This window comes from Polypterus senegalus, chromosome 3, assembly GCF_016835505.1.
Source record: "Polypterus senegalus isolate Bchr_013 chromosome 3, ASM1683550v1, whole genome shotgun sequence".
Taxonomy (NCBI): domain Eukaryota; kingdom Metazoa; phylum Chordata; class Cladistia; order Polypteriformes; family Polypteridae; genus Polypterus; species Polypterus senegalus.
Genome location: NC_053156.1, coordinates 208,998,428 through 209,070,516, shown reverse-complemented (window position 1 = coordinate 209,070,516; position 72,089 = coordinate 208,998,428). Strand labels below are relative to the sequence as shown.

At 37.4% G+C, this 72,089-nt stretch overlaps 1 pseudogene; it reads left to right on the top strand.

Moving 5' to 3' along the window:
• The first annotated feature begins 27,077 nt into the window (after window positions 1-27,077).
• LOC120526644 lies at window positions 27,078-71,749 on the top strand (annotated as a pseudogene).
• The last annotated feature ends 340 nt before the right edge of the window (window positions 71,750-72,089 follow it).

Sequence of the window (72,089 nt, the reverse complement as noted above, 5' to 3'; positions counted from 1 at the left end):
ACACAGACAAACAGAGAAATGAGTTCAAGCACAGCACAGGTTTATTTACAAGTGGAGAGTGCTTTTCCCTTGCTCCCCACAGCAGCACAGTACAATGCACCAACACATCTTTACAGCACACTCTTTCTTTCTTTTCCGGGTCCACTCCTCTACTGGTAAGCTTTGTCCCTCTTCCTCCCAACTCTGGCTCCCTGAATGAATCTCCTTTTAAGCTGGTCCTGGGTGTGTTCCAGGTGGCTCATTAATCAGACCTGGAATCACTCCCAGGTGTGATGGAAACCCAAAGTAGGGTTCTGCAGCTCCCCTTGCCGGCATCCACCGAACCCAACAGGGATGTGCCAAATTCCAACTCCCAGCGTGCTCTCTGGGAATCTGTGGTGCCACAGTTTCGCAGGAGGGCTGCCCTCTATCGAGCTGAGGAGGGTTGTGGATTGTAGATTCTCTATTTCCCTGTCCTTCCATTTACATGGTGTCCCGGCTGTGCAATGGCCATGGCCACCCGTCACAATGTACTTACTAGCTGTGGTCCCTGTCGAAGAGAGGTAACACAATAACTGATAAATATTTGCATTCCATTGCCCTGCATGTGCTTTTAGTGTCTTTCCTCTGTATATGTATGTGTGCCTGAACCTGTCTTTACCACTCTCTCATAAAGCCTGCTTCTCAGAATCTGTCTTTATTTTTGAGTTACCTTTCTCACCTCCTGTTCAGTTTTACACTTTCTGTCTTTGAAGGAGACTCTCTCAGTGTGCGTCTCACACTCGAACTTCCTCTTTTGTTGTGTCACCAAACCCAAAAGAAACTATAGTGTCCTTCTTCCTAATTAGAACATGAATGCTTGCCTCTTATTTGTCAAATTTGACACAATGTACCAAAGATTGTTCAACATAATACTGGTTTTATCCAGTGGCATAGCTAGAGTTCGTGCCTCTCAGGGTGGGGCGGTGTTTCAATTTGCAACATATTCCAACATATCTGAATATGTTAACCTAGTTAAATAGAAAATTAAAATAACGTAAAGAGAAAAATTTTGATCAATTTTGCATAGATGTATTCATATATAGAGAAATAGCAATAATTTTTCACATATAATTATTTATAAGCATCAACTAGACAAGAAAATAGTATGGATGCACTGATAAACCATATTCTGATTATTAGTTTGATATAATTATGCTGCAAAAACTAGAACCAGTATAGTGTACAAGTGATAGGTGGGGATGTTTTCTGCACACAGCAAGAAAGCATTTGGATTGATAACGAAATGAAATTATAATTTGTAAATTAGTTGTTTATCTTCCTAGAAATTATTATCAGTGTAATGTTTATGGGATTTTTTTTAAACTGCTGTGTCTGATGCCATCACAGAAGGACAGTCTGAAAATTATTTTTGAAGCATTTGAGGATACAAATCAGAGAATTTTACTTTTTTTCATTCATGAGTGATATCTTTCCAAACCCTGCTGTTTACACACGAATTGTACTGAGCCTTTTGGCTAATAATGCTGCCCTCAAAAGTGTGCTGTCCACCCTCTCCACCCGCCCCTAGCTACGGCACAGGGTTATGTCTATGGATTATTCTGAAAAGCAAAAAAAGCTTCAAAACCGGGAAATCAAATATATACTGTTGTCAAATCAAAAATCAAAACCCTTAAACGTTGAAGGTACAAAGAGCAGAGGTCATTTTTCCAGGAACAAGAACCAAACAAACACGCACTAAATTCTTTCTTATTTCTCTGTAAACATGGATATAGCATACCTAGAGGGTGATGATGTCAATGGCCATGCACCTCCAGGTCCAGGTAACAGCAGCTTCACATAATGGATCATGACAAAAATGATGCAAAATTAATTCATCTAGTTTAAACAAACTTTAGTTGCAACAAAAAAGAAATACCATTTGAAGTCCTCGTGTTCTAAAACCTAATAAGAGGATGAAAAGGTTTATCAAAAAACAATAACAAAGCAACAAAAAATTAAATTTGTAACCAAAACATCACTGAAAAAAGCTAACACTGCCTTCTACAGTAAGAAACAAGAAGCAAGCTGGTGTGGATTATTCTGATTTAGACCTAAACAGTTTTCACCTACTTGAAATAACCACAACAGTTATTCAGAGAATTCTTCAGGGGATGGACAAGCCATCTGTCTATGAGCTCTAGTTGTAGCTGAAAAGCAGATAAGTCATGCATTAAGACCAATGTGAATTACACAAGAGCGTTTACTTCAGAATTGGACATGTCCTGACCAAAGTCTAGATATTAATACCATTGAAATACGGTGGCAGGACCTAAAATGAGTAGTTCATTATACATGTCATTAACTTAAAGCTGTTGTACAAGGTGGTGTGTACCCAAATTCCTTCACAGTCCTGCAAATGACTGTCCAATAGCTACAAATAATAATTTTTGGCCCATAAAAAGTGGATCACTGCTTATTGCTTATCTTTGGTGTAAACTGAGATTGGAGCGACCATGTAAGCTTCTAGAAGCCAATAAGAGAAACAGACTGATCAAGGTCAGAAGTTTCCATTGTGAATGCAGACACACTATATTTCCACATGTCTGGGAGGAGAGCTGTACAGCCAACCAAACAAAATGATCACAAAAGTGTGGATAATTACTTACTTAACCTTGTACATTGTGGTATATGGCTACAGAAGAGATTAATTTAGTTATTAAGTCCAAAGAAGCAGTTAATTTTTCACACAAAGCATTAGATGTCAGATAAGTTTCATACAGTATATAAATGAAATTAGAGTATATACAAAAGTCAAAAGTGTGTTTTATGTGTTCCCTTTTTTCTACAATACAGAAAGACAAATCTAATTAGATACTCTAACATTCAGCAGTGATTCTTTTACAAACACAAACAAATTACCTCTATAAGTACAGTGTAACTATGAGTTATTACTCCATACTTACTGTGTAATACAAAGTAACGCTATAGTTAATTACCCAGTTGTCATTGTTATTCCACAGTGTATATAATTACAATGTAATAATTTATAATTTATCCAAAAACAAGTGTACTTACATAGTTACGATATATCTGTACTTTCAAAATGTAATAAAAACATCAGGGTATGTAACTACAACTATGTAACAGATGTTCCATGGTCTATGCAATTTTAATGGAGAATTGCAGTGATAACTGCATAGGTTTTCGATGATATTTCAAGATCTGTTTTAAATGGTGAAAGCACATTTGCAAAAAAGATTCCTTGCATCAGAAAAAGGTCTGATGAGATCACTGTCAAGAGTGACTGAAAAGGAGCTCATTTTCTTAAGTAGCGCTTTAGTGCCAATTTACAAAATTTCATTTTTGTTGCAATTTAATTTTAAAGAGTTCTGCTCCATCTTAGTCACTAAGCACATAAGAAGGAATCGAGAGCAATCCAGTGTATAAATTATAATCAAGAAGAAAATCTACCCCGGGCTCATAGATCGTCATGGTGCAAAAAAATGTCCATAGGGCTCGTCCAGTGTGCCACAGAAAGATTTGGTTGTTCCGGAAGCTGCAAACCCAGTCAAGGCAGAGTCCATAAAAATAAATCCAAATCAACACTGGTCGAATTATTGCTTCCATGAACTATACATGCAATAAAAAAGAAAGTGAACAATTGCAAAAAGTTTAAGTTTAATGCGATTTTTAACAAAAACTGTTGACAACGGGGTTTGTGTTTGTCTCTGTCGTGTCGGATGTTTGGGTGGTAGGTGTGCCCCTGATTTCCACAGCTTGTATCAAATTATTTCTTAATAATTTCAAGAAACCACAAATTAGTAAAGAAAGGGAAATATCATGACAACTCCACCTCTTTATACTGTATGTTTTAACAAAACACAGCAATAACACTAAACCGAGCCATAGAAAAACACAGGTTTGCCTAAAAGGAAACCTGAAGGCAGAGTCAGGCAACCCATTAGCGGGCGCCCAGGGTGGCGTCATCTAAGGGGCAATATTTATGAAGTTTAAGGGGTGTGTGCTCTGGACACCCAGGGTAAGGTTATCATACTGAGTGGGTGCTGTTACCCACTGGGTGCTGTTTATGAAAGTAAAAGTATGCACATTCAATACACCAAGGTGCGCACAGTCCTTAAATTCCAAGGTACATGTACAAAGGGGAGCTGTTTGAGAGGATGCATGGTCCAGACACAGAGGGATAATAATACCGACTACCTGTTATGGACAAGGATGCGCAATGTCTGTCCAACCTGCCTAGGGCCCCAAATGGTCTTTGACTGGCACTACGTGAAAGACACAAACCCAAATTTAAAAACCACAAGAACAGAGGACAAAAGTCAGAAATCCCAGCACTTTACAAAAGTGCTCACTTTGAAGAAGATGCTTCTACTGCAATGCTCAATGGCATTTTAATAAATAGACAGAGGGTGGTCCTCCAACTGAATGTCATGATGGCCAATAAACTCTATAGAAAGGGGATAGGGCACTTAATTAAATGTACTAACACAAAAATGAAAATACATATATAAAGGATTAATAAACAAAACATACAAATGGACAAAAATAACTAATGTGCACAATAATAATTAAAGAATTAAAAAAAAAGATCACTACATTTATTGTAGGGTTGATACCATCAATAATATATGACCCTTAGGTACTATGGAATATACAACTAATTAGCTATAGAGAATATCATTCACCTTTCCTGACTCTTTTGTACTTTGAGGCTCTAAACTCATTACTGGTAGAGAAATGACATTCGAGTTGTTGCTTATTCATTTCTACAGTAGAAGCTGAAATATACAAATGTGTTCCTGATAGGGTGAGTGTGTTTGCAGTGTACTGTAAAAGCCTGGAGCCGAATTGAAATATATAATCTTTTGCCAAAAAAGATTTGGCTTGTATATTTAAAACTCAGGAGTGGCTGATGGTTGAGCCTGTAAATTTCATCTTCCTTGGAAGACCACATGAAGTAATACATACATACTGAGCCATGTTGAGGTTAGTAGAAAATGTAAGGGAGACAAAGGCAGGTGAGACAAAATGTGGATCACAAAGTAGAAAGTACATTCTTCCACTTCTATTAAGTTAGCAAGAAACTGAGTAAAGCTTATTATTATTATCAACAGATTTAATTCTGATCTTTCTCATCACATAATTGTCTAATACACAGGGTTTAGAGATTTCACTGTAAATGTTGACCTCTGTATAAAATTAGGTAATTAATGGGAAGCAGCAGCAGGAGTGTAACCTCTTCACAGCACAGGGCTCACCTGTTTTAGTTTAAATGCACTGAAGTACACTTAAATGTACCTCGCGATCAATACTGACAACACATCTTCCAGCATGCCTAGTATGTCCACACTGCTTGTTCTGTCAAATATACAGAATATCCTACCACAAGTAAAATATAAAAAATCAGCAAAATTACAATCTTTAGGCACAATCTGGCATTTTATTTTCAATGCATCCATCCATTGTGTGAACCCCAATTTTTTCCAATACAAAGTTGTGGAGAGAAGTCCAGTCCAAGGTGGGATGCCATTTCTTCTTTGAAAGCACCCACACACACATACAGACACATTTTTGTAATGTTTGAGAAAAAGAAACCAAATGCACTCAGACCCAAGAATTGTTACCTCTTTCAACCTTCTCAAACATACGCAGTTTTTAATATCTGGAAAAAATTTGGGATTAACTTGCTTAGAGATCTTTATATAGAGACCGTCTTTGCATTACATGAACAATTACATTCCAAATTTAACATTTCAGCTACACATTTCTTTCACTATCTTCAAATTAGGAACTTTGTAAACAGAACCTGCCTGATTTTCCTCATCTTGCACCCTCATCCATGCTGGGAAAAATATTGCTCAATCTCAAGGACTCAGACACTATCTTTGTAATATATAAAATTATTTTACAGTCCCTCCCTTTCAAAGATCCAAGAGGACACTGGCAAAAAGATCTCTTAATCAATATATCAGAAAAGGAGTGGAAAATAGCAATGCAGAGAATTCACTCGAACTCCATATGCGCAACGCATACAATTATTCAACTCAAAATTATATATCGAGCACATCTGTCTCGCCTAAAACTCTCCAAAATGTTTCCAGGGCAGGATCCAACTGCGAATGCTGCAATCAAGCCACAGCCTCACGAGGTCATATGTTTTGGCCCTGCACCAAATTAACATCATTCTGGACCAAAATCTTTAATTACCTTTCAGACAACCTTGGTCTCACAATCCCTGCTAACCCATTAACAGCTGTGTTTGGTGTTCTTCCAGATGGGTTTAAAGTGGAGAAGGACAAACAAACTGTCACTGCATTCACTACAGTTTTGGCATGCAGACTGATTTTGCTAAACTGGAAGAATCCTAAATCTCCTCTTTTAAGTCAGTGGGAAACCAATGTTTTATACTATTTGAATTTGGAAAAAATCAAATACTCAGTTAGTACAGTCTGTACAGATTTTTTTCAAAACATGGCAGGATCTAATTTCTAATATTTTAGAATCAGCTCTTCAAGCACAGAGGAAGCAATTATTTCTGCACTTCTTTTTCTTCTCCATTCATCTCTATTGGCTTATCAAACTCATTAATTTAGGTATGTTTACAAGCCTTAAGTTTTACTCCGTTGGCCTTGCTCTCTCTCTCAGGGGTGGGGGTCGACTTGTTCTCAATCCTACTTTTTGTAAAAATTGATTGATTTGTATGGAATGATTGCAATAAAATTAATAAAATTTCAAAAAAAAAATTAAAGGCAAGGTCTTATTTCAAAATGCCAAAACCAAAACACAAACCAAAAATTAAGGTCAAGAAATTGACATAAGTAAAGATCTAACTGCCAAAGGATTCTTTAACATAACCAAAGAGCTTGTCAAGAATTCTGCTTCAACTACATTTCTCAGTAGTTTGTTCCAGTATCCCACCTTTGCACTGTGATGTTTACCTAAATTTGTAGGTAAACCTGCATGTAGGCCCTCCAACCTGCAAGGAAAACTCCATCTGAACTAGTGTGGTGCTGAGGTGTCACCCATTGCATGGCTGCACTCAGGTCCTAATCTGGGATGCTGAGTTGGTTTGTCATGTGGTGGGTGCGGCAATGCGCTGTATCAGTGTGTGCTTCTAACCTCCTCCTCCTCCTTCTCCACCTCCTTCTACATAGGACCATAAGCAATTTCACAAAAAGCAGGAGACCATTCAGTCCATCAAGCCCTTAGCTAAACAAACGGCTTTGATAGTCTGAATTGTTTCTTCAACATTTGTCAAATTTCTTCTTTTCATATGTTGGTTTACCTACAAATTTGGATAAACATCACAGTGCAATGCTCTCTTTAATACCAGGACTGCGATGATTGAAAGTAGTCATGGGGTAACAACAGCCATTGTAGTTAAAACCAAAATGGCACAAAACAGCAGTGCATGTACAAAAAAATAATACACAAAATGACAGGATTTAGCAGACCAACTTCATAATTAGGTTTTCTCACTTCATTTAATCACGCCTTGCTGCAAGTTCAAAGATCAATGTGCCTGTGCGCCCTGAAACTTTAATCAGGTATGCCACTCTGATTTCACAGTGCGTTTGTTTCTCTGCTGCGGTGGGCTGGTGCCCTGCCCAGGGATTTGTTCCTGCCTTGCACCCTGTGCTGGTTGGGATTGGCTCCAGCAGATCCCCATGACCCTGTGTTAGGATATAGTGGGTTGGGTAATGACTGACTGACTGGCTGGTTTATTTCTCTATGATCTTTTTAACTCTGCTCAGAAACTCATATGACATGGTTTAACCTGATCTTTGGCATATCAGTTTCATTCAACAATGTATATACAGTAGAATTTGCATTACATTTCTTCTCTTTTATTCGTTATGCATAGCATTTTGATAAAGGTTGTCCTAGAATATGTCTCCTGTTAGTTTACTTAGTTACTGCACATCCATTCCTCTTAGTAAAGCATAGGAATCCCTTATTCTGCCAACAAAATCTCTTAGTGTTGCTTTTGCCATAGCATTGACTTAGGAAAATGACATGTGGGGCTTCTTGATAGGCAACAATTTAAGAAGATATTAATCTGACAGCAACATTAGAAACTTTTTAAAGCACAAACACTGCTCTATAAGCATTAAGACACATCCACTTATACTATCTGAACACAATTATTTCTGTCTAGAGACATGGGAAGTTAGATGTTATTCCACAAGTGTTGACACATAATTTACCGTTCCTTCACAAAACAATCCTTCACAATTCTGAGACAATGAATAATGTAACATACAAATACTGTATATGAGAAGTGGAAGAAAACCAGAATTAGACGCAGGGAGAACATTTAAAAATCATACAGATAATGGAATTAGGAATTAAAAACCTCAGGTCTCTAGGGCTAAGGTGCTAAGGTTAGAGAGACAGCACAACAACTTCAATCTGATTGCAATTGTTTTGTAAAAAATCACCAAGGATTTTGATTGCATGACACACTACCTGAACAAGAGCTTCATTATTTTCTGATTTTAAATAAGAGACAGCATTTTTTTTTATTTGAATATCCTTTCAACTGAAAAATACTTTATATTGTGACACATAGAAATTATATAGGGTGGTCTAGATCTAATTATGCAATTTTCATTATGCTATATAACTCATTAAGTTTATTACATAGGAAATCACCTGAACAACCCAGACCATCAAAAAGTGTGTGAACTGACCACATGAAGAATCATCTTCACGCCGAACTAGAATTGTCCCCGCATAACTTAAAGTCATCCAGACGATCTGGATCTGCATAATTAGATCTGGACTACCCTGTATATTAAAAAAGGGGCTGAAGGCTGAGGCTGAATCTGACTGCAGCATTTCTGAACCATACATTCACTTCTTCTTAAACATTTGCCTGCCTAGTCACTCCTAAATCCCTAAATAGATAAGGTGACACATTTATGTCATTATATGAGTAAAACTGCATGCAGGCACTGTAAGGGGGAGGCTCCTTGTGTACTCTGTACATACAGCAGCTCACTAAAGTTTATTGCTGCTGCAGTATTTAAAGTGAAAGTGAGGCACCACTTTATACAGACATCTGCCTGTGGGACAGATTCATTCTCACTTCTCTAGAAGAAAGCAAACATCTAACATGGATACAGACACTGCTGTGAAAGAGTTTGAAGAAAAGGTAGAAAAAGTAAAACATCTGTCACCAGAAGAGAGACAGTTTATGTATAAGGGAACCCAGTACCCTTCAACAGTAACTTCTCCGGAAACCTTACAGGCACTGGAAAATTTTGAAGCCAGGGCAGACGACATTTTACTGGTGTCATATCCAAAATGTGGTAAGTTTGAAGGCTTTGTGAAAATAAATTGAGTTGTGTGGTCTTTACAGTTCTGGCTGTGGTATTTAAATAAAAATAATAGTTCATTCAGGAAGTGTCTAACTAATCAGTGACTTCATGTACAATATTTAACTTATAGTGAGCAATGAGACTCACAACCAGGAATGTTTAGCAAGGCTTTCATTAAGAAACTGATAAAGGAGTGCATAGAAACCATCCAAGTTTGAAGGTTTTGAGAAAATAATTAGAGTTCTGGGCTCTTTAAAGTTCTGGCAGTGGTATTTGAATAAAAATAATAGTGCAGTCAGGAAGGGTTTAATTAATCAGTAACTTGATGTACAATATTTAACTCTTAGTGAGCAATGAGGCACACAAGCAGCAATGTTTTGGAAGGGATTTTTAACTCATCAAAATGCTGATAAAGGAGTGCATAGAAACCATTCACCCTTCAGTCTATGCTGGTTACCTTGAAAAATCATCTAATGCTTTGCAATTTTCCCTGTCAGTATAACAGAATGTAAATTCTCGGCATATAGAAAGAAGCCTTCAAGAAATTGAGACTGTGTAAATACAGTAATCCCTCGCTATATCGCGCTTCGACTTTCGCGGTTTCACTCTATCGCGGATTTTAAATGTAAGCACATCTAAATATATATCACAGATTTTTCGCTGGTTCGCGGATTTCTGCAGACAGTGGGTCTTTTAATTTATGCTACACGCTTCCTCAGTTTGTTTGCCCTGTTGATTTCATACAAGGGACGCTATTGGCGGATGGCTTAGAAGCTACCCAATCAGAGCATGTATTACATATTAACTAAAACTCCTCAATGCTATAAGATATGCATCCCGCGCGGAGCTTGATTGTTTGCTTGTCTCTGCCTCTCTCTCACCCTCTCTGACATTCTCTGCGCCTGATGGAGGGGCTGTTTGCTTAAAAGATACTGTAAAAGATACTCTAAAAAAATGGCGCTTTACTGCGGTGCTCGGCATATTTAAAAGCACAAAAGCACACGTAGTGATTTTTTGATTGTTGCTTTAATCTCGCTCTCTCTCTCTGACGTTCTCTGCGCCTGACGGAGGAGATGTGAGCAGAGGGGCTGTTTACACAGAGGCTGTTTGCTTAGAAGATACTAACGCTCCTCTAAAAATGCCGCGGCAAACTTAAAAGCACAAGTATTGATTTTTTGATTGTTTGCTTTTCTTTGCGAGCGCTCTCTCTCTCTCTCTCTCCTCTGAAATTCTCTGCTCCTGAAGAGAAGAAGATCTATTTGCATTCTTTTAATTGTGAGAAAGAACTGTCATCTCTGTCTTGTCATGGAGCACAGTTTAAACTTTTCACTAAAGGGTGTTATTTCATGTCTAGAGGGCTCTAATAATGTTAACAGTGTGGGAGAGTTTATAAGGGCTTAAAATATATAAAAATAACTACACAAACATATGGTTTCTACTTCGCGGATTTTCGTCTATCGCGGGGGGTTCTGGAACATTTTATTTTATTTATTCGAATGGAACATTGTTTAACTTGTAATTTACAGTAAGCATCATGTTGAATATACTTTACTGCCACACACCAATATGTCACTTTGGCAGTAGTATTATTTGCACAATTGTCACTACATTGGCATTATTGTATGTACAAGCTACTGTACTGTGATTCCATTATTTGTACAGTATTTGTTATTTGTGTAATAATTGTACTTAAATGTTAGTATTTAACTTGGTATAATTAATTCTTGACTACTGGTACTTGAGTTTCCTTTTGGATCAATAAAGTATCTATCTATCTATCTATCTATATATCTATCTATCTATCTAGACAAAGAACTCACTGAAAATCAGTGCACAAAGTAAAGGACATTAGTTGGACCAAAAGAAACTTAAAATGGAAGGTTTTATATTAATAAGATTCTTTATGGTTAGGCTGTGGGAATTGGACAACCACTATTAGGGAGCACTATGCCTTATGATGATGGGAAATGCTTCAGAACTTCCAGTAGCTGGGTTGGTAAATTGGGGGAAGGACAGGGGAGATCGACTAGTTAGGTGTCTAAAATCCCATTGTCCAATAACTGGCAGCAGGGTGACTATTTGTGTGACATATAGCTAACCATTATAAGGAACTGCTGGAATAACAATAAGGAATTGATGTGAATCAAGACTACAGCATGACATGAGTCTCCAGAGTGTTGGTGGGTGGCAATTCAGAAATTTCAGTGTGTAATCCTAATCCCGGGAGTGATTGTGGTTTTAACTCCTGTGATAGGTCCTGGCAACTACTGGCTGGACCGTAAATGCTCCTTTTGTTGAATTGTGAGATGGCCAGTCTGTGGCATGTGGATTTTAAAATAAATATATAATGTGCTTGCGTTTTCGGGTGGGGCGTAGGTAGCATGGCAGAGTGGCTCCAGAAGCACATCTGGGCGTGCGTAATCCCACATCCAATTGCACATGTGTGAGTTTGACCCATTCTCTCATTAACGCTGGAGCCATGATTGCCACACCCCTGTCCCACCGGGTTTTAATAGAGAACTGAGGTGCAAGAACAAAAAAACAATGGAATACAATGGAATGGAGACAAAATGAGAGAATTGTGAGTGAGCGAGTGCAGTATCAAGTGCCCGAGCCAGCTAGTGAGAGCAGTCAGTAGCCCTGCAAAAAAGCGAATGATCAGTGCTTCTGGAGCAGATCGTTACCCACTGATTTAATGGAGGAGTGGGTATAATGGTGGTGGAGTCCTCCTTAAGGATCCATGGGACACCAGGAGAGTGTTAAGAAAGATGGGAGGACAGCCAACTCTGTGTGGTCTGGCAGACACCAGCAGAGGCAGCCAAGATAGGGGTCAGGAGGGAGATCTGGAGCTGCTGGTGTCTCCGCCGGCTGAGCAAGCCATTGGGTGAGCTGGGAAGACAGGAGAGAGGAAAGTGCACTGGCCTCAGAAAGAAAAGAGAGCAAGGACCTGATGACTGTGTGTTTTGTATTATGGATTTATCCTTGGATTGTTTATTAAAATTTAAATCTCACAGATCTTTTGATGCACTGCATTCTTTGGACACTTTATTTGTAATAAAAGCACTGAATCACTTTGCACCATCCCTTGCTGACTTAGTGTGTCCTCATTTGCCTGGCTCATCCCTGGGTACATTATCGATGGTTTTGGGCTCAAAAGGCTCCTGGAAACTACCATGGAGTATGAATCCAACCTAGACCATCACAAGAACCCTTCATTGTACATGGAGTTCTAAGGAACGGGAGTGGCAAGCACTTGTCTGGCAGAAGGAAGAGATGCACTGAGATTCTTAATAGGAAGAGGCAGAATGGCTGTTGGAGTGTTGTTTGCTTTTTTCTATTGTTTTCCTCCAGTGTTCTCCATTTCCTATACTTTGTAACTTTGATATAATAAACTTTAATATTTTTGGGTTTTCAAATAAGTGACAGGCCAGGCAGAACAATAACTATCAGAAAACTGAAAATATCAAAGGTATTCATTTATTAAATAAAATAATCCACTGCATCCCCTGAACAGTGTCATCTCCAGGCAGAGGAGTAGCTTCAGTGACAGACTTTTGTCACTGTCTTGCTCCACTGACAGACTGAGGATATCATTCCTCCCCTACACTATGCGACTCTTCAATTCCACCCGGGGGAGTAAATGCTAACATTATTCAAAGTTATTGTCTGTTTGTACATGCATTTTTTATTACTCTATAGTGTAATACAAAATAACAGTTACAATAAAAATTAAAAGGTTATTAAAGTATCATGTAGGCCAGCTGTAAAAAAAAAGTTAAAAGTCTAAATATATTTAACATGAAATAATTTAAAACACTATTAATATTGATTCCAGAAACTAAACATTTTATCCTATTTTATAATTATTTACCTTAGGCTAACTGTAACTGAAAAAATTAATGCATATTTAGTTGCTTACGGTCATGAATTCAATTCAGTTTGTTAAGGTTTGTTTTCACAATATATTGTACCTGTAATCAAAGGCTCAAGGGTCTGGGCATTGCACATAACAATTAACAATTATCGTTTGCCTGCCTGCTATTGCTGTGTGTCACTCTTTTATACAGTATACTTTTTCCCAACATGGGCATGGTTGTGATCAGACTTTGCATTCTTTGCTTTATTTAATTCAATTCAGTTTTATTTTTGTATAATATTCTTCACTGAGTACCATCTTGCATACATTTACAGTAATAATAGAAACAGAATTACATGAATACATACAAACATACAATTAGATTGAACATACAGTATAACAGAGAAAATATGATTAACAAAGTATAATATAGTAACATTATAATTAAGAAATGGTCAGTGGACAATGGAGATGCTTTTTTTAATGTGAGAGTGTGTCTTGTTTCACTGACATTATTCCAAACAGACATGTCATGTCATGGTATTTTCTAACCTGCTTAATCCAGATCAGGGTCATGGTGGGGGCCTGCAGCCTAACCCAGCTAGCACAGGGCACACACAAGGCAGGAACAAACCCCAGACAATGCACCAGTCTATCTCAGGGCATCCACTCACACACACACTAAACACATACTAGGGCCAATTTAGTGTCTCCATTTCACCTAACCTGCATGCCTTTGAACAGTGGGAGGCAACTGGAGCAGACACACAAGTATGAATTTCATTGTACTAAGTACACATGACAATAAAGTTGAACTTGATATATGAAGGCATTTTAGAGGTTGTAATCTTCTCTGCCTTTAATTAATAATGGATCTTTAGAAGCTAGATCATTTATTCATTTTTCTTTGTGTGTTAAAATTTGTTCCTAACTTCTTTCTTTGTCTTTCTCTCTCTCTAGCTGCTTCAGAATTATCTTTTTAGAGTGGCAAGCTTAATATATGGCTTAAAAAAGGCTTGCTTGCCTGATAAATATCTAAAATTCCCAAAATCAGCATCTTCAACTGTTTCTTCAGATTTAAAACCTAGTCTACATTGTCCTTGATAATAAGTTAAGGTCCTTTCAGTTGTGAGATGAAAAACTCAACAAGATCACTTAACAAGAACAAAAATATAAGTGGACACTACCGTCATGCATGTCAACAGTTCACAAAATTCTTTGAAGATTACATCATCTGTGCACTGTTCTGGTGATTTCTTGAGAAATGAACCCTAACACTTTTTTTGCTTTTTTCCATAAGGTCATCAAAGAAGGATGTTGTTCTTTATGTTACTAGATCCTCCAACTTCAGCTGTTCAGATACTTTTGTCAGCTTAAGATGTTGAGGGATGTCTGGTAATGATGGCCGCTGTACGTATAGCATCATCTTTTCCTTTGTTTCTGTTGAGACTCTGTCATTATAAAGGGCTAAAATAGAAACTCCTCTTACTGCTAGAATATTTTTGAAACTCCTACTTAATACTAAAATGTTCTGGAAACTTCCACTTACTACTAGAGTTGTTTTTTGTTATTGTCCACTAATCACTTAGCCACTTAAGTAACCCACAGAAGAGTACATAAATCCTAACAATACAAATAAAATTTTCAGAATGGAGTGACCTCTAAATGTTTCACAGTCGGGCCAAAATTTTACAGGTAAACAAACTATCCCTAATGGACAAAAAAAGCCATGTGGAGAAATGGTTTTACAAACATCATCTCTTTGCATTAGTTTGTGGATCACTCTACTAAACATATATTTATGAACCCGGTAAGAAGAATAATTTTGTTTTAGAAATAAAAATGTCAAAAAAGCAAGCACTGCTGTCTTTATTTATTTTTATACATCCATCTATCTATTATCAAACCCGTTACATCCTAACTACAGGGTCACAAGCCAGCCAACACAGGGTGCAAGGCAGGAAACAAACTCCAGGCAGGGCACCAGCCCACCACAGGGCACACACTAGGGACAATTTAGGATCGTCAATGCACCAAACCTGCATGTCTTTGGACTGTGGGAGGAAACCGGAACACCCCCACGCTGACATGGAGAGAACCAGGAAACTCCATTCAGGGAGAACCCTGGAAGCGAACCCAGGTCTCCTTACTGCGAGGCAGCAGTGCTACCACTGCACCACTGTGCTGCCCTTATCTAGTTTTACAAAATACAAGATACAAATACAAAATCTATTGTGTGAAACAGAATTTATATTATAATTATATGCGTTACAATTAATATCATTTTAATTGAATAACTAGCCTCCAAATTTTGCTCCCAACTTTGTATACCTGTGCTAAGTCCCACAACTGCCATCTAGGGGCACTTCCCTAATAAACCATACAGGTGGTCAAATTTCAGAATGAAACATAGCCTGTGGTCTTCTTCCTATACAAATGGGAAATCCTTGCAATATTTGCTCGGCATAGATTCAAATGTGTGGATTTGCATACCAGACAATCACACATTCAGGATTACACAAGTACAGCACGTTATTACACTTGGCAATCTATACATTAACAGATGGGACAAAAATGTGGAAGAAACGAGCTTCACTCTTAGATTAGGTGAGAGAATGCCAAGCCTTTTTATTAAAAACAATAAAAATAATTGTTGGGGGATTCAAACAGTATGAACATGTGAATCGTATTTTGTGAATGGGACAAGATTCTTTTTATAGTTCGGTCTTAACTGGTCCACAACATGACTGGCATGTGTCAAATGAACGACATACACCACAAAAAGCTTTGGGGTAGCCACCCTGTAAATTGGAAGTTTTGTTAAAAAAACAAATCAACAAAATCTTTTCAGAACTGAGTCCAAGACAGAACTGATTTAGGAAAGACAAAATAGCAAGTTTAAAGTCAAGAAAATGAAGTAAGGTCATCAAGGTTGGGAATTAAAGTTACATCATCGGAACAGGAACTTTCATTATTGTAGACCGAAACCAGAAATGACCTTATCAGGGCCTGGAAGTGGGCCAGTCGGAATTTTCTGTAACTGGTCTGCAGAGGAAAGAGAGAACGAGCTAGTACACTCCTCCACCCCATGGTCCAGCATAGAATTAAATTACCCTCATTCAAGCCATTTAGCTGCCTCCCACGTGCACATGTGTGACACATGTCAATATAAAATCTCAATAATACACTTTGATCCCTTTAGTTAAAAAACCATGTAAAGGGTGAGTTTCTTTACAAGCTTAGTAGGAATGTCAGGAGGAGGACAGTTATATAACTTAATCAATAAAAGTTGCTAAGATCAAAGTTTGACCAAGCAGGTATAACAAGAATGTAAATTACACAATCTGCCCAAAGTTGTTTCACACTACAATGAACAATTCAAACTTACCTGTAGATTTCTGTAGTTATATTACACCCCATTATGACACCCACCCTGCAGTTGGTGGTATCCCTTATCTCACCAGACAGTTGGAATAATGCAAGTTGGTTATACTACAATATAATACAGAAATTTAAAATTGATAGGATAAAAAAAATGCAATAAAACAAAGCTGTTACTGAAATGAAGTACTTATTACAAATATTTATTTTGTTCGCTAAGATGCATGAAAAGCTCACAAGAAACTAAATTAGATTTCTCTGAGGACATAGAAGTAAGATATGTGTATTATATGAATCTGTTCTCTTTCATGTCTTCTGGTAGTAAAGTGTAGGGGTTATGATTAAACAAATCATTCTCAAACCTGTTTATTGCAATTCAATCCAGCAAGGACTGGGAGTCTATCCTGGTAGTGCTGGGTCCAAGGGGAAGAGCAAACTCTGGATGGTGCACCTCCCTAAAGTCATGATAAAATTTCAAAGAAAATTAATATTTTCAGATAATCCAAATAGCAACAGCAAAGACACCTGATGAGACAAGTGAGAGCGAGTTAAGAAACAAGTAAAGTTGAGCTCATTATTTCATTTAAAGTAAGATGTTCAATAAACGGGTGGCACGATGGCACAGTGGTAGTGCTGCTGCCTCGCAGTAAGGAGACCTGGGTTTGCTTCCCGGGTCCTGCCCGTGTGGAATTTGCATGTTCTCCCTGTGTCTGTGTGGGTTTCCTCCCAAAGACATGCAGGTTAGATGTATTGGCGATCCTAAATTGTCCCTTGTGTGGGTGTCCTGTCCTAACACAGGGTCACGGGGGTCTGCTGGAGCTAATCCCAGCCAACACAGAGTGCAAGTCAAGAACAAATCCCCGGGCACCCACAGTTTAAAATACAGGGCTGAATCAAAATTATGTTAACATTTGAATTGCGGAAACAATTTATTCTTAAAGCTAATTCATATGTGCAAGATGAGTTACAGAAATGTCTCAACCTGTTCACCATCATGTCCAACACACAAAAACCAATGAGAAACAGTACCATTTAAAGCCCAGACACACATTTTACGGGGAAGAGATGATACCACAGTCTGTATTCTGTCCTTCAGGTCATTGATATTACGAACATTCCTGCTATACACACGCTCCTTCACCATACCCATTAACCAGAAATCACAGGGTGTCAAATCAGAAGAGTGTGCAGGCCATGGCAATGGTCTACCATGACCTATCCATCGAACTGGAAAGGTGTGGTCAAAATAAAAATAATTCATTAGTGTTAACATAATTTTGACTCACCCTGTATTTTTACATATTATTGAGATGCTCTATGATTTTTTGACTCACCCTGTATTTTTACATATTATTGAGATGCTCTATGATTCTTCAAGACTAATCAATATTTCTTCTGGTATAGAATTGGGTGGTAGGTAATGAAAATTGAGCACGTTCCTATTGGCAAAGTTTCTGATTTGAAAGTAGTGGAAAAATTGTGTTGATGGGAGGTTAAATTTGAAGCGTAATTGTTCATAAGATGCAAAGACATTATCTATGTGCAATTCAGTTTTTTAATCCTGAATGATTTCCAAAGGTTAAAAACTGTTTACGTTTGAGAGGGCAGAAAAAGGTGATTATCATGTAGAGGTGCAACAGATAAAAAGCTCATCTGTCTTAAAGGGATTTTCTGCATTGGTTCCATCTTCTGAGTGATTGATGGAAACTTGGATTATTAATAAATTGATGATAATTTGATTTTACTGGGGCACAGAGCAGGGATTTAAAGAAGAACAGCAAAATTGTATTTCTTGTGTGGACAAGGCTTGTTTATGCTTATCAATTGGTGTCGATTTCCAGGTCCTAATAGCTTGTAAATTAACTGTCCAGTAATAATATTGAAAGATATGTAGTAGCATGCCCTCTTCTGCGTTAGGACATTGTACAGTCACCCTGTAGAAGTGTGGATGTTTCAAATTCCAAATAAATGAGGTTATAACTGAGTCTAATTTCAAAAAAGAATTAATTGTATATGGGGATGCTCTGAAATAGAAAAACATGCTTAGGAAGGATTTTCATCTTGACAGCGTTGATTCTCCCTGCTAGTGTAAGATGGAGGATAGACCATCTGTTCACATCTTTTTCAATTTTTTCCATGCAGAAGGCAAAAGTTTGTTGAAAAAGACCTTCACATTTACTTGTGATGTCTATCCCTAGGTATTTAAACTGATCTGCTAAAATAAATGGAAAGGTGTCCAGTCTAATATTGTGTGCAAGAGAGTTCACTGGAAAAAACTTTTGTTCAATTTAATTTTAAGTCCAGATATTTTTTTTAATTCTGCTAGTGCGTTAAGGAATACTGGTACAGAGGTTTGAGGGTCTACGTATATACACAGTACCACATCATCTGCATATAGTGATATTTTCTGTTGAAATTCTTCTCTGGTTATCCATTTTATATCTGATGCATTTTGAAAGTACAGTAAATGGCCAATGGCTCGATGGTGATAGGGGACATCCTTTTTCAGTGCCAGGTTCTAACTTGAAGTAGTTTGAATGTAGTGATTTTTAGCACTCTTCAGAGAAAATGTGGGCTGTGTTAGCAGTTCTTTTAAACTGGTGGTCCTGTATATGTGGATGAAGGAGAAGAGACAGGTGGGGTCAGATGGAGTTACTGATCTTTATCCAGGTCATTTCCTTTATTGCTGTGGATTAATTAGACAAACATGTCACTCCTCTGGTTTTCCTTCCTGTGAAATTTTACATTAACCACTGTAGGCACAGCTAAAAGAAACATGATCTTGAAAAAATGTAAAAAATGGTGCACAATAAATGCAAATACTGTATTTTAAAGCAGTAAGAAATGTAATTAAAACTAATTTTTCTGAGACTTTCAATAGGATTGTGAAATAAAGGACTGGACACACAACGAAGGTTTGGGGCAGCCACCCATATAGTTTCCCTGGCTGCAAAAAGCTTTTAGTTAAGTACAACGTGCACAGATTCAAGTTAGTAGTCAAATTAGAACTGATTAAGTATGAAGGATGAAGGGTTTTTATAGTGGGTTTCCAGGAAGTGACGTCCTCTGGGCTGGGACAGGAAGTGACGCCCTCGGGGCCGGGACAGGCAGGATTTCTTGTATGTGGTCTGCGGAGAGAAAAGAGAGAGGTTTAATGCAACCCGCCACCCCACGGCCTGGTGTAGAACTGGCATTTTCTTGTCCCTTTGGTTGATTCCCAAGCGCACGTGTGTGACAGGAGTTAACAAGTTAATAATGTGTATCACACATACATCAGAACAATGTTTTTAGAACTTACAAAATTGTATAAAAATAAAACAAACTCATTAAAAGTGCTGGAGTCCCAGCCTGGGATCCCCCATTTAATTGTAAAGATGGTAGATTTTTTTTAAAAGAGAGTAGAGACACAATAACTCAAGATTTACAAGACAGGAGTCACACAGCTGTATTCCTTAATGATGCTGCTGGGGAAATGAGAAAAACTTCATGTTGTTGTTTCCATTTATTGTGGCTGGACTGGAAGGGGAAGAATTTGGAAGAAGCATACCTGGAGTCAGTTGACTTCCTCTGTTCTAAGGACGTGAACAGAACTTATCACCCAATATGTAACCCACCAGCTAAATCATCCTGGTTCACCTTTAAATTGAATTCTGCAAGATGACCACATTCACGATCATTTACATAAATTTTTACTCATCACTAAAATTACAGAGTTTAATATGTGAAACTCACGGAAACATGAATGCATCACTGCTAGTTTAAATACTTGGTGTTGTGATGGGTGGCCATGGCCATTACCTGGTCAGGAAGCAGTACCTTCCCTGGGATGCTAGAAGGCAGCCCTCCTGGGCGGTTGTGGCACCACAGATTCCCACAGGGCATGCTGGGACTTGGAATTTGGTACAGTTCTGTTGGGTTCTGTGGAGGCTGCATTATGTTCCTAATGAATGCAAGGAAAGCAAGGTCTCCCTCATATTGAAAAGAAACAAAATATTTAAGGTAGTAATGCATTATTTCATTTAAGTATGTTAAATACACTATATTTATTTGCTTAATTAGGATCTAAAAAATTCATGTTATGTGTGACCAGTGCCCCCTTGAACTTCCTTATTTACCTAAACTTGTATCAGAACAGTTTGTGATCTGTGAGACTTGTTGAAAGCCAGAAGGATAATGTGCATTTTGATTCAGCTGAATTCTGAAATGTGGAGAACAATTCCCATTTATTTGTTTTTGATTTTCTTTGTCTAAAGTACATTTCCAGGACTTCTGCAGTGGTACCACAATCGAAGTGCAAGGGCAGCACAATTAGTGTATCTAATCAATCCAATGAGTAAATAATTACAACTTAACCTATGTAGGTAATTAACACTGTTAATTTTAAAGGTGATTATTTACAGCTTAACACTAGAATTACCAGAGCCTACAAAAAAACTCGTAGATCCGGCCCACCTTAAATCCGTTCGCAACTCTCCATCAGCGTCTTTTGTCCTGTAAATGTGCCGATAAAGACAAGCAGCAAGCAGCCTACTATTCCATCCCCCCACCGCCGCAGAATGTGCACAAAGTTCTCCCAGCTCATGCCTTGATTATATGGGAGTGAAGTTTTAGAGTGGAAATAATAGATTGTTATTTGAAACACATGTATTTCATGTGTGTTCCGTTTCTACGTTTTTCATATTTTAGTAGTAAATGACATAATGTTAGCATAAACTATATAATGCATAAAGCCTGAAGTTCAAAGATGAAATAAACACTTTCACAAAAGGTTCAAGGACAAGACAACAGCTTCTGTGCCGTAGCGGTAAGATTTGCTGACTTGTAATCAAGAGTCCCCGGTTCAATCCCAACTGCCTCCTATATTTACCGTTTTCAGTAGTGAGCTGCTCTTATTGTTAATATTATACAGTACACACATACATTTGGTTTGCGTCTGTAACAGTACATTTATAGGACTTGTAAAAGTTACCGTTTTTTTTTTCACTTTTATTCTCTCAGTCACGATCATGATACATAATACCGCCCTAGGGATCTGACGCTGTTAGTTTTTATTTGAAACTGGGAATAACTGTAGATTTCAGTGGTATTCTGAGGCAATGGAACTGGACATTCTCTGATCAGGAGGGATAAAAGCTGACAGACAAACGCTGGCGAATCTGCCTGCTTTGTATCTCACCATCACTTGATTTTTTTTAAATTTAGTTTTATTGAGTGTTCTTGCTCACGCTGAATTAGTATGCGCCTTATGGTCTGAGACTTAGGTATGTATGATAATTAAAATTATTTATTTTATGACCTGTATAGTACATTTCGGAAAACATTGTGGCACGGATGCAACATTATTCATATTATTCATATTCATTCACATAACATGTTGCAGTTGTAATCAGTGACCGTGTGTTGTTTTTTTTTTGCCGATCTTGCCAGTCCCCACATGTTGCTGTATGGTGCTGATTTCTTTTGTACTCCAGGTCATGCAGAGGAAAGAATAGTACAGAGAGATCAGTTCAGTGCTATATGCAATCATCAAATTGAAATGCTAACAGTTCACACACATGCAAGGACTGTCCTTCCTACATTTACGACATGTGTACCTGATCTGGGAGAACTTTGTGCACGTTCTGTGGTGGTGGAGGGATGGAATAGCAGGCTGCTTGCTGCTTGTCTTTATCGGCAAACTTATAGGACAAAAGACGCTGGTGAAGAAGTGCGAACGGATTTAAGGTGAGCCGGATCTACAAGTTTTTTTTGTAGGCTCTGGTAATTCTAGTGTTAACTACTTTAAGATTTCTACTAAAAAGGCGTATATACAGGTGCTGGTCATAAAATTAGAATATCATGACAAAGTTGATTTATTTCAGTAATTCCTTTCAAAAAGTCAAACTTGTATATTAGATTCATTCATTACACACAGACTGATGTATTTCAAATGTTTATTTCTTTTAATTTTGATGATTATAACTGACAACTAATGAAAGTCCCAAATTCAGTATCTCGGAAAATTAGAATATCAATTAAGACCAATGCAAAAAAAGGATTTTTAGAAATGTTGGCCAACTGAAAGGTATGAACATGAAAAGTATGAGCATGTACAGCACTCAATATTTAGTTGGGGCTCCTTTGGCCTGGATTACTGCAGCAATGCGGCGTGGCATGGAATCGATCAGTCTGTGGCACTGCTCAGGTGTTATGAGAGCCCATATTGCTCTGATAGTGGCCTTCAGTTCTTCTGAATTGTTGGGTCTGGCGTATTGCATCTTCCTCTTCACAATACCCCATAGATTTTCTATGGGGTTAAGGTCAGGCGAGTTTGCTGGCCAATCAAGAACAGGGATACCATGGTCCTTAAACCAGGTACTGGTAGCTTTGGCACTGTGTGCAGGTGCCAGGTTCTGTAGGAAAATGAAATCTGCATCTCCATAAAGTTCATCAGCAGCAGGAAGCATGAAGTGCTCTAAAACCTCCTGGTAGACGGCTGCGTTGACCTTGGACCTCAGAAAACACAATGGACCAACACCAGCAGATTAAATGGCACCCCAAACCATCACTGACTATGAAAACATTACACTGGACCTCAAGCAACGTGGATTCTGTGCCTCTCCTCTCTTCCTCCAGACTCTGGGACCTTGATTTCCAAAGGAAATGCAAAATTTACTTTCATCAGAGAACATAACTTTGGACCACTCAGCAGCAGTCCAGTCCTTTTTGTCTTTAGACCAGGTGAGACGCTTCTGACGCTGTCTCTTGTTCAAGAGTGGCTTGACACAAGGAATGCGACAGCTGAAACCCATGTCTTGCATACGTCTGTGCGTGGTGGTTCTTGAAGTACTAACTCCAGCTGCAGTCTACTCTTTGTGAATCTCCCTGACAGTTTTGAATGGGTTTTGTTTCTCAGTCCTCTCCAGGGTGCGGTTATCCCTATTGCTTGTACACTTTTTTCTACCACATCTTGTCCTTCCCTTCGCCTCTCTATTAATGTGCTTGGACACTGAGCTCTGTGAACAGCCAGCCTCTTTAGCAATGACCTTTTGTGTCATGTCCTCCTTGTGCAAGGTGTCAATGGTTGTCTTTTGGACAACTGTCAAGTCAGCAGTCTTCCCCATGATTGTGTAGCTTACAGAGCTAGACTGAGAGACCATTTAAAGGCTTTTGCAGGTGTTTTGAGTTAATTAGCTGATTAGAGTGTGGGACCAGGTGTCTTCAATATTGAACCTTTTCACAATATTCTAATTTTCTGAGATACTGAATTTGGGACTTTCATTAGTTGTCAGTTATAATCATCAAAATTAAAATAAATAAACATTTGAAATACATCAGTCTGTGTGTAATGAATGAATCTAATATACATGTTTCACTTTTTCAATGGAATTACTGAAATAAATCAACTTTGTCATGATATTCTAATTTTATGACCAGCACCTGTATTTAACTGATCAGCTACAACATTAAAACCACTGGCCTGGTATTGTGTAGGTCCCCCTCATGTCAACTAAACAGTTCTGACATTTTAAGGCATGGACTCCACAGTACCTCTTAAGGTGTCCTGTGGTATCTGGCACCAAGGAGTTAGCAGCAAATCCTTTAACTTCTGTAAGTTGCATAATGGAGCCGTCATGGATCTGTTTTGCTTTTCCAGCATATCTCACAGATACTCGAATGGAGTAAGATCTGGAGAATTCGGAAGCCAACTCAACACCTTAAACTCTTTGTCATGTTCCTCAAGCCATTCTGCCATCAGGGCATACTGTTGCCATGAAGGGGTGTTATGCCTCAAAGTATCAACCACATAAATGTTATGACCCAAGGTTTCCCAGCAGATCAATGCCCAGAGCATCACATTGCCTCCACCAGCTTGCCTTCTTCTCATAGTGCATCCTGCAGTTATTTCTTTCCCAGGTAAATGACACACATTCACTGGGCTGTCTAAACAAAAGAAAACATGGTTCATAAGATCAGGCCACCTTCTTCCATTGCCCCTAGTTCAGCTTTGATGCTCACATAGCCATTGTAGGCACTTTCAGTGGTAGACAGGGGTCAGCATGAGTATTCTGACTGGTATGTGGCTACACATCCTCATATGCAGCGAGCTGTGGAGCACTTTGTGTTTTGACACCTTTCTCTAATTTCAGCAATTTGTGCTACATTACCTTTTCTGTCGGATCGGACCAGACTGGCTATCTTTTGCTACCCATGAACATCAATGGGCCTTGGGTGCCCAAGACCGTGTTGCTGGTTCACTGGTTGTCTTTCTTGGACCACTTTTGGTAGGTACTAACCACTGCATTATGGAAACACCCCATAAGAACTACCACTATGTAGATGTCACTCGGATCCTTATGCTTGCCCACTGTTTCAGCTTCCATAATATCATATTCAAGAACTGACAATTGCTATCTAAAATATTGAACCCCTTGACAGGTGCCATTGTAATAAGATAATCAAGGTTATTCACTTCACCTGTCAGTGGTTTTAATGTTATGGCTGATCAATGTATAATGGAAAATAAAGTGCCAGAGTTCAAATATATATTTTTTCTTTCAAAAAGAGTATTTGATAAACACGTTGTATAAAAACATTGTATCAAAAAAAAAAGCAAACTTGAACTCATGTACTTCACAGTGCCTAGGAAAGAATTCAGCACTTGAAAGACACGTGTTAGAGCCCAACAGTTATATTATAATGAGCCTAGGATTGAACCCTTTTACTTCTTGTTTACTTTTTACTGCAATTACATGGCAGAATGCATTTTAGAATTTTAATGATATACCACAACAGGTTTATCTTGCTTTATACATCTGCTATATTTTATCAGATCATGTAGTAATTGAAATGCACTTCACTTGAAATGAGTGGTCATCACTATGAGTGGCAAATGCTAATTAACATTTAATATGAGTCTTTCTGGTATCTTTTTATGAAGCTTTCAGAAAACTGACCTAAAGTAGAAGGACCAAACACAGAGTAACACTTTCAAAAAAGAAATCAGCGTACAGATTTGAAGGGTATACCCTTCTCATACTGTGGAGAATCAAGCAGACCTTGTAACATCAATTCTAAAAGGAACCCCAATAATGAAACCTGTTATCAACTGCCGCTCCCATTTCACCCTAACACTCTCTTTCGCCCACAGATCATTAAAAGAAACAAAACTTGAGAATTTTGTAGACTGATCCTTCCATGAAAGTCTTTTGCTCCTTTGATCTCCTTTCGTTGACCACCTAACCTACGCAAACTTCTCCTCCTTAGCTTATTTCACAGACGTGAGCCTCATAACCCCACCATTCACTTCAATCTATGAAAGGAGTCTTTGTTTCACTTGCAAATATGTCACCAACAATACCAATGTACAATATCTGGTTCCCCTGTTAAATTAAAAAATCTTATTTACTGTATTCCTTGAGGAAAATGAGCAGCCATCTACATATTCTAGGTGAAACAGGGACATGGCTATCAGACCATTTCAGGGAGCACCTTTGAGACATTAAAACAAAAGACTATATAAAGCCAATTGTAGAACATTTCACATACCTTGATCATAACCACACTGATCTTACTGTTTGCATTCTTTCACAGATCTTTAAAGACTCTTTTCAAAGAAAATCAGATAAACAATCATGTTGTCAGTATTGTTGTGTCCTGAGCGTCTCATTTTTAGACACAATCATGAGATTCTGCTGACTATAAAGTGCAATCTTGGAAAGTTTGTGGAAGATTACTGATTTCCTGTATTGACAGAGGAGCTACACGGCCTCAGACTGCTGTGGAGATCTCTGGAGTTGTCTAATAGAGCTAACATGGGTAGCACATGCAGGAAGTGTTATGCATGGAGACAAATATAGGGAAAGAGGAGTGGCATCTGTGCAAGGCTTAAAGCTAACCTGAAGAGACTGACCACTCCATCACTTTTACTGACTAACATTTGCTCCTTGGAAAATCAATTGGATTATCTATGGCTGCAACTACGTACAACTTCGTACGAAGCACAAAGTGAGAGACTGCTGTGTTGTTGTTTGGAGTGAAACCTGGCTCCACAAAAGTATCTCTGACGCGGCATCTAGCTGGATGGGCTAACAATCTTCCATGTGGACAGGAATGCAGAATGTTCCGGTAAAACCCAAAGTGGAGGACTACGTGTGCATGTCAACAATGTGCGATGAAATTTTAACAACTGACTATTCACAACTGGTGGAATATTTGATTGTGAAATGCTGGCCCTTTTACCAGCCAGTCTGGTGGTGGCTATGTACATTCCTCAAAGTGTCAACACCCAGGAGGCCCTGTGGCAACTCCACAGTACTATCAACGAGCTAGAGACTGCCCATCCATGCAGTCTTATTGTGGTGGCTGGAGATTTCAATCATGTAAATTTAATAATTATTCTTCCTAAATTACACCAGTATGCTCACTTTCCAACTAGAGGAGCTAACATGCTGGACTTGGTGTACACAAATGTCAAAGAGGCTCACAAAGCAGCCCTTCGTCCCCACGTTGTAGACTCAGATCACATTTCTGTTGTGCTTTTTTCAGCATAGAAAATGGTACTGAAACGCAGTAAGACTATACACAAGCAGGTCAGAGTCTATCCGGAGGGTGCTACCTCAGTACTTCAGGGCTGTTTTGCAAGCACTGATAAGAGCATGTTCAGAAGAGCTGCCACATACAACGATTTCCACATTGATATCGATGAGTACACTAGCTCTGTCATTGGCTACATAGAGGAATGCATGGATAATGTCACATTCATCAAAACCTTCACAACTCGGGCAAATCACAAGCCGTGGATGACATCAGAGGTCCAAAGAAGGTTGAGAATCAGGGCTGCTACCTTTAGACTGGGGGACAAAGTAACCCTCAGGCTGACAAGAACTGACCTCTCCTGGGCCATCAAGAAGACTATGCTGGAGTACACAGGAAAAATTGATGGTAAATTTTGTGACTCTAGACACACAAGACGTATGTGGCAGGGGACAAATAATACCACAGGTTGAGGTCATCGATGCCTCCCTCCCTGACAGCTGACACTGAGGAGGACACTGAGCAGCATTAATCTGGTCGGGTGTTAAAAGACTGTGCTGCTGAGTTAGCAGATGTTTTTACAGACATCCTTAACATCTCTCTCCAGCAGTCTGTTGTATCTAAACAATTTAAAACTACCACCATCGTTCCTGTGTTCAAGAAAACAACTGTAAACTGCCTTAATGATTACCGGCCTGTGGCACTGACCTCTGTCATAATGAAGGGCTTCAAATGACTAATAATGGGTGACATTAAAGCTAGCCTCCCACCTTCACTGGAGCCCTTACAGTTTGTGTATGGTGCTAATCAGTCCAGAGATGACACAATCACACTTGCACTACACACTATTCTGTCTCACCTGGATAAAAACAACAGCTATGCCAGGATGTTGTTCATTTGACTTCAGTTCAACCTTTAATACCTTCATCCCACAGCAGTTAATAGCGAAAATGTTTATGCTCGAATTGAACATCTAATTTTGAAACTGGATCTTGGACTTCCTGTTAAAATGACAACAGGCAGTATGTGTTGGCATTATGACATTTTGCACCATCAAACTGAGCACATGGGACTCTCAGGGCTGCGTACTTAGTCCATTGTTCTTTTCTTTGCTAACACATGACTGTACTTCCAAAACCAGCACAAATCAACTCATTAAATTTGCTGGTGATACAACAGCTGTGGGACTCATCAGCATTTGGTGGAAAAGTTAGTGAGATGGTATGGGGACAACAATCTTTTCTTTAATCTAAACAAGAAAAAAAGAGTTGATTGTGGACTTCAGAACAAAGGCTGAACACCCCCACTGCATATTAGTGGCTTTCCTGTGGAGTTGGTCAGCAGCACAAAATTAATGGGTATCTACATCACAGCTGTTTGACTCTCAATACCACACTCCAGGTCGAGAAAGCTCAACAGAGGATACACTTCCAATAGATTGTCTCATTCACGCACATACAGATGCCCAGAATTTAAAGGAGCGCATGGTGTGCCAGTACATGGGACTTCACAGAGCTATTTTAGACTTCACATGACAAGGCCTGATGGGAGATATGAGAGTGCCATCATACTATTAGTCAAATGAAGCACTGATTAACTTATTCTGGTATAAGGACATAATATACATTAGACAGAGTCATAACATCATCTCTCAATTATATAAAGTGATAACATGTCCAACCGTCTGTCATACATGCCCAACAAGAGGGCAAAAATGTCCAAAGAACAAGGGAAAGTAGCTGGCGTATTGTAGTAAACGATGCAGCATACCTTCATATGTTCTGGCATCATGCCATCCACAATCTGGCTGAAATGTCAGATGAACAAAGGCAATAAAAAGAACACAAGGAAAGATGGGTGTAGGGGTTGGCATATCCGATGAACAGATGATCATAAATGCAGGATGCGATCAAAACAGAAGGACTTACCATTGTACCAATAAGGCCTGTTTTAATAAACAGGCTTCTTACTGTGGTAGCAGATATATATGTAGAATGAGAATCAATATTAAAAACAAAAAGTAAACAGCTAGTATTTCACATTTATTGTATGCTACACATGTCTACTGTTTTTTTTTACTTTTGACTTGTGTGCAAAAATATTGGAAAATTAAACTTTCCCTTTATTCCCTCTTTTTTATGTTTTAATTTAGGATTTAACTGGATGTTTCACATCTTAAACAGTCTTGCTATTACTGCTGGTACAACCAAAAAGGGAAATGAAATGATGCCACCTTTGCTGGAATTCAGAAAACCCGTAAATCTTCAGGTTGGTAAAACATTTATATTTTTAATAAATTAAACTTCCATATAAAATAATTTACATGGCAAAATCTTACTCTAACAATATACCTTACATGAAATAATTTGTACATATTACTAACAGACATTGTATACTTTGTAACCTCCTTCAAATTTCTTAAAATCACTTAGTAATGAAATTGGTAGAATTTGTATTGGCAACTGATATGTGGCATAGAATCATCTTATTGCACAGCTAACATTTTGGAAAAAAATGGCTAATTTCTGTAACTATATGCGATAGAATGCTAAAGTTGTAAAGGGCATAAATAATAGCAAAATAAAAAAAACCAAAGAGAATTAAAATGATTAACAGCCCAAGCATTTCTATATGCATTGGGATCATGCTCAGCAGGAGGCAGATAACTTACTTTAGTATATTCAGTACAATGCCATGAAAAACTTTTTATTCCTTCAATATTAATTTAATTGCAAATTTTGACTATAAGCGTTTTGTGTCTTCAGACCAAAATCTAGTATTAAATACAGGGCACATTTGTCAATAATTTGAAATTTTGTTAAACTTATTTCTAGTGAACAAAAATATATGTCTCCAGTTCCCTAGTTCATCCCTTTTCTTTCCAAACCACATACAAGGGACACAAACTTTCTGTCCTCAGATAATAATTTTGGGCACAGATTAACCCTCATTTGTTTGCAATACCAGTTGAAATGTGATACCACTTATCCTTGTAGCATACTGTATATCCAATATATTTCCAAAAATAATATATACTAAAAAATGAACTCTTTATAAAAGCAACCTTTGTCTTTCACTCAGCAATCATAAAGCTTGGCATAGAATATGACTAGACATATAGTTAACCTTTGAATTTTAAACCCTTAGATCTGTTCATGCTTAATGTCGTAGACTAATAGATAACATCCAACTTTACAATACATAAAGGACATGAACATTTTTCTGAAATTATTATGCAGTCATGCACAATAGGCATTATGTACCGTATATCCTAGATCTCAAACATAGTTACCTGGAGGGTTGTATGTATTTGTTCAAATTAGGTATGTTTCCTTACCTGGTCACAATCAGTTGCCATATTTTCTCCAGTGCAGCTTGTCTTGCAGTATATTACTCCAGTTTGGATTGGTTTGGATGTATATGCAAGTGTAGTATGGGATAGAATGCATCCTACGCAGAGCTGGTTACTGCATTGTGCCTGATGCTACTGGAAGAGATTGGGATTTCCTTTGATGGTGAAATGGAAAAAACTGAATTAGGGAAAAGGATGAATGGATGGAAGTTGGCATGGATGGATTTGTGGCCTCTTTAATTATTATTTTGACTATGATTATTACTACTCTTGGTACTTAAAAACCAATGTATTCCCCTGATAAATGCCAGTAATTTTATTTAATTTAATTTTGTTGCTCAACAATTGAAAATTGATGTTTATTAAATAATAAATGTGCACTCTGCTAATGAGGAATGAAATATAAAGGAAAATTATATTGATATTATAGAAGAAGAGACAAACAACATACTTAATTGCAGACAGGAATAATTTTATCCATCCTGCACAGAAAAGGGATACTCTGAAACACCACATTGATCTACAGTAGTCTGACAGAAAGGTGATCCAAAAGGGTGGTACTAGTATATGTAAATATGTCAATATTTGCTCAATGGTGGTTTTAAGCAAATCTTTGCTCATAATATATAATTTTACAATTTAAATAACAGCACCATTTAATTGGATTTTAACAAAATACACTTTGTTACAAAAAAAGATGACAAAGAATGTTGTATGTTCCATCAGTCTAATCTAATCACTGTTTGTTTTTATCCTACAGGTTTTTTCCAGCATGCCTTCTCAAAGAATCTTGGGAACACATTTACATCCTGATAATCTTCCAAAATCATTCATTGAGAAGAAAGTTAAGGTTAATACTGTATTTATTTTTAACAATTTTCTAAGAGTTCAATATATTCATGATAGAGCTGCAGATCCCACACTTCTGCTCTTTTTATTGTAGAGCATATTCAGGTTTTTGAATGAAACAAGTTTACACAGGAACCCTTATAGTCCTTTTTAAAGATGCCAAAAATGTCAACAAACTCTGAAGGTGTTTCATATCTTTATATATAATATGCTACTATGGCTGTCAGTTTGTCTGTCCAGGATTTTAAATCACCTGTAGCTCGCAAACTGTTTGACCTATTGACCTGAAATTTGGTGCACATATACTACGTGACGTCTACTATCTGTTTTTGGGGTGATGATTGATGTCCAAGGTTATTCCTCTTTTTATTTTTATTTTATTGTAGAATCAACTTTCTGCAGCAGCCAGCAGGGCAACCGTGCTGCGCATGCATACAGGTGCCATTCTCATTCCTACCACCTTCGCCATCACTTTCCCTACCTCTTCATATCTTAAATCATTCTTGAGGCAGATTCAAGATTTAAGTGTCAACTTAAGTGAAAAATGAAAGAAAATGTACTAAGTAATTGCAACACAAACACTGACTTAATCAGTTTTAAAAAAGATGCCTGATGAAAGAAGAGAAGAAGAGGGTCGCTAGGGTGGAGAAAAGAAGAGCTGCTCAGGAAGCAGCAAGCGCATCAACCTCTGAGCAAACGAATGCTAAATGTACAGAGAAAAATTATGGAAACTAGGAATGCTCAAGTCAAGTGTATAACGTGCAGTGTGCCATTACTGGTTCTCATATAATTATGTCTTATATCTTTTTAATTGACTTTATGTGCTGTAAGATAAAGACACAGGTTCAAGATCACAAAGAGCTCCAGAGTCAGGAGAAAACCCAGTTTAATGCAGATTTAAGGAAAAAAAAAACACAAAATAAATCACACGTGAAGATTGCAAAACCACAGCCACAGCTGAAAAGAACAAAGATAAAGAGTCTTAGTCCTCTGGATGGCTGTCATGTGAAGAATGAGCAGATTCTTTCAGTGGTTTGGCTCCTTTTATGATGGTTTCTGGTTGTGACTTCAGTGGTCCTCCAGTCTAAAAGCCTCCGAACTGTGGATGAAGGCGGCAAAAAATATTGATGATGGTGCACCCTCCTTGTGTGGGGTGGTATTGCTTACCTTTTTAGAGTTTTGCAAATGGGGTGACAGTGCTACCTATGTAAAGATATTTTTTGATACGACTGTAACACTAAAGAAAAGAATTATGACAATAAACAGAATGAATACTATAACCTTGAGACCTTTGAAACAATGATAATTTTAGGGAATTTAAACTTCCAAATTATGTTTTTCTTTGCAAATATTTTCTCAGAGCCTCCATCAATATCTCATATTTTAGTAAATACACACGGTGCATCTAATTTTCAGTCATGGAACATGATATCCATAAGCCTTATGCAGAATTACTGTATCATGCATGTGACTGCAGTTTTCATTTAAAAATGTGCACATGTAGAGCCTACTTAGAAGCAAAGGAAAGCAACAAATAAAAAAGAGTGGCTTGTAAACAGACAAACTCATATTGTGAAGTAACCAACCAATAAGTTAAATAAATAAAATATGATCGAAAATAAATATGAGCAACCAACTATGTTTTCTAAACCGTTCAGCTTATTGCTAATTGTTGAAATGTTGAGCACTGCAACAAATAAATTGCACATTCAATAAGAAAAGTCATTGTTCATTACATTGTCCCATTTGTAATAATTTGTTCAACAGTTTATTTAGCATGATAATCTAGTGAAGTATGTGCACTTTGTTAAGATCACTTTTGACAAGACATCTTTGTACCCAGACTTCTTTAATGAGGACCTTTATGAAACACAGTGCCATTTATCTTCAGTTAGTTTTTCATACCAGAGATCGTAAGTCTGTGACTTTTTAAACTAATAACTTGTGAGTGTTATTAAAGAAAGGTGAGTCTCAAATGTGGAAACATATGTATTCCTGTTTTACATTCTGACTTGTGTGTTCAAGTGTTCTCTTTCTCTTCTAATGGCCACCTTGCTTGCTGTTATTGAATCATTCAGTTTTTTTTCATTAAGTTATAGCGTTGTGTCTTCAATGCACATAGAACTTTAAGTAAGGAAGATGTAAGTCTTTCTCAGCTGTAACACTCAGGCCTCCCTCATTTGAACTTTCTTATTTATTTCAAAACAAAGAGGGTCAGTGACTCTTTTAAGTGTCTTTCTGCTCGGCTGGAATAAATCCTAAATTTGGAAGTTGGAAAAGGAACCATTAAACAAGAGACCAAGGCATCCTGCAACAGGGCTTTTCACTCACCACACCAGTTATCTATGTTGGAAATGTGCACAATTGTGGCTAACAAGTTAATTTTGAAATTCAGTATAATTCTCTAACTTCAAATGGATTTATCCTACTGTATTTGACTGTTTTTGTACAAAGTAATCAAACACAATTTAAACACCAAACAATGCCTTATTCAATTTTCTGGTATTAACTATTCATTTCTCACAGTTGGACTGAAAGAAAAAACAAATATATTCCACACAAAACACAAGTAAAATAATTAAAAATGGCAAAAAAATTACACTTAAATGGAAAAAAAACATAAATTAGGGGAAAAAAACCCTGACTTTAACAAACATAAAACCGTTACCTGTATTTGCAGCAACAAAGGCTGACATAATCCATGAAGAAGTCCCTCTCAAAATGGCTTTTAGATCTTCTCATTGTTTATTCTATGAAATGTTTACATTTTACATGTTATATTGTACTAAGCCACTAAAATGATCCACTGGCCCATTTATTCAAGAAAAAAATTAAGAAAAAAAAATCCGAAATATGTATTCATTATAACCTAGTTATTTAGCTCCGGTGTCAAAGGCCTGTGATACTGCGGGTTCTGCTCCCGGCTCCCGTCACCAGTATGGGAGCTCTTGAACCCTGTCGGTAATGTAATCGGATGAGCTGGACAGTGAAGACATCAACAACCAAGCAAGGGGATGGTGCAATATGTGCAAAGTGCTTTTATTTAAAACAAAACCAAAAACAGTGTCCAAATAAATAGTGCAGTGTCACAAACAGTCATTACATAAATAATAAATTAAAAGCAAGTGAAAAAATGTAGATGTTAAAATCCAATAAATAAATTCAACAGGGTTAAAACAATGGCTGGAAGCAGTCCTTTTAAAAACAAAGCCCCGTGCCTTCTTTCTACTGGCGACTCCCCTGGTTCTCCCATCCGGGCTATGCACCAGGGTAGTCACCCTACCTGCAGCTGACCTTCTCCACTTGGTTGGCCTGGTGGCCTCCTGATCCCTGGCTTCGTTCAGCCATCCGCCAAACCGAGCATTGGCTTCCCACAATGGCCAGGACGCTTACGCCAGGGGTTCCACTCTAAATCTCCTCAACTGCTACTTCCTTCAACTGACCGCTTCAATCAGCCCCCTCGAGATTTGGCCTTAGGGCTCGTTTATACTTCATGCTTAGAACGCGTATGCGCACGCATCATGGCTGCCACATGTTCCCAGTGTTCATTTGACACGTCCTCTGAGCAGGCCCTCAGAAATTAACACGACATGTGTGTGAGTTGCAGTACCAACAATAATTTGGGGGGCATAGTGTGATAAAAGTTGGAATGTAACATCAGAGTCTCTGTTTACTATCTACATGTGACAGAAAGCCACTTTAAGGATCCTACGGGATCGATGTGCACGCTTCGATGTTTGATGAATGGTTCGATGTGGTAAAATGCAGATGCATTCGTGATGCTATAATATTCAAGCGTCGCATATTCCCGATTGTAATGACATGATATATTTTAAATTCTCACATGCCATCTTTTTTTCTGGGACTTTTTCCTGACCTAACAGCAGCAATCGCCACACAGAATACATTACATGTATGATATTCCAACTCTCTGCACATTTACAATCCTTAGATTTATACTTGATATCACTTTCATGATGAAATGCATTAAAGTATGTATGTTGCATTTTACAGATTAATCGTTAAATTCCTTTAAATAATGAATAATGTTAATAATTACACACATGGGGGTGACATGGTGGTGGAGCGGTAGCACTGCTGTCTCGCAGGGAGTCACATCGCTGGTATTTTCTGCCTGGAGTTTACATGTTTTCATGTTGGGTTTCCACAGTGTGCTCCGGTTTCCTTCCAAAGATATGCAGATTTGGTGACACTAAAATGACGCTAGTGTATGTTAGTGCTTGTATTCACCTTGCGATGAACTGATGCCCCGTCTAGGGATTGTTTCTGCCTCGTGCCCAGTGCTTGCTGCATTGGACACATCCCTGGATTTAATGGATTTAATCATTAAACATCATTTTCAGAGATATTGTGGTAAGGTGTAATCGGAATTTAATGGGTGTTCCAGGCAATTCACGACACAGCGAATACCTCGCACTGCCACCTGGTGGATTCTTCCAGATTTAGGTAAAGTACACACGCAAGTATAAACAGTAAAACGCGTAGCAGGTGTGTCCCCTGGAGCATGCATCGCGTGAAGTATAAACCAGCTGCATGCAACCTTCAACAAGTCTCGCTCGCTCTCTTTCTCTCTCATGCACACAATGGCTCCCCTACTTCCAGCTGCCTTCTTCTCCCTTAACCTCTGTTCATTTTTTCTTTTTTTTCCCTTTCTGCCTCACACTTCAATATATAATGGGGACGTGGTTCAGGTTTGGCGATTTGCAGTTCCTGGTATCAGTTACAGATGTGGATGACTCCTCACCTTTGCACTTAAGCGAGGACTGCCGGCATCACGAAGCACCCGGGAACCGCTCTGACCACACAACCATGCCCCCTCTTTAAGCCGCGAGTGAGGCGATTATCTATTTAAAAAAACTGGCCTTTTTAATCGGAGCTGTGGACATGCTACACCACAAGGCCCCACTGTTATTAGCCTCACAATTGTTCTGAAGTCCCAGTCCAACAGTATGTCGCTCTACTGTGTATTCCTATCAAGTTGGTGTTCTGTCATCTGGTGTGACTGATTATATAATTTCCTTGTGATTTTTCATCTGGATTTCAACTCTTATATTGAAACAAAAAATAAAAACAAAAGTCCTAGGAGGCTACCTCATTTGTAAGACACTCAACATGGAGCAAACACTAAACAGACATCTGTGCCAACTTGTTTTACTTCCTTCCATGCAGCTACTGTTGTCCTCCAATGTTATACACATTTTCTTTCCAGTTGAATTCCATTGGCTATTAACTAGGGAATCCATTCCCAGGCTCCTGATTACCGGGAGCCCAGGATTCTCGGACATTTTTCATTCCCGGGAATGAAACTGCTGTAATTCCGGGGAAACTGGGAACGGCCAAGCTCGCATATATAGCGTGTAAAAGTGTAAAAATCGGTCAAGAAATAACAGAGATATAGTTGAAAACTGAAGACTTCATTGACGTCTGTCAGACAACAGCTTTGAACAGCAACTTGAAATTGCAATGCGTCAGTCTGTTGCATCTGCATTATCTGTGCCAAGAAACTTGCCATCACAGAATGATGACAAGAAACTGGATGCATCAGTAAAAGCTGAAATGGCGGTGTTTCACGGCAAGGGCGGGCGTTGTTTAGAACAAGTGTATCTGTATCTGATGACTGTGCTGCCTACTTCAGTGGAGGGAAAGCGTGCTTTCTCAGCAGCTGGTATGCTCTGTCTGAAGTACGCTCTTGCCTGGACGACCGCACGCTGGACATGTTGTGCTTTCTACGCTCTTATAACCGCAACTAACTAGATCGGGGTGCCCACAGTTTTTTGGCTTGCGAGCTACTTTTAAAATGACCAGGTCAAAATGATCTACCTAATATATATATATATATATATATATATATATATATATATATATATATATATATATATATACACACACTGAGTATACTTTATACATAAAATATATGTTGTTGTACCTTGCATAACTTAACCTTTATGGCACAATAATAATTCAATACATTTATGGTCACTACAGTATTTGGATTTAATAATCGTCATGTGGGAAAAGGCTGACTCACATAAATAAGTAGAGCCGAATAATGCAGTCAAGGAGCTTTTGAATTCAGCCGAATGAAAAATGACGGCTGTCCGATTAACTGCAATTTTAGTTCCTTCTCCCTTCTCTTTCTCAGATCGCTTTTCGGAAGGAAGTCAGTTTCGTAGTTTTTATGAACAGTTCGAAAGTGCCTTTCCACATTTTCCTTCTTTGGAATAACAATGATAGATTGACAGATCAGACAAACGCACTTCGATTGTGACATCGTGAGAAAAAAAATCCTCTTCCAATTCTACATCCATCCCATACCCTCCCCGAATATTTTTTTTTTAAATCCCTTCTTTAGTCAATATAAATTGGAAGGCTAACTAGATAAAAGTCGGAGTTTTGTAGTAGCGCGCGCGTTTGATCGTGCTTGCCGGATGACCAGTGTGTTAGAAGAAAAGAGATCTCAGGCTGGCCGCCCTGTATGTCAATCAAGTGGCAAATACCATAGGGAGGATATATGATAGACTAACATTAAATTTTTTTTTTTTTGAATGCAACGCGATCTAACTGCACTACCTTTGCGATCTTCCGATCTTAATTTTTCTTCTTTTGAAACATGTTTTCATTGTGGAAATAACCTTTACTTATTTTTTCACTTTAATTTTAACTACTAGCTCAGATTCTACTAATACAAAAATTAACATTTACTGGAGGTTTATCTTTTCAATTTGTGTTACATTGTGGTATTATAGAAAAACACTTAACCTTTTACTGTAACACCTACTGACACTAGGATTGAACTTTTTCTGGAAATTGGAGTTAGAGAACAACTCACACCCAGCTTCTTTAATTTATGTAATGCTGCTTTGCTGTAGGAGAAAATTGACCGACCCTTCTTAACAACAAAAACAAGAAAACTTTTATTTCTATAGTATGTTTTCATACAAAAGAATGTAGCTTTAAAATGATTTACAAGAAATCAAAGCAAAACTTCAAAATAAAAAATAAATAAATAAAAAGAATTACTAAATATACCTAAAATATTAAAAAAAGGATAAATCAATACACAATTACATAACACAGATCTACAAGTAATAAATAAAGCAGAGTTCTTATTTAAAGATTTGCTTTCAAATCTCTAATGATAAGTTTGATACCCAGAGGGTCATGGAGGACAGAAAAAAAAAAACTAAAGAGGAAAGATGCAGGAAACAAAAATCAACAGGGGTTAAAAGGACAAAAAATGCACACAGCCTCCAGTGCATCATTCTATAAGATTCAGGTCAGTAGATCTCAACTTATGTTCCAGCATCACAGATGGCTGTACAGTACTTTGATGAAGTGGTGGTGACATTTCAAACAAGAAAGAAACCGTAGAAAAGCAGAGATTAATGATCGCAAATTTACAAAGAATGCGAGATTTCTACACATACATAAACTATTAAAAGTTGAATGAAAAATACTACTATGAAAAACCGAAATTTAATAGTGGGTTTGTAAAAGGTTTTGAAAAGGATCCACGGTGTTAACCTGGCATCTCTCTGTTGGTAAAGTATTTCAGATTTGTGGTGCATAGCAGAAAAAGGCTGCCTCACCACTTCTTTTATACTTAGCTCTTGGAAAAATAGGCCGACTATTATTAGAATATTTAAGTTTATGTCTAGGAATGTAGTGGGACAAAATATAGGAAGCAGCAAGATTATTTAGAGCTTTATATACCATTAATAGTGTTTTAAGTCAGTTTTAAAGGACACAATGTAACAATGTTAAAGCTACTCAGATGTGCTCAAGTTTTCTCTTTTTTAGGGATTCTTGCTACTGCATTTTGAACTATCTGCAAATGACTGATATTTTTCAAGATTGAATTAATTTCTCAGCATCTTGCTGTGTTTAAAGAGGTCAAACTTTTGCAATATTCCCTTTGTGAAAATCACAGTTCTAATAGTATTATTGATGTAAGATTTGAAGCTTAGGTCAGAAGCCATGAGTACACCTAAATTGCTTATTTCCACTTTGACTTTGAATTCCAAGGGAACAAGTTTATTTCTAAGTACCACTTTATTTCCATTTTTGCCAACAAGTAAGATTTATGTTTCTTGTATCCTGCTTGAGAAAACTACTACTCATCCATTTAGAAGTACAGGATAGACATTGGATCAGAGGGTTTGCAGGAGTGGCGAACTCCAGGCCTGGAGTGTAGCAGTGGCTACAGGTTTTCATTCTAACCCTTTTTCTAATCAGTGACCAGTTTTCACTGCTAATTAACTTTTTCCCCATTGCTTTAATGGCCCTGTTAGAAGAGTTTAGCCCTCTGAATTGATTCCTTTCTTCATTAAATGACAGCCAAGCAGAAATGAGATGTGAAACGAGCTAACAGATGACCAGCTAAACTGGGGCTTCAAACTCCAACCAATTTCACTCCAATCACTTTCTTAATGAGAAGCCAATTCTTGCTGTTAATAAAACCCATTATTTAATTCCATGGCTTGTTGCTGTTCTCATTCTGCCACAGCACACATTTCGAAAACTGTTGTTTTTCTGTTCTTTCTAAGAGCACCGTCAAAATGTTTTTGTGGCCCGAGAGATCAACCTTACCAAGACCATCACCTCTCTTTAATTTCAGATATTGTGTAATGGGCACAGGGAAGCTGGTCATGTGGTGGCTTGTTTTGTGTCTCATTATTGTATGGCTGCTAACTAAAGAAAAAGAAACAACTATGGGACCTGAGTCAAGTTAATTAAAAGAAGTAATCAGCAGCAAAAACTGGTCACTAATTAAGACGATGGTAAGAATGAAAACCTGCAGCCACTGCGGCACTATAGGCCTGGAGTTCGCCACCCCTGGTCTAGAGCTTCAGGGTTATTAGGTACCAGAGATAAGTAAAGCTGTTTGTCATCTGCATAGCTGTGGTAGGTCACCTTGTGTTTTAATATAATCTGGCCTAACGTTAACAGATTAATATAGACCAATGATAGTTACAGTGGTATACCATATACAATATTCCCAAATTACAATCACCACACCTAAATAAGACTTAAACCAGTTTAAGACACTACCAGAGAGACACCCTTCACCAACCATGTTCTAAGGTGATTTCTGAGAATACTGTGGTCTATGGTGTCAAAAGCTGTACTCTGATTTAAGAGACCATTTATTTGACCTACGTCAGCATTAACCAGCAGGTCATATACCACTTTACCCAGTGCAGTTTCTAAACTATGCTTTGGACTTAAAGCTGACTGAAATTTGAATTATTTCAAATTGTTTATTCAAATAATTATTTAACTGCTGGAAAATTGCTTTTTCTAGAATTATACTTGAAAAAAGGCAGGTTAGAAATACATCTAAAGAGAAAGGAGTCTAGACTATGTTTCTTGAGCAGGGGTTTTACTACCACAGACTTTATACAATCTAAGAGGACCCCAGTATCTAATGAAAAGTTAGCTATGTCAAGTACACTATCAATGAGCACATCTAAGACATCTTTGGAAAAGGTTCTTGGGACTGGAACAAGGACACAAGTGGAATCTTAGAGCTGGTCACATAATTTTGGTGTTAACATGATGAAAACGAATGAAAGCATTCTGATGGGCATTTGGTCTCGTCCGTTGCGAGAGATGGACATCTGAAGCGGAGCTCCGTTAGCAATGGTGTTATTTTTTATATTATTTCTTTATTATTCTTAGATATCCTGTATTTATCCAACCCGACATTCAGGAAAACGCGTCTAAACTGAGCACACTTGCCGATCAGCTGGAGGCTGTTAAGCAGTCATTTACAACTCAAATGGAAATAACCGAATATCTAGCATCCACCGCTGATGGAAAAGCAACAGCTGCCAATTCCGAATGCAAAAAACTTGGAGACAGACTTGCTGCTCTGGAAGACGGAAGCAAAAGGAATAATATTAGAATTGAAGGTCTACCTGAGAATCGTGAAAGTCCAAACCCAGTGAAATTCGCAGTTGAACTATTCACTAAAATAATTAGAGAGAACTTTAAATCAGATACCAAGATAGCAGCAGCTTATCGCATGCGCGGATCAAATACCTTTAGACCTAGTTCTTTTATGGTCCGCTTCGAGAGATTATTATGTAAGCTAGATGTGATGGCACTTCTCAAACACAAGCAAGAGATTATATTTGAAAATAACCACATTCATATTTTCTCTGATTTCTCTCCCGCAACAGCTGCTAAATGTGCAGCCTTCTACAACATTAAACAGTGGTTACGGCAAGCCGATATCAAATACAGCCTCTTGTATCCTGTCAAACTTAAAGTGGATGTTTAAGGCCAATACTACATCTTCTGCAGCAAGGAGGAAGTAGAAAATGAATTAAGAAAGCTGATCCCGACACTATTCTGAAACACAATAGTGAGTCGCATCCTGTCATGGCATGGCAAGGAGATATCACCTGCTGTCTGATCCACTTGGAATGATACGGGTATTATAATTATACATTCTTTTCATTACTCGGACACTTTCTGTTTATGTCTTAATTACAGTTATAGATGTGTGTGTGTGTGTGTGGAAGAAATTAATTTATGTTTTAGGACTCCTGTCACAGAGGGGATGACATCTAACACTGCAAAGACAATTACACAGTTTGTAACTGACCACAACTTATCAGACCCTTGGAGGTTTCTAAACCCAAACTCAAGAACAAATTCTTTCTACTCACCAGTACGTCATTACTACTCAAGAATTGATTATTTATTTATAGATAATAATTTCTTGCCTACGATTAAATCTTGCAAGTACGATGCTATTGTTATTTCCAACCATGCACCTCTGATCTTGGAGCTAAAGTCACTATGCCCCACACACTCATCCCGCAGATGGCGTCTTCACCCGATTCTATTAACAGACAAGAACTTTACTGAATTTATATCCAAACAAATCAGTTTCTTCCAAGACACAAATACATCCTCAGAGGTTTCTGCAGGAATACTCTGGGAAACTCTAAAGGCCTTCTTAAGAGGACAGATTATTTCATATCTTTCCCACAGGAATAAATTAGAAACCAAGAAAGTTGCTGGCTGCTTTAGAAGATGGGAGTAGAAGGTATAATGTCAGAATTGAAGGTCTGCCGGAGAATCGAGAAAGTTCAAACCCTGTGAAATTCGCAACTGAACTTTTTTCTAAAATAATCGGGGGCGACTTTAAAGCAGAATCTGAGATAGCAGCGGCTTACCGCGTATGCGGATCAAACACCGTCAGACCCCGACCAAGATCTTTTATAGTTCGTTTTGAACGATTATTATTTAAGCTAGAGGTGATGGCACTCCTCAGAGACAAGGAAGATATTATATATGAAAATAGCCACATTCGTATCTTCCCTGACTTCTCTCCAGCAACAGCTATTAAACGCGCAGCCTTCTATAATATTAAACAGCGGCTACGGCAAGCCAGTGTCAAATACAGCCTCCTGTATCCGGCAAAACTGAAAGTGGAATGGCAGGGTCATTTCTATGTCTTCGCTAGCAAGGAAGAAGCAGAAAATGAATTAAGAAAGCTGATCCCGGGACTATTCTGATACATAATTGTGAGTCATGGCGGTAAATGATAATGCTACGATTAATAATCTACTGTCTGATCTATTTGTTTTAAAATACGTTTTTTTTTTTATCAGCATTTATTTTCATATATTCTTATTATTACTTAGTATTACTAGGGCGCTATATGTTTATGTTTCATTGTGCTTAATTACGTTTTCCTCCTTTTTTTTTTTTTTTCTTTTTAATTTTTCTTTTTTCTAATTTTTTTCTAATTATTTCATGTGTACCCTAAATGAGACTGTTCAATATCATACCCTTGGTTTACTGTTATTGCTATTACTGCATTAAGACTTGTTATGCTTATTTTGGACACATCTTTAACACCATCACCTGGGTTTATTATCTGGGGGTATCATCTTAATGCACTAAAATTGCTGAAGATTATATATATATATATATTAAGTGCAAAATTCTTTTCTTTTTTTCTTTTTCCTCTTTTAAAGACTATATTGGTAACAGATATCTCTATCTTTTAACCTTAAAGCGCCACTGCATGGGGGCTTGATGTGCTTTGGACGTGCTCTGTCTCTGGGTATGTCAGAGGACTGGGACTGCATGAAGTGGGTTTTAGCCTCACCTGGGGAGGCAAAAAGGGAGGGTGGGGGGTTAAGGGGGGAAGAGAAAGAGAGCAGGCTTGATCTATACCTAATCTATCATCTCAATCTTTATAATTATAACTATCAACGTAATAATAAGCTGCATGGCAACAACTCTTGGGGAATAGGAAATTAAGACCTAAACTATTTCACTTCCAGTTAAGACTATAAAATGACATCAAAAACTCAGAATCAGTGTCTCCATGATGGGACAGTTAACTTCGTAAGCTGGAATGTTAAAGGCCTGAATCACGAATTAAAGAGAAAGAAAGTACTTTCTCACCTAACAGGTCTAAATGCTAAAATAGTATTTTTACAGGAAACCCACTTACTAAGTAAGGATCAGTTCCGGCTGCAAAAGACTGGACTGGCCAAATGTTCCATTCTAGTTTTACAAAGAAAACTAGAGGGTGGGAATTCTCATACATAGAACAGTACCATTTGTAGCATCAGATGTAGTATTGGATCCTGAAGGGAGATATGTGATGGTCATGGGAGACTTATCTAACTGTAAAATGATTTTGATAAATGTTTATGCACCTAATGTTGATGATAAGGAATTTATACAAAATTTATTTGCATCCATTCCCAATCTGAACACTCATAAACTTATAATGGCTGGGGACTTTAATTGTGTTCTAAATCCACTTTTAGATAAGACTTCCTCCACAGGGGAACGCAACTAACACCGCAAAGATAATTACAAAGTTTATAACTGATCACAACTTATCAGATCCCTGGAGGTTTTAAACCCAAATTCAAGAACATATTCTTTCTACTCACCAGTACATCATTGCTACTCAAGGATTGATTACTTCTTTATAGATAATAACTTCTTGCCTAAGATTAAATCTTGTAAATACGATGCTATTGTTATTTCAGACCATGCTCCGATGATCTTGGAGCTGAAATTACTAAGCCCCATACACTCACCCGCAGATGGCCTCAACCCCTTCTATTAGCTGACGAGAATTGTACTGAATTTATATCCAAACAAATCATTCTTTCTAGAGACAAATACATCCCCTGAGATCTCTGCAGGAATACTCTGGGAAACTCTTAAGGCCTTCTTAAGAGGACAGATTATCTCATATCTTTCCCACAGAAATAAATCCAAGCGAAGAAAGTAGCAGAGATAAAAGCGAAATTACTAAAATAGATGAAGAACATGCCAGACTACCAAGCGAGACTCTACATAAGAGGAGGCAGGCTCTACATTCAGAATTAAACCTCTTGACAACTAAAGAAACTGAACAACTAATTTACAAATCCAGACATCATTATTATGAACATGGAGAGAAAGCTAATAAGCTTTTAGCGCAACAAATTCACAAGCAAGATATGCATAGCAATCTCGTAATCACTAACACGAACGGAGATAAAATCATCGAACACAAAAATATAATGTACACTTTTAGAGACTACTATAAATCCCTATATACTACTGAGTTTAAAGAAGACAATATACAATCTAATGCATTTCTGGATACATTACAGATACCACAAATTGACGCTTTTAGTGTGGAGGAACTCGATAAACCTCTGTCATTATCAGAATTACTGGATGCTATAAAGTCACTCCAAGGTGGAAAAGCAGCAGGCCCTGACGGCTACCCTGCAGAGTTTTACAAGAAATTCTCCGCTCAGCTAGCTCCCTCCTATTAGCAACATTTACAGAAGCCAGAGATAACCAATCTCTTCCACAAACCTTTCGCCAAGCACTAATCACTGTCTTTCCAAAACAAAATAAGGACTTATTACAATGTGCATCATACAGACCAATTTCACTTCTGAATAACGACGTTAAAATACTCTCTAAAATCATAGCTAGAAGGATGGAGAAAGTGCTCCCCTTCGTAATATCACAAGACCAAACTGGATTTATTAGGGGCCGACACTTATCTTCAAATCTTGACGCCTGTTTAATGTAATATACTCATCAACTAAATCAAACACCCCAGAAATATTATTATCATTGGATGCAGAAAAAGCATTCGACATGATTGAATGGAAATACCTTTTACTATTTTGGAGAAGTTTGGGTTTGGCCCAACATTTGTGCATGGATTAAATTACTGTATACTAACCCAGAAGCTTCAGTTTGCATCAATAACATTTGCTCAGACTACTTTAAACTAGAGCGTGGCACAAGACAAGGATGCCCTTTGTCACCACTGCTGTTTGCAATTGCCATTGAACCACTGGCAATACATTGTCGAAATACTGATCAGATAAAGGGGATTAGCAGAGAAGGACTGGAACAGAAAATCTCATTATATGCAGATGACATGGTACTGTATATATCGGACCCAGAAAATTCTGTGCCTGCAGTCTTAGCAGCACTCACAGAATTTCAAAAGCTCTCTGGTCTCAGAATTAATCTGAATAAAAGTGTACTCTTTCCGTGAATTCTCAAGCATATAATATTAGATTAGACACCCTACCTTTTATCATTGCAGAACAGTTTAAATACCTAGGGGTAAACATCACAAGTAAACATAAAGCTCTTTATCAACAAAATTTATGTCTGCATGGAAAAAATTAAACAAGACTTGCATAGATGGTCAACCCTTCATCTCACACTAGCTGGAAGAATTAACACTGTTAAGATGAATATTCTTCCTAAGCTCCTTTTTATTTCAAAACATACCAATATACATTAATAAATCATTCTTTAAGCAATTAGATTCAACAATAACCTCATTTATTTGGAATTCTAAACATCCACGCATCAAAAGAGCGACCCTACAAAGACAAAAGGCAGAAGGCGGCATGGCTCTACCTAACTTCCAGTTTTATTACTGGGCGCAAATATACAGTCGATAAGAACCTGGACACAAATAGAAGAACATACACAGGCATGGACCGCAATAGAAGTAAAATCCTGCAGTACTTCTTTGTATTCCTTGCTCTGTGCTCCAATAAACACACGTTATCGGCAATACACTAATAACCCAATTGTGCTCCACTCACTTAGAATCTGGAACCAATGTAGAAAGCATTTTAAGACGGAGAAGCTTCTTCTGTGGCACCCTGCAAAGAACCACCTCTTTCAACCTCACAAACATATGCAGTTTTAATATCTGGAAAAATTTGGAATTAACTTGCTTAGAGATCTTTATATAGACAACGTCTTTGCATCCTATGAACAATTACATTCCAAATTTAACATTCCAGCTACAAATTTCTTTCACTATCTTCAAATCAGGAACTTTGTTAAACAGAACCTTCCAGATTTTCCTCATCTTGCACCCTCATCCACGCTGGAAAAATATTGCTCAATTTCAAGGAGTTAGACTCCATCTCTACAATATATAAAATCATTTTACAATCCCTTCCTTTCAAAGATCCAAGAGGACACTGGGAAAATGACCTCTCAATTAATATATCAGAAAAGGAGTGGAAAGTAGCGATGCAGAGAATTCACTCGAGCTCCATATGCACAAAGCATACAATTATACAACTCAAAATTATATATCGAGCACATCTGTCTCACTAAAACTCTCAAAATGTTTCCAGGGCATGATCCAACCTGCGAACGTTGCAACCAAGCCCCAGCCTCACTGGGTCACATGTTCTGGGCCTGCACCAAATTAACATTATTCTGGACAAAAATTTTTAATTACCTCTCAGACAGTCTTGGACTCACAATCCCTCCTAACCCATTAACAGCTGTGTTTGGGGTTCTTCCAGAGGGGCTTAAAGTGGAGAAGGACAAACAAATTGTGATTGCATTCACTACACTGTTGGCACGCAGACTTATTCTGATAAACTGGAAGAACCCAAACTCTCCTCTTTTAAGTCAGTGGGAAACTGATGTGTTATATTATTTAAAATTGGAAAAATCAAATACTCAGTTAGAGGATCTGTACAGACTTTTTCAAAACATGGCAGGATCTAATCAGTAATATTTTAAAATAAGTTTATAAAGCACAGAGAATTTGTTAATTTAGGTATTTTTACAAGCCTTAAATTTTACACTGTTTGGCTTGCTCTCTCTCTCAAGGGTGGGGATCGATCTGTTCTTAACATAATTCTTTTTTTTGTAAAAACTTGATTGCTATGTATTGATTGTAATAAAATTAATAAAAGAATAATAATAAAAAAAAAGAAACCAAGAAAGTATCAGAGCTAAAAAACAAAATTACTAGAGTAGATGAAGAACATGCCAGGCTTCCTAGCGAGGCTCTACATAGTAAAAGGCAGGCATTGCATTCAGAACTCAACCTCTTGACAACTAAAGAAACTGAACAACTAATTTATAAATCCAGGCATCATTACTATGAACACGGAGAGAAACCTAATAAGCTTTTAGCTCAACAAATCCAAAAGCAAGAAATTCGTAATGCAATCCCAGTAATCACCAACTCGAACGGAGATGAAATCATTGACCATAAAAATATAATGCACATATTTAGAGACTACTATAAATCCTTATATTCTACTGAGGTTAAAGAAGACAACACACAATGTAATGCATTTCTGGACACATTACAGATGCCACAAATGGATACTTTTAGTGCGGAGGAACTGGATAAACCTCTGGTGCTATCAGAATTACTAGATGCTATAAAGTCACTTCAAGGCGGGAAAGCAGCAGGCCCTGATGGGTACCATGCAGAATTTTATAAGAAATTATCCGCCCAGCTAGCTCCCCTCCTATTAGCAACATTTACAGAAGCTAGAGACAATCAAATTCTACCTCAAACGTTTCGCCAAGCATTAATCACCATCTTTCCTAAACAAAATAAGGACTTATTACAATGTTCATCATACAGCCCAATTTCACTTCTTAATGATGTTAAGATACTCTCAAAATCATAGCTAGAAGGATGGAGAAAGTGTTGCCTTCGGTAATATCACAAGATCATACTTGATTTATCAAGGGTCGACACTTATCTTCCAATCTTCAACGCCTGTTTAATGTAATATACTCACCAACAAAGTCAAACACCCCAGAAATATTATTATCATTGGATGCAGAAAAAAAGCATTTGACATGATTGAATGGAAATACCTTCTCACTACATTAGAGAAATTTGGGTTTGGCCCGAACATTTGTACATGGATCAAACTACTGTATACCAATCCAGAAGCTTCAGTTTGTATTAACAACATTTGTTCAGACTACTTTAAACTAGAACATGGTACCAGACAAGGATGCCCCTTGTTACCACTGCTATTTGCAATCGCCACGGAACCACTGGCGGTTCACTGACGAAATTCTTATCAGATAAAGGGGATTTTCAGAGAAGGACTGGAACAGAAAATTTCTCTATATGCAGATGATATGGTACTGTATATATAAGACCCACAAAATTATGTACCTGCAGTCTTAACAACATTTACAGAATTTCAAAAGATCTCTGGTCTCAGAATTAATCTGAATAAAAGTGTGCTCTTTCCAGTGAATTCTCAAGCACACAATATTAGATTGGACAATCTTCCCTTTTATCATTGCAGATCAGTTTAAATACCTAGGGGTAAACATCACAAGTAAACATAAAGCTCTTTATCAACAAAATTTCGCTGTCTGTATGTAAAAAATTAAGCAAGACTTGCATAGATGGTCAACCCTTCATCTCATTCTAGCTGGAAGAATTAACATTGTTAAAATGAATATTCTTACTAAGCTTCTTTTTTTATTTCAAAACATTCCAATATACATCAATAAATCATTTTTTAAGCAATTAGATTCAACAATAACCTCATTTATTTGGAACTCAAAACATCCACATATCCAATGTAGAAAGCATCTTAAGATGGAGAAGCTTTTATTTGTGGCACCTCTGCAAGAGAACCACCTCTTTCAACCCTCGCAAACATTTGCAGTTTTTAATATCTGGAAAAGATTTGGGATTAAATTGCTTAGAGATCTTTATATAGACAACATCTTTGCATCCTATGAACAATTACATTCCAAATTTAACTAACCAGCCACACATTTCTTTCACTATCTTCAAATTAGAAAGTGTGTCAAACAGAACCTGCCCGATTTTCCTCATCTTGCACCCTCCTCCATGCCGGAAAAAATATTGCTCAATTTCACAGATTTAGACACCATCTCTGCAATATATAAAATTATTTTGCAGTCACTACCTTTTAAAAATCCAAGAGGACAATGGGAAAAAGATCTCTTAATCAATATATCAGAAAAGGAGTGGAAAATAGCAATGCAGAGACTTCACTCAAGCTCCATATGTGCAAAGCATACAATTATTCAACTATATATCAAGCACATCTGTCTCGCCTAAAACTGTCCAAAATGTTTCCAGGGCAAGATCCAACCTGTGAATGCTGCAATTAAGTCCCAGCCCCACTGGGTCACGTTTTGGGCCTGCACCAAATTAACACCATTTTGGACCAATATTTTTAATTACTTTCCAGACAGCCTTGGTGTCACAATCCCTTCTAACCCATTAACAGCTGTGTTTTGTGTTCTTCCAGATGGGTTTAAAGTGGAGAAGGACAAACACACTGTGATTGCATTCACTACACTTTTGGCACGCAGACTTATTTTGCTGGAAGAATCCTAACTCTCCCCTTTTAAGTCAGTGGGAAACCGATGTTTTATACTATTTGAAATTGGAAAAGATCAAATATTCAGTTAGAGGATCTGTATAGAATTTTTTCAAAACCTGGCAGGATCTAATCAATACTATTTTAGAATAAGCTCTTAATGCATTGAGGAAGCAATTATATCCACATTTCTTTTTCTTCTCCATTCATCTCTATTGCCCTATTCAACTCATCAATTAATTTATGTTTACAAGCCTTAAGTTTTACTCCGTCGGCCATGCTATCTCTCTCAGGGGTGGAGGGCGACTTGTTTTCAATCCTATTTTCTTGTAAAAATGTATCTATTTGTATGAAATGATTACAATAAATTTAATAAAATTTAAAAAAAAGAAAACATTGTGATGTAAGTTGGTTGTTTTACTATAATTTGCCGTTACAGATCTTAAGAATTACTGTATCTCATAATTTGTTTCAACAGATTTTGACTATGATACGAAATCCCAAAGATGCCGCTGTTTCTTATTACCATTTCCAATGCAACAACCCAATTTTGGGGTTTAATTATACATGGGATGAATTCTTTTCTGAATTTATGGAGGGAAAAGGTGAGTCAATAAAAAGGAAGATTACCTCAGCCTTTAATAAGCCATAAATTAAAAAGCTTTGAAAAACATCTACCCTACTTTTATAATGGAAAATATTGGATATAATTTTTTTTGTTTTCACATATGTGGAATTATACCCTTTTTTAATTGTTTTATGCTCAGTGTACATCCTTTGAAAATTCAGCTTATTACCAGTAGTTAAGTTGGGTCTAATTGTAAATTAAACAAAAGGAAAGCCATTTCAGCACAACTGGATTTAATGAGCTTACTCCAACTTCTTCCTTAATTATAATAATAATAATAATAATAATGATGATAATAATTTTATTTATATAGTGCCTTTCTCACGATCAAGCAAAATTAAAATCAATTTTGGTAGTAGAGGTTTAACAGACTTAAAATAAAACTTAGGTGTGGAATGGGGAATGGCAACTTCATGGGGTTTCAGTAGAAAAAAATCCTGGTGCTAAAATCAGTACAGCATTCACCGCACATTCAGCAATGCTTCTGTAGCTTCAGCCATTTTGATATTAAAATATCAAGAAATTGCTCTGCCAGTTTTTGTTCTTGTTATGATTTACCAAAGACAGGGAGGCTAATACCAGGGAAGACTGTTCCAGACTAACAGAAGCCACTCTTAAATTGTTAATTTCCAACAATTTAAGCTGATTTAACTAATTAAAGAGGAACAATCTGAATAAAGGAAACTAAGAAATTAAAAAATGACAGAGTGATATCAAAAACATGATGTCAAAAAGAAATAGTGTAAGTTTAAGTAAAACATGATCCAAAAAAGTCCAAACCTAAAACCTAGGTCTAAACAAAAAGTCTCCAAAGACATAATAAAAGCCACATTTCAAAAGTCTAAAAGACATTGCAAAATATCCTATTAATCCTAAGCAAACACCGCAATGAGGGACAAAGAATGGTCAACTGATACAGCAGCCCTAGCCAACTAATGCAATTTTTCATTCAAGTGACTGCTACACTTGAAAGGGGTGTTATTGCTGGTGCACTACTATGTCTGTATTGGATGAATTTTCACTGGATTAATACTCAAGCTTTTATAAAGTTTTATTCTGTTTGCTGCCTATATCCTATGAGCCCTCTCCACTGTACTCTCCCTGAGCCAGCATGGTTGGTGAGTAAGTCTTTACATTCTTAGTTGATTAGGATTAAGATTTTCTTAGCTGTCTTTGTCTATTACTCAATTGGAGTTAGTTTATGGGTTTTGGCTAACGTGGTGATGGCTGTTATTACTTTTTCTGAAGATAATTACATACTCTTCAACACAATTATGCACTTACCATATGCATTCTAAACTGGATGCAGTGACTTGTGGCTTATGCATGGAGGTTTGCATTGCTCATCCGCGGTATATACACCACTCCACTTGGCATCATTTTAATATTACCTCTGCATCCGCCGACACTTTTTCCATGATTTGCTCTGTTAGACCTGTTATCTCAAAAAGACAATCTGCAAGACAATGGAGTAGGCAGACAAATTGGCTGAGTCACCTTTCGCAAATGCAGGACTTGAGTAACCAAGAATTACAATCTGACATAACTCTCCACTGTGTGCTCCTGAACTGCAGATCATTAACTAATAAAACTAATTTCTTTAACAACTTATCAACTTCTAAAAAACTGGACACGTTGTTCCTTGTCGAAACGTAACAAAATCAGGTGATTACTTACAACTAAATTTGCTTACCCTCTCTGGTTACAGTTACTTGTCTAAACCCCATCTGATAGGCCGAGGTGGTGGATTGGTGGTGGTTCACAATGATTGTCTTAAAGCAACCTCTGTTGATTTTCACAACATTACATCTTTTGAATACCTGGTTGTTAAAATCACTGGAAAGACTTTGCTACACATTATACTAATCTACAGGCCTCCAAAGCTTCAGCTGGATTTTTTCTCTCAACTTTATGAAATACTCACTCTTGTCTGTGGCATGTCTACTTCTGTTATTTTGCTTGGTGACCTTAATATTCATGTGGATTCTGACTGTCCATATGCTTGTGAGGTACATTCTGTACTGGATTGTTTCAGTTTTGTGCAGCATGTTTATTATTCAACCCATGCTATGGGCCATATTCTGGATCTTGTATGTTTTACTGGTCTGCAGAATGTCTGTACATCTGGTACTGTTATTAGTATCTCAGATCACAAGCTGATTGAATTTGGTTTCACTTATCCCATCCCTAAAATTAGTCTAAAATCTAAAATAACCTATCGTAACATCAAGAAGATACTTCTCTATGTCTGTTGGTTCTGGGTTGTCTTGCCCTATACAGATTTTATCTCTATATAATTCCACATTGTCACAAATTTTGGATCATTATGCACCTACTAAATCCTTGGTTGTTCCTACTACCCGGACATCTCCATGGTTTACAGCAGAATTGCGTACCATGAAACAAACTGGTCGTCACTTGGAAAGGCTCTGGAAGAAGACTGGTCTGGCTGTTCACACCCTGGCTTACACCGAACACCTGAAGGAATACAGATGTGCCTTATTGGCTGCATGTTCAAAGTACTATTCCACTCTTATTGACTTTGGTACTTGTCGCCCTAGATCTCTTTTTAATACAGTTAGCAGACTTTGTCAACCTGCTGCAAAAAAATCCTTATTCCTTTGTTGAGCACTGTAATCTATTTTTGGACTATTTTCAGTCAAAAATTATGACCATATATCAAGGTTTCTCAACTAACCATTCCTCATCTCTATCGACTGATTATATTTCTAAATCTACAGTTTATTTATCTAAATTTAACCCCAACTTCTATTGCTGAAGTAATATTTAAATTGAATCAAACTGCCACCTAGATCCTGCCCCTACTTTACTGATTAAGGTTTGCACTGACAAACTTTCTGCTCCCATTTCTCACTTTATCAACTGTAGTTTCCACACTCGTGTTGTTCCAAGTGATTTAAAAACTGCTGCTGTAACCCCTGTTTTAAAAAAACCTGACTCAGATCCGTTACAGCTAAAATTTTATCACCAAACTTCTAATCTTCCATTTATGGCTAAGATCTTAGAAAGGGTTGTTGCTGCTCAACTCAATGATTACTTAAACTTGCATAACCTTCTTGAGCCTTCTCAATCAGGATTCAGAGCCCTACATATCACTGAAACTACTTTACTTAAGGTAGCCAATGACTTACTGATAATCACAGATTCTGGGATGGCCACTATTCTAGTTCTCCTTGACTTAAGGCAGCGTTTGATACAGTTAACCATAACATTTTACTGACCTGGCTTTCAGCTATTGGTAGCTTTGGTGCTGCTCTTTCTTGCTTCATCCCTTACCTCAGTTATCACCAGTATTATGTCATCATTAGGGAATACAAATCTGTCACTACTTTACTCACACAAGGTATACCTAAAGGGTCAGTTCTCGGTCCAATCCTCTTTAACATCTATATGGTTCCATTAGGTGAGATTATTCGTCCGTATGGTTTAAGCTTCCACTGCTATGCCAATGACACACAACTTTATGTAAGTGTTGATGCAACTGCAACATCTTCACCTGTTGCACTGACTGACTGCATTCAGGAAATCAATCACTGGATGACAGATAATGTTTTACAACTCAATCCCGATAAAACAGAAATCTTATTAGTTGGTACCAAATCTGTCCTCTCTACCATTTGTGGGCTAACAATTGACATTGATGGGATCCTGGGTAAACCCTCAGCATCAGTCCGTAATTTGGGTGTCATCTTTGATCATCTTCTTATTTTTCAACCATACATTAGCTCAATAGTACATACAACCTTTTTTCATCTCTGCAACATTGCCCATCTGCATTCTTTTGTCAGTGTGAAAGATACTGAAACAGTCATTCATGCTTTCATCACTACCCATATGTACTATTGCAATGCATTGTTTTATGGCCTACCGACTAAGTATATCAATAGATTACAATATGTTCAGAATTCTGCTGCTCATCTACTAACACACACTAAAAAATCTGCTCACAGTCCTGTCCTCTATGATTTACATTGGTTACCAGTTTCTTGAAGAATCAAATATAAAATTATTCTTCTCACCTTTAAAACCCTTGATGGTTTAGCCCCTTATTATCTGTCTGAGCTGCTGCTCCCTTACAATGCTTCCCGTGCATTAAGATCATCGGATGCTAACTTACTCACTGTACCTAAATATAGGTTAGTAACTATGGGTGGCAGAGCTTTCAGTGTGATAGCCCCTAAAATTTGAAATACTCTTCCTCTCAGCCTTCACGAGGAAAAATCTTTCATTCATGTCAAACTTCTGTTAAAAACACATCTTTTCAATGAGTATTGTTCATTTTCTTGTATGTGATTGTTTTGTTAATGTGTTTATTGAATTGTAAAGTGTCCTTCAGTGTATGAAAGGTGCTACATAAAAAAAATTATTATTATTATATTATTAAAATTAGGAAATTAAGGAACTTAACGGTCTGGGGTCAAACTACAAGTAGAAAACAAAAAAGTCAACACAACAAAAGTAAGTGGTAAGGAAAAAATGAAAAATACAAATAAAACTATTAATAAGGACTGTGTAGTAAGCCTTCTGTACAGTATATCAAAATCTGTGGATGCTCAAGTCCCTTATATAAAATGGCATATGTATTTGCATATAATCTATGCACATTCCCTGTATACTTTAAATCATCTCTTGATTACTTATAATACCTAACACAATGTAAATATACTAGGTAAGTAGTTGTTATATTGTGTTGTTTAGGAAATAATGACTTTGGCAAGTGACATGTTATTTTTCAAAAGATCTAAGATATTAATTTCTGTTGAGAGATAGCACTTTATGCTCACTATTAGGCTTTAAGGGATTGCTTTAACTACTTAACTGATGTTCATGAACCATTTTTTTCATGGAAGTAAGGAGTGTATACAATGTGGCATCAAGAGTCTCACAGTGCCTAATATCCAGGATTGTTATCCGAACAACTTTTTTAAAGCAATGCAGGGCAGTGCTTGCCACTGAGAGTGTGTGTTATCAATAATAACTTTAGTACATAATTTACAGTGTACTTATACCTACAGACAGTCTGTGTGTGTCATGGCCATTTCTAGCTTACACAGCTTTTGCATGCCTGTATATATAGGTAACTTTACAGTTTAAAGGTGGTGCCCTGACAGGGTGTCTGCATGCTGATGGACAGACTCACTTTGATTGACCTGGGTGGGGAGCAATTGTTTTAAGTCTGATTTTAATTTAATTGTTAATTTAGTGATTGTTTAGTGTTCTTTGTTTAAGTGTCTTTATTTCCAGAATATGTGTATGTCTTTTGTGTTTTGTTTAATAGCGGCAGTACTACAGAGAGTGTAAAGACAGAAACCATTTTCCCTAGGTAAGCAAAAAAATGCTTTCCTTTTACAAGGGTGTGAGAAGAACCAGCCAACTGAAGAGCAATATGGTGGTTCAGCAACTGGGTGTCAAATAGGTGTTGAAAGTTTAATCCAATGAGCTACTTTTAACTGCTGTACTGGGAGGCTAAGATTGTAGGATATGTCTACAGGTCAGGATTCACAATTGTGCTTGGTTCATGGATAATTCAAGTTTGCTTTTCAGAACTTTCTGGATCTCTTTTTTTCTAATATTTTCGATCCGCTGTTGGTTGAATCTGCGGATGCGTAACTCACAGATGTGGAGGTCTGACTGTACTGCCTAATTTGACTTTGGCACATCTGAAATTAAAATTAAAGAAATGCACTGGCAGATGATAGAGAAAACAAAATAAGGAAAAGCGGAAACTGAAGTTACAAAGACAATGAACTGAACTGAAATACCAAAATTCTAAAATGGAAACCAGAAAGCTTAATCAAGAAAGGTGTAAAGTCCTAACTTGCTACTGGACTTATTTCTAGCTAAAAACTAAAAAAGACACCATGACATCTTAGACAGTGTCTATGCACTGATGTCATTTGTCATGATTTGGGCTGTTATTTGTTAGCAACAGGCCATAGGAACTAATAAGTCAGTTATGAGCACAGTGACACTGTTATGAACTACAGAGATCCTAAGGACAAAATATCCCGAACATACTCAACATGCCCAATAGAACATTTCCACTGTAGCTTATAACCTTTCGTACGCAAGTTTTCTGCTCGGTTTTACAGTCTGGCGGCACCCAGCATCAAAGCAATGCTACTGTTCCTGTGTGGTTTATCTTTCTTTTCCAGATCCACATCCCTGACACGGCTTTATCAATACACTGAAATTAACCGCATATTGTTTATTAGTTTAATGCATCTGATTGTAATTAACTTGTAACAATATAATGGCCCATAGAATGGTCAAACTATTCTAAATACCATAGCTGCTTTAGCGTTGCTACTCTCACTGCACCTTCTTCTTCTTCTTTCAGCTGCTCTTGTTAGGGTTTGCCACAGTGGATCATCTTTTTCCATATAACTCTCAATGCACCACTCAGAGCAGCTGATTGGAAAGAGAATTATCGGTATACAGCATCAAGCACACGCTGCCTCAGCCATGCTTCCTATTTGAACTGCTTCTCACACGGCAAACACTTCAAAACCTTTCCTGTACGGACCTCGCGGTTCAGAAAGAGTTTCATCCCAAGAGCTCTAAACGCACTCAATCACTCCATCAACTGCTCCTTGTAGAATTGTTTGTACTTCTAAGTACAATTACTTCACTGTAAACTTGTGATACAGTTAAAATATTGCACAACCTGCGCCACTTTATAAAGCGTGTATTTACATATGATGACGATATAATTTTTAAGATGAAATGCAGCAAAATATGTTTATTATATTATACAGATAAAACTTTAACTTTATTTAAATAATCTATATTGTTAATAATTAAAGGACACGGTGTCGCTACGCTAGCAAGGATCTGGCGCTCTGTTTACGGATTGTTCCTGCCTAGCACTTTGTGCTTCACTGGGACTGGCGTTAAGGATAGAATAATTAAAAATGTACTACGAAGATATTTCAATGTTCCTTAAAAGTTTTGAAGAATCTGCGTTATAAGCTTACAGATGGCTTAACATCTATCACAAAGCTGATTGTGTGGCAATTGGGTATTTGGAGAAAGAAATGTAAGGACAGGAATTAGAGGTTAGTATGTTTGAAAGAGACAGTACTGCTGCTTTAAACTATTTCATCGAAGGTCGTGCTTAATCACTGCGCCACCATGTTCCCATGTTTAATAACATGCTTTAACTCCTATCATCATGAAAATGATATCACATATACATCTTAGTATTTTCATTATTCAGAGAGCTGTAATATCATGAATGTAATGGATTCTGTATCCTGTCGGAGGAAGAGAAAGCCGGTTTAAGAAGCACATAGTGATTCACACACATAGAGCACATAGAAGATCAAATACAAAACAAAGCATTTAATGTACTACTTTAGTTACAATGGGATTTGAGAAACTAGTAAATTAAACAATTTTAAGATTGAGTTTATGATGTTCTAGTTTAATGAAAAATAAACTACGTGATAAAAGTGGACATTTCGAGATTAAAGTTGACATTTCTTGCTTTTTCCCCACTGTGTGCCTTTTTTTTTTCTCTGTACCCTAATAAGCTTTCATATGACACTCAGACGGTGTGCTACCTCGGCTTTTCACGGTGAATTTGATATGCGACTTCGTTTTTATTTCGGTCACTGTGCGACTTTGTGAACTTGGGCTTTTGAGTTTCTCTGACACGCTATGTCACTCGATCAACTTCCTTTTCTTGTTTATACGACTGTTTAAACCAACAAATAGTACGTTTTTCCTTGCCTCCACTTGGTATTCGCTGAAATTGTTCTATTTTTCCTTGTGGTTTTGCCATTGCCTTTTCACAGAACACTGAGCTTAAGGGCTATTTATATTGATTTACATATTCAAAGAGGCCTAATTCTGGGAGGAGTTTGGGTGGGACAGCAGGCGTGTGCATGTGCTTTACTTTTCGCGCTAATCGGGATTTATGTAGCGGAAGAACGTGGAAGTTTGCGTATACACAGATTCCTGCATCTGGATTTTTCTGTGCATATGCACATTCCCGCTTTTGTGCTTACACCATGTTATAGTGTGAGTTCTATGCACGCCATTATACATGAGGCCCCAGGACCTCATTAGTCTGCCTCAAAACAGGCCTCACCCTCGAAACCCTGACCCTAAACTCAAAAGGCAGGTTTGCAGGCCTGAGCAGACTCCAAAAGGAGAACTGGCTTCAAAAATGCAAAAATACTTCTAAATATCCTACATACATGAAAATGCCCTTCATAGATGAGGAAAGTGTAAAACCTCTGGCTTAATACGAGAAAGGGAAAGAAAAAATCTTTTCAGATAAGGACTGTGATATGCCTGGTGACTTTATTTGCATAAAGCTACAGCAGGGTACAAGTAGGGACGTGGTAAAAATTATTGCAGTCAGGTAGAAAGATAAGAAAGATGTTTGCCCCCTCAATACTGTTCACATTATCTGCACAATGCAGCAGCTATCGCTCATATCAGGGTAAATGTGGAGGTCACTAAGCCTTGCACTGTGGAAACCTAAAATAACAAGTGCGGATCAGGCACTGACATTCCACCCTATTATGCTCAAGCAACAGGAAAAATATTATAAGAAAAGTGTGCAAAGAAAAATGCTTCTACTGTCCTGATTGTGACATAGGGCTGGGCGTTGATGACGACTTCAAAACTTGCTACAAGAAACTACTAAAATTAAAAATAATTCAGTGTTTTTGTCTTGTGTTTCTGGGGATAAACATAATGCTAAGGAGGCTACATAAAGCAATATAGGCAAAAAATATACAATAACAAAAACATTTGAAAAGTATTAATTAAAAAATAATAGATACAAAAAATAAAAGGAAAGAAAACTATGGCTGAAACATAACATGTTAAGGTTGGCAGTCTGATTCCAACTATTTTCCACTTCATACAAGAATGTGAATCCATTGATTAAAATAAAAATTAAAAGGTTGATTTGTGATCAAAGCCACGCATGTATTTGCTTTGTTATTTTTTAAAATCCTGTTGTGTATTATTTTTCTCTGCACACAATTCAATTTTTCAGCTGTTTTACTTTGTTGTTACACACTAATGTAGCTTAGCCCTCTTACACATTGTTATCAGTTCAAACTGTAACAGGTCCTTTCATTTCATTCATGGTTGAGTATTACTAATAGTCAATAGCCTAAGATATCAATATATTAAAAATTCTTTTGGTAAATGAAGGAAAAAAAGTATTGAATGCTTGAAATAACTATTCCTAAACAACAACATTTTATTTATATAGAACATTTTCATGCAAACAGTGTAGCTCAAAATATTTTGCCAGATGTCAAAAAGAAAATTACAAGAAAAGAAAAAACAAATTAGAAAATAAAATTAAAGAATAATTAACATAGAAAGAGAAAAACAAATGAATCTAAATAATCTTTAAAACAGAATACATATCTAGTATAAGAGTAGCATCCATATATACAATGTCATGGTGTAAGTCTCTAAGTATGTCTGGTGATAAGGTCAGATAAGGACAAAAAAAACAAAAAACTCCAGTTATGCTGGAGATAAAAAAACAAATTTTACAGAGGTTTCAAAGACAAAAGACCACCCAGTCCCCACTGAGCATTCTAACTAACATAAATGGTCATAAATCATCCCTCTTTATTTTCATTCTTCACGTGATAGGATTTGATGAAGTTGGTCTTATGGACAGCTGGGACACCCACCTTCATTCCATCATCTCAGGGGGCTTCATGGTGCCTTGATGAGGTGGTAGTGGTGCAGATTGCCACCACAGAAGAACTGGAAAAAACAACAGAGAAAAGAAGTAAAGATTTCAGATCTCTGAAGAATGTGATAATTCTACACCCATATAGTCTATTAGGAGTACAAGTAAAATGTAGCTACAGAAAAGCCAATTTAAAATAATTGGTTTTTGGCAATTTTGTTAGATATTCCACAGTATTAGCCTGTGAAATTTCAACTGGTAAAGTATTTCAAATTTAGGTGCACAACAGAAAAAGGCCACTTCAGCACTCTTTTAAAGGTTGGCTCTTGAAATTATAACCAGACCACCATTAGAAGATCTAAGATTACAACTTGAAGTGTTGGACAGACATTCCAAAATATACGGCAGAACAAAATTATTTAAAGCTTTATAAATCATTACTAGTATTTTAAAGTCAATTCTGAATGACACTGGTAACCAATGTAGCAATGCCAAAACTAGTAGAGATCTGCTCAGATTTTCTTTATCTAGTTAACATTCTAGCTGCTGCATTCTGCACTAATTGCAAATGATTGATGTCATTCTTAGGTAGTCCTGTTAGGAGTGCATTATAGTAATCTAGTTGAGTAAAAATATAACTGTGAACTAATTTTGCAGCATCTTGTAATGTTATAAGAGGTCTGATGTTTGCTATATTCCTTAAGTGAAAAAATGCAGTCCTAGTAATCTGGTTAATATGCAATTTAAAGTTTAGGTCAGAGTCAGTGATTACCCCTAAATTCTTTACCTCTGCCTTGACTTTTTAACCTAAGGGATCAAGTTCATTTCTAATACCTCATGTCAGTATATTTGCCAGTTATTAAGATTTCTGTTTTTTCTTTATTTAGTTTGAGAAAGTTTCTACTCATCCAATTGGAAATACTGCGATTGGATCAAAGAGCCAAGAGCAGCAGGATCATCAGGTGCTATCGATAAATAAAGCTGTGTGTCATCTGCATAGCTGTGGTAGCTCACAATGTGCTTTGAGATAATCTGACCTAATCGAAACAGGCAGATTGAAAAAAGCAGCAGACCCAGAACAGATCCTTGAGATTCACCATATAAAATATCATGTACAATCACCATCACTAACAAAGAATTGCTGGATTAAGGACGCAGGTAGAGATTAACAGCCTAGAAATTGTTCTACGTAGTTTGGGTTAATTCCAAAGAAAAAATTTAACTCGATTAAAAGGGTATGCTGGGGTTCAACAGGATTAACTTTCGGGGGATGTACTATATCATTTCTAATATCATTTATTTTGGTTTTAAAAATATAGGAAAAGTCTTACAGGTTTCACAAGTAGTTTTTAGGAGGCATTTCATTTAGTGAGCTGGGTTTAGAAAATGATCATGAGTTGAAATTAAAGCTCTTGGATTTACCAGCATTATCATTTATAATTTTAGAGAAATTGGACTGCCTCTCATGGCAGATTGCATTAATATTCAGTTATTTTTGCCTCCAGTATTTTATAATGGACTATCAGTTTAGTTTTTCTTCATTTATGCTCAGCTTTCCAGTATGTTCTCTTTAAAGAGACACTCCTTGGGTCTTCCAAGGTATGATAGTGCTGGAGGATTTCTTAACAATCTTTTCAGGGGCCACAATATCAGCTGCAGCTCTAACCTTAACTTTAAAATTTTACACCTACTGGTTGCACTAATAGCATTATTATGGTAAGCACTACAATCAGACTGATTGTTTAGAATATTAGCAAACACTGAAGCTACAGATGTATCAAAATAACATCGTATACACTATGCTGCTCATTAATTGTAGTCATCACTATTTCTACATCAAATAATATGCAAAAATTGTCCAATATATCTATATCCACAACCTTTCCTCATGTCAATTTTTAATTCTTTTGAAATCACTAAATCCAGCATGTGTCCTCCTTAATCTGTGGGCAGCCTGACGTGCTGACTAAGATCAAAAGAGTTCGGGTCACATTGGTTATCACATGAAAATTGAAATTGCTTACAATTAGAAACCTGTAATAGTTATTATTATAGATACCAAGTCTGAGAATTCTTCAAAAAGGATCCATTACATTTTGCAGGTTGTAAAAGAACGAGTCTCAACACTTTCAAAAGGTTTGGGGCAGCCACCCGTATATTGTTCCTAGCTGCAAAGGATTAGCGATGTTGCTTATTCGAGTTCCACATTGAGCTGTTTGAGTTAGCTAAGATGGAGGCTTTTATGTCTTGTAACCCGGAAGTGATGTCAGTCTGGGTGCCGGGACAGGAAGTGACGTCCGTCTAGGTTCCGGGACAGGATGTGACGTCCGTCTAGGTGCCGGGACAGGAAGTGACGTCAGGTCAGGTAGGTTTTCCCATATTTGATCTGCAGAAATAACAGACAAAGGTTTAGAGCCCCCCGCCACCCCCTGGCCTGGCGGGTAATTACCTTCACTTGGTCCCTTTAGCTCGCTCCTAGTCGCACGTGTGTGACAAGGTCTATAAAAGGTCAATACAAAACACTACAACACTCCTTGAATAACCACAGTAAGATACTCGAAAGATGCAAAAGTACCAAAACCGGCATTTTTACAGTTTAATCAGCTTGAGCAAATACTCGCTAAAACTGCTAAATTTATTGCCTTGGAGAACCGAATGAGCAAAACTGTAACAACGCAGCACCACCAGAGCTGAGCCGAGTTTCAATTAGTGTAAGAAAATCAATTTTTCTATCACTGATAAAATTGTTAACATAAAAAGTCATCTTCATTAATGCTCTAATACAGGGGGGGGCCAACTCCGATCCTGAAGAGCCACAGTGGCTACAGATTTTGAATCTAACCATTTTCTTAATTAGTAACTAGTTTTTGCTATTAATGAACTTCATTTAATTTATTTGCTATTTTAAATTCAGACCCTTTAAATTGAGGGTGAGCAACTTTGCTCCTGGAGGACCACACTGGCTTCAGGTTTTTGCTCATTCATTACTGATGAAGCATTTATTGCTCAAGTGATATTTCAGGGAGTCATTTTAGTTATCTCGCTTGTTAAGATTTTGAACCCTTAATTGCTTATTTTAGTCTTAAACAGCTGTATTCATTGTTTTAACTACTCTTTATTAGCAATAAGATGCAAATGACAAGGTAACCAGCAGTTCTATATCTAGCTTGTATCCATTTTTACCTATGTGTGTTCATAATTCACTGTTTGGTTTAATTAAGTATTCAGAAGGAAACTGAAGAGAAAGTGAAGAACTGAAAAGTACTCATCCATTTTAGGCTTCAAATCACTTGGATGATACATGTATCATTAGAAAGGAAAACAATCTATGATTTTAGAATGAACTAACATGTTAAAACACTAACAAAACATGAAATTAAATAAGATCTGTTATTGGTGAGGATTGGCTTCTAATTAAGCAACTGGGTTGGAACAAAAACCTGCTGTCCAGTATTGTAGTTGGCCACTCCTGGCTAATATTTAATAAAGCCTCATTTAAGGTCTTGGGAGAGCAGAGCTGAATCAGAGTGTTATGTCAGATTGATATAGTAATTAACTTATTCATGTTTATGCCGCTTTGTGTGGATGTTTTATTTAATCTATAATCTGTTGTTATAGTTCTATAGGTGAAATGGTAACTAAGTTATTCGCACTCTTACCAATTTGTCCTGGTTTTTTTCTTAGATCATGGTTCATTATCATAGTGCTAATACAGTGCACATCTAAAGGTCAACTCACTATAGAATTATCACATCCTAACATGGCATTATAGAAAACGTTAGAACTAAAATTCCGTAGTCAAGAAAAACAGGTTACTTTCAAGATATTGCTGGAGAGGACCCGGGCACCGAATTTGTTTGGATGCAGACCATCTCATCTGAAGAAACACGTGTCTCCCAGAAGAGATCCCAATTGTCCACGAAGCTGTGTTTTGTCTCTTGCGGTAGCCGCTCATCCAGTTGTTCAAGGCTAGAAGTTGACTGTAGTTTTCATCTGACCTAGCAAAGGACCTGAGATGATAATTCTCTCAGCCAAGGTCCTATATTTCATGGCTTGAATTAGTCTGTTTTTACAACCTCTGACTGTCTATATCGAATGTCGTTTGTACCCTTATGTAGTATAATGGTCCCAACAGCCATGTTCCTGTGCTTGATGACTGTCAGCGTTATATCTGGTACTAGAGCACCAGGAAAACAAAAAAAAAGTTTTATGTTTAGGTCAAAGCAGTTATCAATGGTGACATTTGCCTGAGACAATGGAGGTGATCTAGCCTTGAGCCCCTGCCTGCATTGCTGAAACCACCAGATTCCATCATCATTGTCATTTCAAATATTGGGGGGGGGTGGGGGGTTTATAACTCATTTGGCCCATTGTGCAAGCGGCATATCATGGGGCTGATGTTGCTGAGTCACGTAGAGTTGCATCGATCTCAGTTGTTGAGGAGGTCTCTTTAGGCAGGTGAGTTTTCTGTTCCCTGAGGTGCATCTGTCTAGGGAGGAGTTTCTTATTCTGACTTTCAAATTTGTCAACCCATGACTCACAGTAGGCCATCTACCACTTCCACTTCACATCCTCCAAAGACAGTTGGAGAGCAATATAGCAGATAAGGAAAGAAAACCCTAAGAGATTCTTTCAGTATTTTAGTAGTAAAAGAACAGTCAAGGAGGAGGACAAGTGCATCTGAATTAGTAAAGGGGAATTAAACAATAAAGACAATGAAATAGCGGATGCCCTAAACATTTTTCTGAGGTGTTCCCAAGTGAGCAAGTGGATAACCTCCCAGAGGAAAACTAGAATGGAAATAATAGATTGTTATTTGGAACACACGCATTTCATGTGTGTTCTGTTTCTAGAATAATCTGTGTAAACACATTTTTAAAACAGAAACATTTTTCCTATTTTAGTAGTAAATGACAAAATGTAGGCATAAACTGTATAATGTATGAAGCGTGATATCCAAAGATCAAATAAACACTTTCACAAAATGGTCCAAGGCAAAGACAACATCTTCCATGGTGTAGTAGTAAGATTTGCTGACTTGACACACGGTGTACATTTATAGGACTTGTAAAAGTTACCGTTTTTTTTTTTTCACTTTTATTCTCTCTAAATCACGATCACGATACATACTATCCGCCCATGAACACACATGAAATCTATTATTTCCACACTAAAACTCCACTTCACTCCCAGATAATCAATCAAAGCATGAGCTGGGAGAAGTTCGTGCACATTCTAAGTTGGTGGGGGGATGGAATAGCCGGCTGCTTGCTGCTTGTCTTTATCGGCACATTTACAGGACAAAGGACGCTGGCGGAGAGGTGCAAACGGATTTAAGGTGGACCGGATCTTCGTAGGCAATGGTAATTCTAGTATGAAACAAAAGAAGATTAAGAGGTGACATAATTGAAGTGTTAAAAATCATGTTGGGAATTAGTACAGTGGATCAAAACTGTTCTTTTAAAATGAGTTCATCAAGAACACGTGGACACAGTTGGACACTTGTTAAGGGTAAATTTCGCACAAAGATTTGGAAATTTTTCTTTCCACAAAGAACAATAGACACTTGGAATAAGCTACCAAGTAGTGCGGTAGACAGTAAGACTTTAGGGACTTTCAAAACATGACTTGATGTTTTTTTAGAAGAAATAAGTGGATAGGACTGGTGAGCTTCGTTGGGCTGAATGGCCTGTTCTGATGTTCTATGACAGATAGAAAGAGGTTCCATGTAAAGGTTCCCTTAAAAGTACATGAAATGAATCTACACTTTTTTCCTGAAATATCACTTAAATGTAACTTTTTTTTTTGGAAAATTTCCAAGGCATTCCATCCAGGAATAGAAGAAGGTATAGCCTTAATGAACACAATTTCATTATGACCTTCCTTAACATCTTCCCATATTCTTATGAGTTCTATGTACTCAGCATAGAAATCTTTCTGAAATGTTGTATTGGAAGTAAATTGTTAACTAAGCTTAGCTTGACTGTGAAATGTAGTAGGAAACAATAAAACTAATGCTGTTATTCAAAGAATTGTGTTGTTTATGGATATTAGTAAAGTTTAGGTATATCAGTAAAGCAGAAAGAGTGCAACTATAGCTGTGTTTGTCCAGCATTTCCAAAATTTTGCAACTTCAGCTTCATAGAAGATTTATGCATTGAGTAGTACAAGTGTCTTTGTTTGAAATATTTTTGTGAAATTCAAAGCAAAAATAGTTTACAAAAATATGGATGAAAAGTGAGAAAACACAAAAGAAAGAAAACATCCTTTCTATGACGTTTCTGTTCAAAGTTTGAAATAAGGTGGTTAGCATTGCTCTCTCACGGGTCAGGTATCATTTCTGGCCATAATAATTGGTCCTGCATATTCCCTAGAGTCACTTAAAAGACAATTGCACTATTACAATTCACTCCAAACTACCTCAAGTTCTGCCTCCTTTGTTGACTTAAATGTATTTTGCAAAGTTTGCCACAATTCCCGAATACTTCTGCAATTTTGTAGAACCAAGCAAATTCAGCAGGGTTCGCTCATCACTACTAACAAACTGACTCCTTCAATTAGTACATTGCAGATATAGCTGGGAACATCTATTACATAATAGCTTTTAATGGATAAAAGACTTCTATCAACTATGTAACTATCTGCAATTAAAATTTTATTCTGTTTAAGTAAATGCTTATGTCAATTTTAACATTAACATTTTAAGATTGGCTATTACAGTAAGCAAAGGTTACCAGTCTATATGGGAAATGTTTGTGGAAAATTTGTCATTTTTTATGTTTATGGTGGTAAAATTATTATTTGGTTCTTAGTTACTGCTTGTAACTTTTAAAAATAATTTTCTGAAAGACGTTGTGACAGATAGGGGGCGCTGTCGTCCCCTTGAACCCTCAGACCAGACACCAGATAAAAGTCCAATCATTATTTATTTTATAATAATAATGTGCACAAAGCACCCTAAACTCCAATTTATTCATAAACACAATAACAAATCCACAATACCATAATCGATCCTCCACACCCAGACGCATTGCCACCCTTCCTCCCGACTCAGCTCAACCCTGGGATCTCCTACAGTCCTTTATATAGTCCTTGACCCGGAAGTGCTTCTGAACCCTCAGTCCATGTGACTTCCTAGCTCTTCCGGGTCAGATCAAAACACTTCTTTTCATCCCAGAAGTACGTCACTTCCTCTGTCGCTGTGACTAAGACGTACTTCTGGGTTATAGGGTAAATAGAAGTCCTTGCTCCTTCCTGCAGCATCCCCCGGAGGCCCCCATGGTATCCAGCAGGGCTGTGATGTAAAACTCCACTGTCCATGATTGCCCTGCTGGAACTCGGGGCACCTCTATGTTGCAAGAAGGGCTCCACCTGGCGGCCTGGGGGTATTGGCCGGTATGAACGGCCGGCCATATCCCACAACGTAAATTATGCTGCTTACTTTTTATTGGTTAATATCATTATGTTCACAAGAATAGCTTTGCATTATAAGCCAATACTTTAACCAATATTGGTATTGTGTGTATTTTTAATTTTTCTGGCTCATTATTGTATTTTCAGCTTTTTATGGCTCCTACTTTGACTACATATCAGCTTGGAACAAGAAGATCAATGATGAAAATGTACATATTGTAGTATACGAAGATCTGAAAAAAGTAAGCACTTTTCTATTTTATTTGTTATATTATTGTCTGAAGAAACTTCAGACTTCCATGTTAGATAAATAAGGAGTCCTAAATTATCCTCATGAGGATGAGTGGGTCCTTAGAAGGACTGGCAGACCATATAGATTTAGTTCCTATCTCTTGTTCGATGCTACTGGGCCATGGTTTTGAGATTGTTTGTTATAAACTGAAAAGTATTTCATTGCAAATCAAGTTTTTTTGGGCAAATCAGTTTTAAATGCAATATATTTTTTCAATTTAATTTATTTCCAGAACATGTCAGAAGAACTAAAGAAAATTGCCAAGTTTTTCAATTTCGCACTAACTGAAGAGCACATTTAAATCAATGAAGGAAAACTCTATGAATACTCATGGCAAATTTGGCACAATTATATTCAGGAAAGGTAAGAAACATTTTTTTTAATTCTTCTCTTTTATATTTGCTAAGTGTGGCATTTCTTATTACTGCTTTTAAAAACCTCTGGGAACCCAAACTGGATATCCACCCCAACTATGTCTTTTTCAGTTTTCTCCAGGAATTCTGGTTTCCTCCACATCCCAGACTTGTGCTGTGTTTAAATTATAACCTTTATGTTGACCCAGTGTGAAGTGTGTCGTGTGTGGTGGTCCTTGCTGTGGATTCACCACTACGGAAAAAAAGTGTCCAGCTCTGTGCAAAGCTAAATTGTAAATTGCAAAAAGCAGGCTTACAAAACAGATGACTGAAAAAATGCTTACTGCCTTTGCCTGCATTCAAGCTGCATAACCATCAGAGTTATATGTAATATATTGCAAAAAGTTACCACATTTACATCATGCCTTATAAAGCAAGTTCATGGAACTCAGACTGTTCTATATTGTGGCTGAATGCCGGGGCCCATGCCCGGCCAGGACGCCCCTTCGACACTGGATCCTAGGGAGCAGCCATGGGATGCACGCTACATTGGTGGCAGCCCCCCTGGGTTGCATCTGTGCTGGTAATATGGAACACCGGAGCTCATCCTGGCAACGCAGCCACACCCGGAGGTGCAGCCTAATTGAGGTTAATTACCACCTGAAGCACTTCCGGGTGGGCTATAAAGGGAGTCTGCAGCCACTACTCAAGGTTCCAGAGTCAGGAGGAGGAGGACGAAGCTGCCCTGGGAGGAGTGGAGGAAAGAAGAGTGTGATTTGGGGTGTTTTTTCTTTGTGTATTTTGGGACTGTGTTAGGGCTGGTGGGACATGGGGAAGACGTGTCCCATGGCTGAAGAAGACATTTATTTTACACGTGTCTCCGTTGTCAGTCTGTGTCGGGTCGGCGCCAACCAAGAGCCAGTATCACAATATTGATTAAAAAAGATGTAATACAAATATTAAACTTCACTGAATCCAAAGCAATTTTTAGAAACAGTTAGGAAAGATTTGTTGAAGAAAGAAAAATGTGAATCAACACACAAAGAGTAGTACAAAACTATTGCTTTTTTTGGCAAGTCTTTGAAGTGGTTAGTGTGTAGATAAATTCAGACTGAAGGGTGGAGTGTTTGTTACCTATCAGTTTATTTTATGTCTTTCAATTTGATTTTGTTTTTTTGACCACTGCATTTTGTTAATTAGATTTTATTGTTAAGCAATAACAGGAACATGCCACAGAAACATTTTGCCATATAGGTTTCAGAAAAGAGAGGAACCATTATACACACATATACACCCACATGAAGGGAATGTAAACACTGACAAACAATTCCAAAACATATGTAAAACATACCTGGGCTTTTAATATGGCAGAGCTGGCAATAAGGATCATTGAGCAGGCCCACTGCATAGTGTTCAGATGAGGTGGCATAGGAGTGGTGCACATGTTTAAGCTGTATATGATGATGATTAGGATTTTTAGAAGTCAGGACGATATTCTTGAAAACTGAATTCCTTGAAACATGAGGAAGCTCTGCATTGCAACATTTAAAGAGCAGACTGATCTTAAATTAAGAGTGGCATTTATGCCTTTAAGTCAATACTAACATTTCACACTAAGATCAGCTGCATATCTTTGTCTTTATTCTTGGTGTTCAAAGATGCCAAAAGGGTGTTTACCAATAGCACTATATATACCAATATATATATATATATATATATATATATATATATATATATATATACACGTACATTCATACAAACTGTTTTTGGACACCCCTCAATGGGACAACTCAACGAAGAGCATCCCAAAGCGCGATTGTCATGTCTCTGGAAGACAGCTTATCTGTTCCCAAGGTAACCGCAGGCTTCCAGCGCTGCAGCAGCTCACCATGGAAGCAAATCCACACCAACTGCAATTGAGCTAAAAGCGCCACCATGAATGGGAGATGCAAGGAACATTATAAATGCAGGGAACAATATTACTTGGCCACTAACCTGGTTACGACCCTGCCTGATTGCTGTGTTTGTGTATAGGAGAGTAGTAGGTCCCGTTACAATAAATAACCATGCTGTTCCTGTTTCAAGCTGAATAAAGTTGGTTTTGCTAAAGTACTCAGACTCAGCCTTGTGTTTTGAGGTGCAAAAATGGGGACTCATACGTCACAATATGGTGTTATATTTTCATGTTTTAAATCCCTTGAGCAAAGTCTGTAATGTTACTAAATATCAAATTACACACTTAAATTTTTTTCTCACTGATTTTTCTATTTTAAAACACTGAAAGCAACATTTTCTGTGACATTGTTTATGTTGGAATAAAGAAAAGAAAATATACCGTTTGCATGATTGTTTAATCCAAAGACTTTCATAGTTTTGAAAAACACACTTTTAACAGTGATAAAATACATTCAATTTGCATTAATTCTTCCAGGATCTCCATGAGTGTGGGAATCCTGTTCCTTTCAAACAGGAAACAGTGTGCCATTAGCTTTGAAACTAGAATATCACAGAGAAGAAATTATGATCCCGATTGGTTGACAGTCAACAGCAGACACTAAAGGCAAACCAAATCCTTGTTATAATGTTATAGTAAGTTCTAATTTTGTGTGCAATCCTCGGGTGACACAGTGCTATGATACTGCCTTCCAGTAAGGAGTCCAGGTTTTACATCCCAGTTCCTCCCTGTATGAAGTTTGCATGTTCTCTCCATGTCTGTGTGGGTTTCCTCCAGGTGGTCTGGCTTCCTCCCACTGACCAAAGACATTCAGGTTAGGTGAAGTGGTGACACAAAATTGGCCTTAGTGTGTGTGTACTCGCCCTACAATGGACTGGCACACTGCCCAGAGTTGGTTCCTGCTTTGTGTCCTATGGTAACTGGGATAGGCTCCGGCACCCCCCAAGACCCTGGTCTGGGTTAATTGGGTTAGACAATGACAAACTGTAAACCTGTTGTTATAGTTGTTGTTGACTTATAAATCAGTGTATTGACACTATTTCTGTAATTGTTTTTTCCTTTATTTACTTGGAGGAAAAATGTATTTACTTAGCAAAGACGTTTATGCAAAATGACTCACAAACAATGGGTACATGATGACAAATAGTCTGTGCTAACTAGTCTGTGTTTGCAGGATAACAGACTGGCATTCTATTAGAGCTTGACACTGACAGAATAGGATCTGAAAAGAAAACTAAATGCGATGAATCAGTGTTATAAAGTCTAAGAGCTAATCAGATTGGTGTAAAATTAAAACTAATTATATAATTTTGTTTTCCCCACAACTCAGGTGATATTGGTGACTGGAGAAACTGTTTGACTGAAGAACAAAGCAAGGCTGTAGATCTCAAATTTGAGAAGCACCTTGCAGGAACAAAGATTGGAGACCTTCTGAAATATGATGAATATTGTAAATGAAAGTAAAAAAAAAGAATTCCTCTGTATTGATCAGTAATAATTTTAGAAATGATTGTTCTTGGTCTGTTTTTAAACAACCTTGTAATTTAAATAATACCGTTCAAAATAAGTTGCAGTGTTTGTTATCTTTTATGAGCTTTACATGTTGCTTACTGCCTAATTAAATAAAAAAAAATGTTACTCTGCCACACATATGCCTATAAACATTACAATCTATAAGAAAGTCGAATCCACATATTCAATTTCTGAAACTACTTTTTTCTTTATATGGAGACAACAATCAGAGTCTACAACTGAAGCATCAGCTACAATGAAGGAGCCAAAGGCACACACAATCACACAGAATG